The sequence below is a fragment of the Apodemus sylvaticus genome, chromosome X, assembly GCF_947179515.1.
Source record: "Apodemus sylvaticus chromosome X, mApoSyl1.1, whole genome shotgun sequence".
Classification (NCBI taxonomy): domain Eukaryota; kingdom Metazoa; phylum Chordata; class Mammalia; order Rodentia; family Muridae; genus Apodemus; species Apodemus sylvaticus.
In genome coordinates, this window is record NC_067495.1 from 53,396,666 (window position 1) to 53,468,754 (window position 72,089).

The window sequence follows — 72,089 nt, forward strand, 5'->3', positions numbered from 1 at the left end:
ACATGGTATGCACTCACTGATAAGTGGCTATTAGCCCAAAGCTCAGAGTAAACAAGATACAATTCACGGACCACATGAAGCTCAAGAAGAAGGAAGACCGAAGTGTGGGGGCTTTGGTTTTTCTGAGAAAGGGAATGAAATACTCACAGGAGCAATTATGGAGACAAAGTGGTGTGGGGCAGAGACTGAAGGAAAGACAATCCAGAGACTGTCCTACCTGGGGATTCATCCTATAAACAGTCACCAAACCCTGACACTATTATGGACCACAAGAAGGGCTTGCCAAAAGGAGACTGATATTGCTGTTTCCTGAGGGGTCCTGCCAGAGCCTTACAGATACTGAGGCAGATGCTAGCAGCCAACAATTGAACTGAGAGCGGGGTCCCCAATGGAGGAGTTGGAGGGAGGACTAGAGGAGCTGAAGGGGTTTGCAGCCCCGTGGGAAGAACGATGATGTCGCCCAACCAGATGCCTCAGGACTCCCAGGGACTAAGCCATCAACCAAGGGGAACACATGATCCCAGTCACATTTGTGATGGAGGAATGCCTTGTCGGGCAATGGTGGGAGGAGAAGTCCTTGGTTATATGAAGGTTTGATAGATACCCCAGTGTGGGCGAAATCTGGGGGACAGTAGGTGGGTGTGGGTTGGGTGGAGAGGCATCTTCTTGGAGGCAGGGGGAGAGAGATGGGTTGGGGGTTTTCTGGGAGGGAGGACACCGGGAAAGGGAAATAACATTTGAAATGTAAATGAAGAATATATTCAATAAAAAAAGAAAATTGCAAGCCTCAAAGACAAGGCAGCAAGACATCACAAAACAAGATACAGTAAGACAAAGCAAATACCCCTCCCATCAAGGCTGGACAAGGCAATACAATAGAAGAAAAAGAGTCCCAAGAGTAGGCCACCGAATCAGAGCTACACCCACACCCACTTTAGGAGTCCCACAAAAACATCAAGCTAACAACCATAGCATATGCATAAAGGGATTATGCAGACTCCGTACACTTTCCATGATTGCCTTCAGTCTCGGTGAGGCTATGTGAACCCTTCTTAGTTGATTCAGTGGGTCATGTTCCTCTGGTTTGCTTCATCCCCTGTGACTCCTACAATCTTACTCCACCTCTTCTCTGGGATTTTGTGATCTCCGAGGGGAGAGACTCTATTGAGACCTCCAATTTAGATAATTGCTCTCGATAATGTATGACTGTGTGTGTCTGCGCCAGCTCCCATCTGCTGCTAGAGGAAGCCTTTCTGACAAAAACCTGTACAAGACACATTTAGCTCTCTGGACTTTCCAGTTTCCTGTTTGCAGCCAGTATTGGCTATGGTCCCCTTCTCGTGGCCTGGGCCTCAAGTTAAACTGAACATTGCTTGGCCCTTCCCACAAGTTCTGTGCCACAATTGCCACAGGACATCTTGCAGGCAGGACAGCTTGTAGGTTTTATGGTGAGGTTGGTAGGCAGGTTTCTCTTTCCACCTACAGATTATTTTCCTGCACCAAAGAGACTAGAACAGAGGAGTGAAGACTCCATGCAGACAGCACTCTTACCTTTCCTATATTCCATGATCTGTGTTGATATTTTCCTAAATAATGGGGTCCCACTGTCAGCTTGGGTTTAGGGATATCTACAGGAGCCCCTCTGCTTACAACTCAACAAGTGCAACCCTCAACAAGTTCCAACATTAGAAGCCTTCCCTTGCTACAAAAGATGGCCAGTTCAGACTCAGTATCCTCCATTACTAGTTTTCCCTAGAGTCACCCTTCCAGATTCCAGGAAGTTTCCAACTGCACTAGGTTTCTATACCCTTCCCCAATCCCTCCCAATCTATCCCTGGGAAGTCTTCTCATTACACACTGAAGACTTGTTTTGTGCTTGTGAGATTTGAAAACAATCAGAATTTAAGACTCCCTACTTTTAGATACTTCTATCACATGTAATAGCCCAGAATAGTTGGCTAAAGGACATACATAAATCCTATCCTATCATTGTAGCTGACAATTTGTAAACCCTAGACCCAGGGACAATTTGCTAACCTGCATCTTAATAGGAATGTAATGAATTATACCAAGCTAAGAAATACACACATACCTCTAAAAACAAATTCCCAACTAATCCTTGCCCTAATTGCTAAGCTACAGAATCTTGAGTCATTTTTTTGAGGTGGGTGAGTTCAAGACAGGGTTTTTCTGTGTAGTTATAGCTGTCCTGGAACTTACTCTGTAGACCAGGCTGGCCTTGAACTCAGACTTCTGCCTGCCTCATAAGTGCTGGGTTTAAAAGCATGTAACACCATTGGCCAGCTCAGAAACTTTAGTCTTTTTGGGGGGATCTTTTTGTTATTTTGTCTTTTTTTCCAGAGCTGAGGACTGAACCCAGGGCCTTATACTCTACCACTGAGCTAAATCCCCAACCCCTAGAAACATGAGTCTTAGGCCACTTAATTTTGGGATGGTTTGTTTCATAGAACAGGTAACTTATACAAGCACATTTAAATTTTGTTGCTTAAAAGTGTTATACAATGCAAATGATAATATTCTTCTCAAGTTTCAAATTTTAGTATCATTAACTATAGTAGTTGTGCTAAATAGAAATCACACACACACACACACACACACACACACATATATATATAGTAAAAGTTATTGCCACCTATTTTATTTCTCTGAAAACTTTAATAGCTTACTATCTTAAAGGGAGTATTGAATATATAATATTATAATATATAATTTTATACTGAGATGACTTATGAAAAATACTTAGCATACTGCCTATAATACTCTAGACTTATACTAAAAGAAAAACACTGAATGACAGTAAAATAAATGGGCTACTCAAAAATTAACTATCAAAATCACTCTAGAAGAAAAATTTCAAGTATAGAATTTCATATTAAATAAAATGTATTGATTTCACTCAAAATGTCTAGCCTTCAGTCATATACAGCATACGAGGTACTGAAATGTTGAACTGTAGAGTTGGCTATGGAACCTAGGTTCTGTCAACTCCTACAGTCTTGCCAGGCAAGCACTCTACTACTTAACCTCATCCCCAGCTAACAAAACCCAATGCAAAGAACCAATAGGAAAAGTCTTGGGAAGGAATAGCAAGAAAGTAAGAGGCCCTTGACTCATTCCTTACCTAGCAGTAGATCTTCCTATAAACATGGTAGTAGTATTCCGTCCAAGATTTTGGGTACACATAAACATGTAATTTGTATTTTTGTTAGGTATGACTTCCTGTAATTGAAGTATGAGTAAATAAATTATGTAAATTAATTAAAAACATTTTTTTTAACCCAGCTGCATTCTTTCTGTGGGCTATGTTGGCCTGTGCATCTATTTGCCTGAAATTACAAACTGGTTAAATGGAGGAGAAAAGAACATGCTTTGGTATCCCACAAGACTAAAAAGCATTATATTTGAGTGATGCTGGCCTTTTACCTATGAATTATTTAGTTTAGTGATGGACATGATTGATTATGTTATGATTTTGTGGTATCATGAGCATATTTTAACCTTTGTGATAGCCTTTTTCATATGCCATCAATTAATTGTTGTGCCTACATTACATTTTTCAAAACACTTGAGAGTTTTAGTGTTCTCACCATGAAGAATGATAAATGTGAGATAGTGTGAGATTTTTTTGAACAATACATATTCAAAAGCATTATGTTGTATAAAACATATTTATACTTTTTAATTAAATTAATTAATTACAATTCATTATTGACTGAACTGTTCTTTTGGACATCTAACAAAATTATGTTCAAATTCTGTGATCTCTTAACATTTCTAGTGTTGCCAAATTTGAGGCCACAGCTTATGTTTCGACAAGCCATCCTCAATAAGCCAATGATCACTAATGCTTAAAACACATTTTCAGTGGCAGTACATATGCTGCAATATAAATGGAGGAGCCACTTTGCTGGCTTGACTATGCTTGAGCCACAGGTAATAGCACTATTAGGAGGTGGGCCCTTATTAGAGAAGTTATGGCCTCGTTAGATGAACTGTGCCACTGCAGAGGCAGGACTTGGGGTCTCATATATATGTTCAAGTCTGGCCAGTGAAATCAGAGTCTCCTCCTGGCTGCCTGTGGATCAAGATGTAGAACTTTCAACTCCTCCAGCACTCATGTCTGACTTCATGTTGCCATGCTTACCATCAGGATGATAATGAACTAAACCTGTGAAATTGTAAGCCAGCTCCAATTAAATGTTGTCCTTTCAAGAGTTGCCTAGGTCATGGTGTACGTTCACAGCAGTAAAACCCTAACTAACACAGGCATCTAGGAAGGATCTACCTTACAGTTTAGGATTTCACTAGGTACATCAATTTCTCCTTGTGACTTAGAAATTGCACAGAAGACATCAGAAGAAATAAAAATATTACTAGCGTAACAGTTTTAATGTTATTTGCAAGATAGCATGATATTGTTACAAAGCAGACTATGAAAAATGTGGAAGATCAAGTGACCATAGGTGTGTGGATTCGTTTCTGGGTCTTCAATACTATTCCATTGATCTGCTTGCCTGACATTGTACTAATACCATGAAGTTTTTATCACTATTGCTCTGTAGTAATGTTTGAGGTCTGGGATACTGATCCCCCCCCCCCACCCCAGAAGTTCTTTTACTGTTGAGAATAGTTTTTAGCTATCCTGGGTTTTTGTTACTCCAGATGAATTTGAGAATTGCTCTTTCTAGCTCTATGAAGATCTGAGTTGTGATTTTGATGGGAATTGCATTGAATCTGTAAATTGCCTTTGGCAAGATGGCCATTTTAACTATATTAATCCTGCCAATCCACAAGCATGGAAGATTTTTCCGTTTTCTGAGGTCTTCTTCGATTTCCTTCTTCAGAGATCTGAAGTTCTTATCATATGGGTCTTTCACTTGTTTGGTTAGAGTCACTCCAAGATACTTCATGCTGTTTGTGGCTATTGTGAAGGGGGTCATTTCCCTAATTTCTTTCTCAGTCTGCTTTTCCTTTGAGTATAGAAAGGCTACTGATTTTCTTGAGTTGATTTTGTAACCAGCACTTTGCTGAAGTTATAGTGATAGTTTGACTTCTTCCTTTGAAAGCATCCAATGGAAAAAAGATAGCATTTTCAACAAATAGTGCTAGTTCAACTGGAGGTCAGCATGCAGAAGAATGCAAATCGATCCATTCTTATCTCCTTGTAATAAGCTCAACTCCAAGTGGATCAAGGACCTCCACATAAAACCTGACACACTGAAACTAATAGAAAAGAAACTGGGGAAGACCCTCGAGGACATGGGCACAGAGGAAAAGTTCCTGAACAGAATACCAATAGCTTACACTCTAAGATCAAGAATTGACAAATGGGACCTCATAAAACTACAAAGTTTCTGTAAGGCAAAGGACACTGTCAAAAGGACAAAACATCAACAAACCGATTGGGAAAGGATCTTCACTAACCCTAAATCCAACAGAAGGCTAATATCTAATAAATACAAAGAACTCAAGAAAGTAGAACCCAGAGAACCAAATAACCCTATTAAAAAGTGGGGTACAGCCGTGCAGTGGTGGTGCACGTCTGTAATCCCAGCACTTGGGAGGCAGAGGCAGGCGGATTTCTGAGTTCGAGGCCAGTATGGTCTACAGAGTGAGTTCCAGGACAGCCAGGGCTATACAGAGAAACTCTGTCTCAAAAAAACCAAATAAAAAAAAGTGGGGTACAGGGCTAAACAAAGAATTTTCATATGAAGAACTTTAGATGGCTGAGAAGCACCTTAAAAAATGTTCAACATCATTAATCATTAGGGAAATGCAAATCAAAACAACCCTAAGATTTCACCTCACGCCATTCAGAATGCCTAAGGTCAAAAAATCAGGAGACATATTCCTCCACTGCTGGTGGGATTGCAAGATGGTGTAACCACTTTGGAAATCAGTCTGGCTGTTCCTCAGAAATCTGGGCATGACACTTCTGGAGGAGCCTGTTATACCACTCCTGGGCATATACCCAGAGGATTCCCCAGCATGCAATAAGGACACATGCTCCACTATGTTCATAGCAACTCTATTTGTAGTATCCAGAAGCTGGAAAGAACCCAGGTATCCCTCAACGGAGGAATAGATACAAAAAATGGGATATAGTTACACAATGGAGTACTATTCCGCCATTAGAAACAATGAATTCATGAAATTCTTAGACAAATGGATGGAGCTGGAGAACATCATACTAAGTGAGGTAATCCAGTCTCAAATATCATTCATGGTATGTAGAAACTTTGAATACACAAGACATAATCCACAAATTAAATGATGTCCAAGAAGAACGGAGGAGTGGCCCCTGGTTCTGGAAAGCCTCAGTGCAGCAGTATAGGGGAATACCAGAACAGGGAAGTGGGAAGGGGTAGATGGGGGAACAGGGGGAGGGAAGAGGGCTTATGGGACCTTCAGGGAGTAGGGAGCCAGAAAAGGGGAAATCATATGAAATGTAAATAAAGAATATATTGAATAAAAAAGAATATAAAAAACAAGAAAAAAACAAAAAACAAAGAAAAGAAAAATGTGTAAATTAAAATTTATACTACTTGACATAGATCATGTCTGAGGAAGAAACTAAATAGTTACAGCATAAAATGTCCATAGAGGAAATAAAATTTAAAAGCATATGTTCAAATTATTTAAATAAAAATATAATGAGTAGACAAGACTAAGAGCATATGGGAAAGATGGATGTTGAAAAAGTTTTATTAAAACTTTAACTTTATTAAAAACATAAACTTGTTAATTCTGCAATCAGGTTTTAAAAAATGATCTAATTATTCCAATCAAAAGACACAGATTTCCAGAATAGATTAAAATGCAACTAGAAGTGCTGCACTTTCTATAAAAATCTTCTTTTAAACGCAGGTATTTAAGGGAAATTTTTAAATGTCATACAAGTATAGCTAGAGAGCTACCCAGAAAATGTAAACATACATCCTCCCAAAGATTTATAAGTATATACAAGCTTCATTTATTTTTGAAGCATTCTTTATAAACATATATTTCTTCAAGTTTCCCCTCCATCATCTCACCCCACATCCTTACCCATCCAGCTTTGTTATCCTTGTCTCTGTGTGTTTGTGTTTCTCTCAAAACAACAAAACACAAAAAAACAAAAAACAAAATAATCAAAAGACCAACAGCACAAAATCCACCAAAACCACACAAGACAAAGCAAAAAAGTCCACCCCTCATATACAACATGTAAGCAAGCAAAAACAAAACAAACAAACAAAAAACCTACTGAGTTCATTGGATAACTACTCCTGGACATAGGACTGTCATGGAGTGTGGTTTATATCCCCAGTTACACTCCATTGGAGATAAATGATTTTCCCTTTGCTAACAAACATTAATTGCAAATTTGAAACTTCATTTATTTTTATTTTTTCCATTGTATTGGTTATTTTATTTATTTACATTTCAGATCTTATTCCCCTTCCCAGTATTCCCTCCCCAAACCTCCTATCCCCTCCCCCTGCTTCTATGAGGGTGTTCTCCCACCTACCCATCCACTCCTGCCTCAGGGCCCTAGCATGGGTTATCAAGCCTTCACAGGACCCAGGTACCCCCTTCCCAGTGCTGCCCAATAAGGCCTTCCTTCATTTATAATGATCAAAACTATGATAATGGGTATTTTATCAACAATTGAATGTAGAGCTTATAATATGTCTATGTGATGGAGTCTACTAACAAAACTAACTATGGATACATGATTGACATTCATTGCACTGGGGAAAGAAAATCAATGAAGAGTACCTACCATATGACTAATGTGACACAAAATGCTAGAAAGATGTCTTTGAGTTTTCATTTATAGAATTGATTTCATAGCTCCAAATGTATCACTGATTATCACTCTTGCCCCACAAAGATTAGAGATCACCATGAAAGAGGGGCTAAAAGTTTGTAAGGCCCAGGGTTAATGAAGGACTTCTGCATAGTAGTGTTTCCTGGACATGACATGTCCATCATATGCATGAGCTTAGAGTGGCTTGACTGCGTATACAAAACCTGTGCAAAACTCATACTGGGAAAAATCTCAACATCAATTGAGGAAGGGCTCATGAAGTCCCACCCCTAGGTGAAAGCTATTGGTAATTAATGACTGCTGAGGAAGAGTTGGTTTTCTTCAGGGATTTAGCCCATCCATGGTTACTACCTGTAGTCCAGTAGATGGCTCCACACCCATGCACATACTGTGAGCACTAAATGGACTCAGGGTTTTTTTAAAAAGTATATACAAAGTTGGGAAAGAAAAGTTGTGGGCATAGATATGGAAAGAGTTACATAAGAGGCCGAAGAAGGTGGATTTGATCAAAACACATTATATCATGTATGAAAATCCCAAATAATAAATTATGAGTAAATACTACCTAAGCTATGTGCCAACATATAATAGTATATTTCTCTATTCCCATTCATTTATTTTAGACTCCAACCTTCCTAAACAACTAGTAACAACCAAAAATAAAACATTCTTCATTTTGCAGAAGTCTACCCAGAAATGCTCTTTCCTCTTGGTGTACTTGAAAACTCAGGACTTTGCTCAATTGAAATACAATCATTTTATTGAAAAAGATAGAGATCGAGACAATTATTCTGCCATATTTTTCATTCTGCTACATAGAAAAAAATCAGCTGATGATCTTCAATCTAAAATCTGCATTGTAATCAAAGGGTATAAATTCCTCCATTACATGAAAATATAAAGGGCCAAACCAAACAAGATACATAACAAGTATTTAAAATACATGGAACACATTATAAATGCTCATTTTCGTGCCTTATCCCAGCTTTCATTACAACATAATATAATTACTTCCAATATCTACCAGAGTGTTTGATAAATACAAATATAGTTGTCTATACTGAAATGGACATTGATGTACAAGAAGGTTAGATGACCAGATTTTAATTAAAATTCCCTTACAGCTTTCACTTCTTTCTTTATTTTTAGGAAGCCCTGAATTTCCTTCAATCAACTTATGCCTTCAAGGTATTTAGCAGAGAAAAGGTTTGGGAAAGTTGATTAATATACTACAAACAAATTATGGATCTTTCTATCAGATGATATCGTCATAGTTATATGACTTTATAATATGTTGCTAATATAATGAAATATGTATAATAATTTGTTAGTTCAAAATAATATTGAGGATGGTATTTATTGTCTTTCCTTTAGAACTAAAGTGTGATATTTTATATGGATAAGCCAATCTTCCTTTACAGATGTTGGCCAGGTCTCTTATCTTTATACAACAAAGAATATTCAGATTTTTCTACCTCCAGAAGAATGACTAAAACCATTAGACTTTTTTTTTCCCAGCACCTCCATGCTAATGTCAACAACCTTCTCTTTTCATTCCCCCATCTTCTTTAAAAGCAGCCTATTTTGATTGTGATAAAACCTCAAATCACTGTATTCAAGGCTGACACCCTAAAATGGTGGCAAAAACATCTGGTGGGTGTGGAATGGCGTCGTCATTCTGTGTGGGACGACGGCAGTTGTAAGGGAAAGGCAAAACGACAGCTGTGAGGAGGTTCTGAGCAGTTCCTATTTTCAGGATGTGCTGAACTCATAATTCAGGCCTAATGAATGTGTCTTTGAAATGTAACAGCCTGTTTAGATTCCTGCTTCCGCTATGGAAAAAGAACTGAATACAAAAATGGTAATGATTTCATGTAAAATTCATAAATAAAATGCAAAGACAAGGGAAATGGTTTGTTCCAGTGCTACACAATGGACTGTCATGCAATGTGAAGGATACATAAATGGAGCTGTTATTAAAGCCTTAACTGCAGTTCATTTTATTTCAGATGGAATACAAGTAGAGCCAAAATATTTGTTAAGACCCCCTGACTTTTGCTGCACAATAAACCGATATGCCCTATTCTTCCTACAAAATAACTGGAGTGATGTCATCATCTGTGCAAGAACCAGAGGCCAGTAATCAATGTTCCTGATGGAGGGCTAGATGGAGACAGCACTACTAAAATGCTTACTTGGGCAAAACATTTTTTGGGATTGGATCATCAACTAACACATGCACATCATAAGTCAGATGCCTAGATTGTTTCTCTTATACCATCTAGTGCTTTACTTAAATTATTATTATTTTAGAATTTGGAGGGGGATTATCTTTGTCTTGATCTCACTATGCAGCTGAACATGACCTTGGTTTCTGTTGCTCTTGCCTCCCATTTCCCAAGTACTATGAGGGTTTTGAACTCTGCCTCTTCCTACCTCCTGCCTCAGAAGTGCTAGGATTATGGGAAATGCAGAATCAGGCCCAGCTTATTCCAAGATGTTGGCTGATAAGTTTGAGCAAGCAGTGACAAGAAAACATATTTTAAAATTCAGCTAGTTCTTACAAGTTGAACCATTTAACTTGATGGAAATAGATAGTGATATAAAAGGTACAAACATTATGTCTATATTATAGACATAATGAGAGTCAACTACTTAGAATCCTTCTCATATACATTTTCTTTATTCTAATATTTCATGCAAATAATACTTAGAAAATGTGAAGAACATACTGACAACAAGAAAGTTTATCATTTGAAATTTAAATCACAAAATGAAGCAATCTTTGACCTTTTTTGTTTCTTGAAAATGAGACAGACCAAGGCAATATATAGCACCTGTCTGGATATTGTCATAGGATTGCTGAATCATAGGATATTTTTTCATATTATAGCAGTCATTACCAATGAAAAAAGTCATTTTCAGATGCAAATAACAGAATAAACACATTTATGCAAAGTAGAACATAACTGTATTCAAGGGAATAAAATCAAGACATCTAGCATGTTTTGTGCAAAATTTGCCACTTTAAACTCCACACATTCAGAGTGTTGTCTAGTTTAATAAAAGTTTATATACCCACAGCAGATTTAGTACTAAAGTATGTCTTTTTTCCTCCAATTTTGAGTGAACAAATATGATAGGAAAGTAAGTTTAACAATGGTAAAAGGGAAATAGGTGACTTGACATCAACCAAATATTATATGGCTAAAGGTAGTCCTCCTTATAAACATAACAATAATTCAGCCCTATTGGCAGGTCCACAGATATTTACATTGTAGTGAATTGTTGCCTCAAAGAAATCCTTCAGTAAATTAGTTTTCTCCTGAATGTTTCAATCCCTTCCAACCATATACAAACAAATTGCTACAGGAATTCAGGAAAATCATTTTAGGACTTGCAGTTAATAAACTCCTCTTGCAGAGCCAGCCTTTTATATTTACAATTCACCATAAATGCTGAGAAAACTAATTATAAAAATTTCTATGAAGGTTTTAAACAGCTTTAGGACTCAAAAGCTAAACAATGACAATAGTCAAGATGTGTGTATTTCACTACAGTTCCCAAAATATGGCTTCTAAATGCTGTTTTTTATTTAAAAGTTCTAGGGAGTCCTTAGAGAAATGGCTGTGCCAGACAGCAAGGAAGCTAGCTATTATGCAACAGTCAGTAACTGAAAAAGTTGTACACTGAGGTATTCAAGGGGTGAAATGATGCAAGGGCTAAAACTTAAAGTAGCAAAGAAAAGGAGGGAATATATAAAAATTAGACACATAAGTAGGATCTGGTTAAGCCATAGACTGTATTTTATTGCATTATTTTCTCTCCTGAGCAGGCTTTAAAAATTCTATAACAAATATTTTTTTAAAAAATAACTATGCTTTAAACTTATGTTATTTACTTATATATCTACAATAAAAATAATAATAAAACAAGCAAACAACAACAAACCAAAACCAAATATAATCTTATCCCAGTAGATCAAATTAAAATAATAAAAGATGTTAAGTATCTAAAAGACTCATTTAAAAATTTGTCTTCTGTTTCATTCTATGTTCACTAGTCTTTATGAGTTCTTATCTGCTTTATGTATAGAGGAGGCTAATTATTTTATATTATAGAAACTTATGCTAGTTTTATTCGCAGAGTCTACTTCTTTTGTAATAATTTAGTTACATTAACATAAGAGAAAACGGATTTTTTTAACTAACTCTCCAAATCTCCACTATGTTTAACTTAGTCTTAAAGAAGAAGGAAAAGGCCAGGCAGTAGTGGTGAACAACTTTAATCCCAGCACTAAAGAGAAAGAGGCAGACAGATCTCTGAATTTGAGAACAGAAGAAGGAGGAGGAGGAGGAGGAGGAGGAGGAGGAGGAGGAGGAGGAGGAGGAGGAGGAGGAAGAGACAGCAGAAGTATATCTCTTTGAGTTTAAGACCAGTCTGGACTATAGGACATCTTAGGACTACATAGAGAAATCTTGTCTCAAAGGAGGAAGAAGAGAAAAAGGAGAAAAAGGAGGAAGAAGAGAAAATGAAAATTAAAGGCTTTTCCTTGATTCCCCTATTAATATTGCCAGCTTCATGGGAATGGTGATACAAATAATACTAGCACACCTGAGGCTGTAAGGCAGGGGCACTGTAAGCTTGAGGCCATCCTTAATTACACAGAGAGACTCTCTCAAAGAATAAAGGTCAGAAAAAGAAAGAATTTGCACAAATAATCACATATAATATGTATCTATTAAGTTACCTAAGCCCAAGTGTTTCTTGGTATGAATGGTACTTATAACTTAACATAATCACAAAAGAGATAACAATAATCAAGAGCTGTTTCTCACCTATCGAGTCTGAAATTGAATGAGCATAAACAAGACAGCACAAATGCAAAAAACACACTAATGATAGAGAATGGTGAATACTTAAGTTCATTTTTTTTTTGTTTCTAAATGGATGTAGGACAAACTATAAATTGAGCGAGAGAAAACTTGGCATAATTTTCAGGAGCATAATTACAGAAATATAGGGTACTCTAGTCCATAGAATCAGTTAACACATAATTTCCTAGTTAAAATTAGAACTTCAATGCAACACTAGTCACAATGCCTAAGATATAGACTCAACTTCACTTAGGTGTCCATTAACAGAGGAATAAGCAAAGAAAAAATACATATTATAATATATGATGTAAATATTATATTACACATCGAAGTAATATATGCTATATATTATATGTGTTATGTGACATACATGGACACAGACACACACAAACATACACACACATATCAGCTAAAATGAAGTGTGACATTTTATCATTTACTGGGAAGTAGATATATCTGGGGATCACCACATATAGTTAAATAAAGCAGGACCAGAAAGTCATATTTCTTCCCATGTACAGATTCTAGATTTTATGTTGAGCTATAAAACCACGTTTATGTACATGACATGAATACAGAAAGGAAATTGGGAAAAGGAGAAAGACATTACAACATAGAGGAAGGTGGAAGGAGGATACAGAGAGGATATACGAGGTGAAACTGAAGTACTTAGTTGATTTTGAAAGATACTATCAGGTTGGAAGGCTTTGGGATGAATACACATGGAATGCAATCACTGATAAGTGGATATTAATTAGCCCAGAAGCTCTGAATTCTCAAGACACAATTAGCATATCAAATGATACCCAAGAAGAGGGAAAGAGAGGGCCCTGGTTCTGAAAAGAGTTGATCCAGCATTGTAGGAGAGTACCAGGACAGGGAAATGGGAGGGGGTGATTGGGAAATGGGTGGCGGGAAGAGGGTTTATGAGACTTACGGGGAGGGGGGAACCGGGAAAGGGGAAAGAATTCAGAATGTAAACAAAGAATATAGAAAAGAAAAAAGAAAGATACTATCCTTATGAAAACTAGCTATATATGTATGTATGTATGTGTGTGTATATATATATATATATATATATATATATATATATATATATATATATATATCCACATAGTGAATATATTCCAATAAGTAATACAAACTTTAAACTTTGATTTTACTGATAATAAACGCAAAATTTAAGGTAGACATTAGTTCAGAATGTGTTCAATGATTTACATCTGAAAGTTAAGAAAAATAAGGCCACTTGAAAGTTAAATAAATGAACTCAGATGTTTTCACCTACTGTCCTTATCATTCCTAGTGAGCTGTACCAATTTTTGTGCTTAACTCAAAGAAATTAGTATGACAGTGAGATGCTTCAGGTAAAGCATTATCATATTAGAAATTCAACATATTTATGTGGAAGTAATTTTTGCTTCATACTAGCAATTTGGGATCTCTCTCTCTCTCTCTCTCTCTCTATCTATCTATCTATCTCACTTTTTCTTACTTTTGCTCTCTCACACTCAAAGGAGGATAAAAAGCAAAAGCCAAAAAGTACTATTATGATGTGAGGCAAGTATCTCCTGTCTATGGCCTAGGACCATATTTCTGAAATTAAAACATTTTATGGACACAGAGGGGTCATTGAACTCAACTAAATTTTTGGAAGTTTTTATGAGTGTATTTTTTCATGGAAGAAAATCAACTTTCATTAGATTGTCAAAGAAAAATTAGTGTGAAATTTAAAATAAATGAAGAATCACTGATTTGAATAGAACTTTGTACTCAATAGCAGGGAGTATCAGAAATCTTAAATATAATTTTGCCAACTATGCTCTTTAAAGTAACAATTCATCAAAAATCAACTTCATAGGAAGACTGTACAAATACAAAGATGTAAGAAATAGTGATTTATCTGTAAGTATATTGTAAGCTTATATTTAATAAAGTCTCAATAATGACAAACATTTTAATATAAAATGGATTTAATGAAGTGACCAGCACTAAGAGTTAAAAAAAATTAAAGATGGCTTATTGTGTGAAGAAAAGAAGAAAGGATTGGTATGGTGAAACTGAACTACCTGGAGACATCTCAGTTGGTAAAAGTGTCCTTATTCTTACATAGGACTTGGGTTTGGTTCTTCATGATTACATGTCATCTTATACAGCCATCTGTAACTCTACTTCCAGGAACTCTCATACCCTCTTCTGACCTTCACAAGTATCAGGCAAAAACATGGTACACATAATAAAAATATGAAGGCAAAATACTCATGTCTGTAAAATAAAAACTTTACTCATGTGTGTAAAATAAAAATAAACTTTTTATAGTTTAATCTTATTTTATCTTATTTTTATGAATTAATTTATTTATTTACATTTCAAATGTTGTCCCCCTTCCCAGTCTCCCCTCTGAAATAAAATATTGAAGAAAACCCTTAAAAATATAGAAAAACAATTATTTACATAGGATCATCTTGAGTAATCTAGAGAAGAAATAATATTAATTACACATTCAAAAGTTTGAGTGTCCATAATTACAGTTTTATTGAAATATATCTATATTCATTCACTTGTAACTTGAATAGTTATAACAGAGACCTTATTTGTGTCCAGCATAAAGATAGATACATATATATCTATATGAATTTACATAGTCATTCTTTGGTGGTTTTCCTCCACTCTGTACATTAATAGTCTATAGAAACCTAAAGAGGTTAGAACTAAAATGAGCTTTTATTCCCAGTGCTGCTCTAAACTGCTTCAGGAAGGATCTTCCTGAAATTACATGAAAACAGGAATTCTAAGGACAAACAATACATATGAATCGTTGTATATGTCAGATAGTTAATAATTATTTATACAATAGTTTTTTAAAATCCAAAAGGAGATGACTTAGTACTATAAAAAGTGTTATGTAAATGCCAAGAGGACAGCTACCACCCTTTGCCTCACCCCCACAAAGGCTGGATGGCTTTCACTTAAAATCTTGCCACCAGATAAAATATAGTTTTAGGAGAAAGTAAGAAAAAGAGGGAGTGGATAGGGAAAGACAAGAAAGCAAAATAGCAAAGAGAGGGAGGGAGGGAGGAAGAGAGACAGAGAGAGAGAGAGAGAGAGAGAGAGAGAGAGAGAGATCAAATCTCCATAAATAATTTATGGCTAGCTTATAAAGGATAGAGCAGCACAGTATGAAAGTCAAAGAGAGTCTTTAGATGCCATAAAGCCACTGAAAAGTGCACTTGCTGTGGCAAGTCTTACTGTGAGCTTTGATGTGCTGGGAAAGAAACTACTAAAGTGAGGTTATCAGTTAACAGAAAACAATTTCCCTCATATGGAGAAGTAGATTCGCTGCTGTGCATCTGACACAGGTAAATGGCAATTTAAAAACAGAGTTACATAATGTGAACTAGCTAAGAGAATGAATGATGGATTCTCCTTCTGTTGACTAGAGCTAAAGCAAAATGCATGACACTTCTGAAAATCAAGTTTTTCAGTATGGCACCATGGACAATTCAGCCCAGGTAATTCTTGGGTAGGGGTTGCCATATACAATTAAGAATGTTTAATGGTTAATACTCACTGGGTTCCAGTAAAAACTCCTACCCTGGCATACCTGCTATGTCAATTAAAATGTCTCCAGATATTGTCACATGTTCCTCAGGGAAGTAAAACCATGTCCTATTGAGAATTTTGTCTAATGGAAAGAAGACAGGCATGGTGAATTTATAGCACTCAAGAAGCTAAGGTAAGAAAATTGTGAGGCCAAGTCTAGCCCAGGTTATGTAGAAAGGTCCAAGACAGCTTAATTACATGGTGAGACCATGCCTTGATTTAAATAAAAAGAATAAAATGAAAATGAAGTCCAACTTTATGAAAACATTACAAATTCAAATGGTGACATTATTTACACGTCTAATTGGATATTGGTACAATTTGCTTTCTTTGTAGATCCAAAAGTGAATCCTGAGGAATACCACTTGTTATCTCTCACAGCTTTTCCAACCAAGCAAAGTGAGCCAAGTAGGCCTAGATTCTATTTCTGATCACATAAAGTTCAGAAAATATGACACGAATGCAGCAAATAATAAGATGAATTACAGACAGGTGTCTAAACGCTTGTGATTGGTTTTCCTGTTACTATTTTGACAAACATTGTATGCAAAGTAGTTTTCTAGGATGAAAAGGTAGAGAAACCTAATACAGACCAACTCTTTATTAATATTGAATCCAGGCAACTATTCAAATCACAAAGCCCGGCTGGGAAGAATATATACTCACACTCATAAACAATGCATAAATGAGGCAGATTTGGAAGGAACAAAATTTGAAATTCTGATTAAAATATGCTAGAAGCAAGCAAAACGACATAAGAATGTAATTGAACACAAATGTTTCTACTCTGTCACATCTCCCAAATGTGGTTGATGAAAGGCCTGTTATTTTAAAGTGCTATTCTGTAGATCTTTATCCATTCTGTGGTTTGTAGGGTGTATATATGGAATGTGTATGAATGCAATTTGATTGTTAATATTTTAAACTCTCTTCCAACCTTTTTCTCACCAAGGCCAGAACCTGCATGTCAAATGAATGACAGAACTAATGTACCTAACAAGATACTGTCTTGTATTGCTTCATAAAGCTTTTAGCTAATAAGTCATTAATGTTTGAATATAAATTTATTGACCTATACTGAGATGCACAGCAGGTTGATTGTATTGACTGAATTCAAATGAGTTCATTGTAACATGTTGGTCAATAAATGTTGATCCAAATTATAAAGATCAGCAGGGTCGAGTGTAATGAAGCTTGTGATAAGCTATAAGCTATGCCTTTTGTTAAGGAGCATTGACACTACGAATAAAAACAAAGCTTTAATAGTACATTACTGTTGACACTCACTTGCAAAGAAAACCCTTAAATGAACACACAGATGCAATCAAGGATATGCTGATATGTCACTTAGCAATAAGAGTATTAACTTGTTTCAGAATGTTTTGAACTACCAAAATAATGAAACTGTATTGTACAGGTTATGTTGGACAGTAACATCTTATCTGATTGGTGGGTACTACCAACACTGAAGCTAATTCACTTCCAATTAGGAAAAAGAAAAAGACCTCTTAAATTATAGAGATGAATAATTGATTAACTATTTAAATTTCACAGTGAATGAGGCAGTCAACAAGTAAAACATGAATTCCAATGATGAGAAATAATTATTGTTAGTTAATCGTGGATATGGAATTCAAAACCACACAAATCTGGATTCAAAATATAGAGTCTCAAGAGGTACACTATACTAAGAGTTCCAAGAAAGAATTAGACTCCTCAGGACTTGGAAAGTATTTCTAGTAAAGAGATAGGACAATACAAAAGCTAAGAGGGAAGAAATATGATGTACTTGAGTAATAAGAAGTAAACCGTGGTGGCAAGGGGCTAGGAAGTATGGGCAGGAATGAGATCGGAAGTTGCAGACATGTGAGCTGGGGGCCTCGAACCAGTCCCTGTATGTTCTTTGGTTGGTGGCTTAGTCTCTGGGAGCTCCAAGTTTTGTTGGGCCTCAGTGGGAGAGGATTCCCCTAATCCTATAGAGACTTGATGACCCAGGAAAGGGGAAGGCCCAGGGACAGGGGTAGTATCTTCTCAGAGGAAAAGGGGAGGGGGATAGGGTAAAGATCTCTGGGAGGGAGGCAAGTTTTGGGATGCAAATAATCAAAATAGTCAAAAATAAAAGAGGGAGCAGACATGTGTCTAGATTTTATTCTTCTTTATTCCTTTTATTCCTGTTTTCAATTTTGTTTGAAATCATCTGCTATTTGATTTCCTGTTTTTAAACATTTTTCTTTGCTTACATGGATTGCTTCATAACAATTCTACCTGAATCTCATTCCTCCCTCTCTGAGGAAAAGGAATGTGGCCAAAACACTTCATACTTCACTAATATCTGCTAACAGAATTTGAAATACTTTTCACAGAATATTCCTGATTTTTATTAGGATCTTTTGATAAATTATGAATTTGTGAATTTTAGGGTGTGGCCTATGGTATAACACAAAAGGCAAACTGAGGAATTGCCAGACATGGAAAGACTTTATAATAAAAATAGTGCCTTTTGTTTAATTGGTGTGCATCATCACTTATTTTTGAATAGATAAAAGTTCTAATAAATAATGTTCAGTCTTCAAACTTACAAGTTAATTTGTTAAGTCAACATGAAGTGATTAATTTTTTCAATATTTCATCAAAAGTCACCAAAATAGAAACTATGCAGACCGCATTAACTACTGCAAAGCCAAACAAGAAATTTACAAACATAAGACAGAAAGGTTTGGGCATGTATAAATTCAAAATGTCCTTCTAAATAATTTCCATTAAAGAAAATATCAAACAGAAATAACTGTTTCATTAGCTACAAAGACTAGCAAAATACAAGCACATATTACAATGTGGAAGAAAACCAGAGTCAACTGAAGAGAAAACATGCAAATATTAGTACACACAAAGATGAAGGACAAGTGGCCAAACTGCATGATATTCAACAACAATAATAATAATAAAAATCATGGGGCTGAGGAGACACTCAGTGGGTAAAGTGCAAGTATGAGGACCTGAGTTAGAATCCCCACACCCACATAAAAAGTCAGGTGTACCCTCAAACATCTGTAACTCTAGAGCTGGAGACCAAGAAAGGCAAATTCCTGACACATTCTGGACATTCAGTTTAGCCCAAATGGTTAGCTATCCATTCAGTAAAGAAATCCTGCCTCAAAAACTAAGGTGAAGAATGATCAAGGAAAACATTCCAACATTGACCTCAATATTTTACAAGTGCATACTCCTGAATGTATAAACCTGTGCACATACATAAATGTACATATAACATTCACACACATAATACAGAGAAAATTTCCAATGAAAGAAGAAAGCAGGTGACAATAAAGAGCAATGAAGAAGTCCATAAGACAACAATCATGAAAGAAGCAATCCAGAACCAGGGGCCACTCCTTCCTTCTTCTTGGACATCATTTGATGTGTGGATTATGTTTTGGGTATTCCAGGCTTCTAGGCTAATATCCGGTGATTAGTGAGTGCATATAATGAGTGTTCTTTTGAGACTGGGTTATCCTCACTTAGGATGATGTTCTCCAGCTCTATCCATTTGCCTAAGAATTTCATGAATTCATTGTTTTTAATGGCTGAATAGTACTCCATTGTGTAGATATACCACATTTTTTGCATCCACTCTTCTGTTGAGGGATACCTGGGTTCTTTCCAGCATCTGGCAATTATAAATAGGGCTGCTATGAACATAGTGTAGTATGTATCCTTATTACATGCTGGAGAATCTGCTGGGTATATGCCTAGGAGTCGTATAGTAGGGTCCTCAGGAAGTGTCATGCCCAGTTGTTTTAGGAACCACCAGACTGATTTCCAGAGTGGTTGTACCATCTTGCAACCCCACCAGCAGTGGAGGAGTGTTCCTCTTTCTCCATATCCTCTCCAGCACCTGCAGTCTCCTGAGTTTTTAATCTTAGCCATTCTGACTGGTGTGAGGTGAAATCTCAAGGTTGTTTTGATTTCCATTTCCCTAATGACTAATGATGTTGAACATTTCTTAAGGTGCTTCCAGGAAAGGAGAAATCATTTGAAATGTAAATAAAGAATATATCAAATAAAAAAAAGAAGCACTCAAGCAGATAAATTTTGCATAGCACTTGTAGCAGTTCAAACTTTTTTTTTTTTTTTTTTGGTTTTGTTTTTTTGAGACAGGGTTTCTCTGTATACCCCTGGTTGTCCTGGAACTCACTCTGTAGACCAGGCTGGCCTCAAACTCAGAAATCCACCTGCCTCTGCCTCCTAAGTGCTGGGATTAAAAGTGTGTGCCACCACTGCCTGGTGCAGTCCAAATTTTTATTTCTCACACACAGAAGTTAGAGGCCAGAAAATTGCAAGGCCAATCTTGGATACCTAGCAAATTCACGGCCTGCCCCAAAATGAAGAAACAAAAATGAAGAAAAAGAAAGAAAACAGAAAGTGAAAAAGAAAACAATGGACATTTCAAAGACATTTTAAAAAACTGGTTATCATAGAATTTTATAGATGTGCGTTCTTACAACAGTATAAGAGCAAGTAATTCCTGTGATATATCATCTCTATACAATCAGAGAAATGGAGGAAAACATCTCAACTTATTTCATGAACCAGCCTCATGTCTATGTCCCAAGCTTTGGAAAAGTACTGCACATAAAATCATACACTTGTATACAATGAAATGTACCTCAATAAATCAATATCAGTTGATTCAGTAAAAATTTGCTCAAGGAGTTACCAAGTTAGGTCTAAACTAGCTACATATTAAGGCAAGCACTGACTTTATAAGAAAGATCCTTCAAAACAATTGTAGGAATTCAAAAATTGCGCAATATGATTGTCCAGAAGAAACTGTCCATATTTGCACATAAATACCAAATCAATGTTAAACATAAGTACCTATTTCTGATAGAAAAAAGAAACAAGTAAAACCACAAAAGAATTTCTATGTATTAGGGATTTTTTTCAATACTACAATTATTTGTAGAATTATCTATTGGGAAAACTAATATCTATACCTATACCTATACCTATACCTATACCTATACCTATACCTATATCTATACCTATACCTAGAGATAGAGAGGTAGAGAGATAGAGATATGAGAGAGAGAGATGTACCGTTCAGACACTAGAGAGATGGTTTAGTGGTGGAAAGTACATGTTGCTCTTTTAGAAGGCCCAGGTTCAATTTTCAATACCCACAGTGTGGCTAACAACTGTCTATAACTCCAGTTCCAGGGTATCTGATGCCCTCATCTAGCCTCTCTGGGTACTAGTATGCACTTGGTACACATACATACATGCAGACAAAAATCCATATGTATAAAATAGGAATAAAAAATATATTTTTAGGCAATATTTTTCTGTGACCCTGGGTATTCCAGAAATTCCTACATAGACAAGGGTAGACTTGAACTCACATAGATTCACCTGTCTCTGGCTTCCAAGTGCTGATTAAAGGCACATACCACCACACTAAGCTAAATAAATGTTTTTTAAAAAATTATTTTCTAACCTCTACATGCTTGAAATGGTGTACACATGCATGTCTGCACATGCAAATACATATGAAATTTCATGAAATGAAATATAAAGTTAAGTAAGTTATCATTTTGTTATACTTTCCATGCAAACCAACAGTAAGAAGCTATGAAATGGGAGCGGCGGCGGCAGCAGCAACAGCAGCAGCGGCTGGTCCAGAGGAAGGGCCATCAGCAGTGGAACCAAGCTGACAGGGTCCAGGCAGACCCTGCGCCCACGACCACTGGCCATCGCTGGCCAGCCGGGCTGCAAGCAGCAGAGGATTTAAGGCGGCGCCTTTCACCACACAGAAGCTACATCAGAACTCTGCCTCCCGCCAGTCAGTTACGAGGCCTCCATATTGGTTCTCGGACGCCAGAGAAATCAGACAGACTGAGGTACGCAAATACAACCCTAGACCAACATCGCAGGGGTCTAAGCCCGATGGGCGTTGGCCTGCACCCAGGCACTGAGCTGGTCAGGGGGGCCACCGGTGTGCAAACCCGGCCAGGAGGTTGTTTGCCCGGGCCTGCGCGTGCACCCCTGCCATTTTGCCTACGGGAAGCCAGAGAGTCCTAGCAGGCAAAACCAAATCGGCTAACAGGCATAGCCCGAGGCGGACATAGCCGGGGTCTCAGACTGTCAGGCCCTGGACTGCCCCAGGCCCTGGGCTGCTCGGTGGGCCATCTGTGTGCCGACCCGGCCAAGAGGTTGTTAGCCCAGGCCTGTGCACGCTCCTGTGAGCGCTGCCGCCATCTTGCCTACAGGAAGCCAGAGAATTCTAGCAGGCAAAACCAGCTAACAGGCTAGCCTGAGGCTGACATAGTTGGGGTCAAAGACGGTCAGGCCCTGGACTGCCCCCAGGCCCCGGGCAGCTTGGTGGGCCATCTGTGTGCAGACCCGGCCAGGAGGTTGTTAGCCCAGCAGACTCTCCCAGCACTCTCAGGGAGCGCACGCACGCTGCCATCCGCCACATGACAGACCCAATTAACACTCACAGCTGAGGGGAACTTTGCTCAGACATTGGCCTGCCAGGCTTTTGCCTAGACTCAGGGCCTGAGCAGCAAGGCTAGCCTTGTGTACACCAACCCGGTTGGGAGTTCCGCTGGCCAGCAGAGTGATCAGCACGCAGAAAAGGTCCCCACAGCATACACTCTCAGCACTCCCTGAAGGAGCAAACGGGCACCATTTGGTTCACTGTCACAATCTGGGGCAAAACACACTAGGGCTGCAAAAGCACCCAAGAGGAGGACAGCACATCAGCAATCTGCAACAGGAGAAACCCTGCCATCCAGTGTTGCAGAAATAGCCATAGAGCCTCTCAGGAAGCTGAAACACCAGCCAGAGACAACACCAACTAGCTCCAGAGAACAAGATGGCAAAGGGCAAACGCAGGAATGCTACTAACAGAAATCAAGACAATATGGCAGCATCTGAACCAAACTCTCCAACATCAGCAAGTCCTGGTTATGCCAACACACCAGAGAAACAAGATTTGGATTTAAAATCACTGTTCATGATACTGCTAGAAGAACACAAAAAGGACATGAATGAATCTCTTAAAGAAATACAGGGGAACATGAATAAGCTAGAAACCCGTATAATGGAAACACAAAAATCTCTTAAAGAAATGCAGGAGAATAAGGCCCAAGAGATAGAAGCAAATATAGAAGAAAGGCAAAAAAAAAAAAAAAAAAAAAAAAAAAACTTAAAGAAATGCAGGAGAACTTGAGTCAACAGGCAGAAGTCATGAAAGAGGAAACACAAAAATCTCATAAAGAATTACAGGAAAACACAAACAAACAAATGATGGAACTGAGCAAAACCATCCTGGATCTAAAAACAGAAGTAGAAACAACTAAGAAATCACAAAGGGAGACAACTTTGGAGATAGAAAACCTTGAGAAGAAATCAGGGGCCATAGATGCAAATATAAACAACAGAATACAAGAGATGGAAGAAAGAATCTCAGACGCTGAAGATACCATAGAAACCATTGACTCAACTGTCAAAGAAAATGCAAAATGCAAAAAGCTTGTATTCCAGAACATCCAGGAAATCCAGGATACAATGAGAAGACCAAACCTAAGGATTATAGGTATAGATGAGAGTGAAGATTTACAACAGAAAGGGCCAGCAAATATCTTCAACAAAATTATGGAAGAAAACTTTCCCAACTTAAAGAGAGAAAGATGCCTATGAATATACAAGAAGCCTACAGAACTCCAAACAGACTGGACCTGAGCAGAAATACCTCCCGTCACATAATAATCAAAACCCCAAATGCACTAAACAAAGAAAGAATATTAAAGGCAGTAAGAGAAAAAAGCCAAGTAACATATAAAGGAAGACCTATCAGAATCACACCAGACTTCTCACCAGAGACCATGAAAGCTAGAAGATCCTGGGCAGATCTAATGCAGACTCTAAGAGAACACAAATGTCAGCCAAGACTACTATACTCAGCAAAACTCTCATTCACCATAGATGAAGAAACCAAGATATTCCATGACAAAACCAAATGTACGCAATATCTTTCCACAAACCCAGCTCTGCAAAGAATAATAGGAGGAAAACTCCAATACAAGGAGGGAAACTACACCCTGGAAAAAGCAAGATAGTTACCTTCCTTCATCAAACCCAAAAGAAGATAACCACTCAAATATAAAAAGAACATCAAAAATGGCAGCAAGTAATAATCAATATTCCTTAATATCTCTTAACATCAATGGTCTCAATTCCCCAAAAAAAGACATAGACTAACAGACTGGATAAGGAAACAGGACCCTACAATTTGCTGCATACAGGAGACACACCTCAGTGTCAAAGATAAAAAAATACCTTAGAGTAAAAAAGGCTGGAAGACAATCTTACAAGCCAATGGTCACAGGAAATGAGCAGGAGTAGCCATTCTAATATCAGATAAAATTGACTTTCAACCTAAAGTCATCAAAAGAGACACAGAAGGACACTTCTTGCTGGTCAAAGGAAAAATCCACCAAGAAGAACTTTCAATTCTGAACATCTATGCGCCAAATGCAAGGGCACCCTCATTCGTAAAAGAAACTTTACTAAAGCTCAAAGCACACTTTGCACCTAACACAATAATTGTGGGGGACTTCAACACTCCACTCTCCTCAATGGACCGATCAGGAAAACAGAAACTAAACAGGGACACAGTAAAACTAATTGAAGCTTTGGACCAATTGGATTTGACTGATATTTATAGAACATTTCACCCTAAAGCAAAAGAATATACCTTTTTCTCAGCACCTCATGGTTCCTTCTCCAAAATCAACCATATAATTGGTCACAAGACAGACCTCAACAAATATAAGAAGATCAAACTAATCCCATGCCTCTTATCAGATCACTATGGAGTAAAAGTTGTTTTCAATAGCAACAAAAACAAGAGAAAGCCCACATACACATGGAGGCTGAACAATACTCTACTCAATGACACCTTGGCCAAAGAAGAAATAAGGAAAGAAATCAGAGACTTTTTAGAATTTAATGAAAAGGAAGGTACAACATACCCAAATCTTTGGGACACAATGAAAGCAGTGCTAAGAGGAAAACTCATAGCCCTGAGTGCCTCCAAAAAGAAAATGGAGAAAGCATACACTAGCAGCTTAAGGACACACCTGAAAGTCCTGGAACAAAAAGAAGCCAATTCACCCAGGAGGAGTAGAAGACAGGAAATCATAAAACGCAGTGCTGAAATCAATCAATTGGAAACAAAGAGAACCATACAAAGAATCAACGAATCCGGGATCTGGTTCTTTGAGAAAATCAACAAGATAGATAAACCCTTAGCCAGACTGACCAAAGGGAACAGAGAAAGTATCCAAATTAACAAACTTAGAAATGAAAAGGGGGATATAACAACAGAAACTGAGGAAATCCAAAAAATCATCAGATGCTACTACAAGAGCCTATACTCAACACAACTGGAGAATCTGGACCAAATGGACAATTTCCTTGACAGATACCAAATACCAAAATTAAATCAGGACCAAATAGATCATCTAAACAGTCACATAACGCCTAATGAAATAGAAGGAGTCATAGAAAGTCTTCCAACCAAACAAAAGCACAGGACCAGATGGTTTCAGTGCAGAATTCTATCAGACCTTCAAAGAAGACTTAACACCAATACTCTTCAAACTATTCCACAAAATAGAAACAGAAGAAACACTACCCAATTCCTTCTACGAAGCCACAATTACGCTGATACCAAAACCACACAAAGATCCAACAAAGAAAGAGAACTTCAGGCCAATTTTCCTTATGAACATCGTTGCAAAATTACTCAATAAAATTCTGGCCAACCGAATCCAAGAACATATCAAAATGATCATCCACCATGATCAAGTAGGCTTTATCCCAGGGATGCAGGGTTGGTTCAATATATGGAAATCCATCAATGCAATCCACTACATAAACAAACTCAAAGAAAAAAACCACATGGTCATTTCACTGGATGCTGAAAAAGCATTTGACAAAATTCAGCATCCTTTCATGCTTAAAGTCTTGGAAAGAACAGGAATTCAAGGCCCATACCTAAACATAGTAAAAGCAATATACAGCAAACCAGTAGCCAGCATTAAACTAAATGGAGAGAAACTTGAAGCAATCCCACTAAAATCAGGGACTAGACAGGGCTGCCCCCTTTCTCCTTATCTTTTCAATATTGTACTTGAGGTACTAGCGCGGGCAATTCGACAACATAAGGAGGTCAAAGGGATACAAATTGGAAAGGAAGAAGTCAAACTATCATTATTTGCAGATGACATGATAGTCTACCTAAGTGAGCCAAAAAACTCCACTGGAGAACTCCTACAGCTGATAAACAACTTCAGCAAAGTAGCAGGTTACAAAATCAACTCAAGAAAATCAGTGGCCTTCCTATATTCAAAGGATAAGCAGGCTGAGAAAGAAATTAGGGAAATGACCCCCTTTACAATAGCCACAAACTATATAAAGTATCTTGGGGTGACTCTTACCAAACATGTGAAAGATCTGTATGACAAGAACTTCAAGACTCTGAAGAAGGAAATGGAAGAAGACATCAAAAAATGGGAAAACCTCCCATGCTCATGGATCAGTAGAATCAATATAGTTAAAATGGCCATTTTGCCAAAAGCAATATACAGATTCAATGCAATACCCATCAAAATCCCAACTCAATTCTTCACAGAGTTAGAAAGAGCAATTCTCAAATTGACCTGGAATAACAAAAAACCCAGGATAGCTAAAACTATTCTCAGCAACAAAAGAAATTCTGGGGGAATCAGTATCCCTGACCTCAAGCAATACTACAGAGCAATAGTGTTAAAAACTGCATGGTATTGGTACAGTGACAGGCAGGAGGATCAATGGAACAGGATTGAAGATCCAGAAATGAACGCACACACCTATGGCCACGTGATCCTCGACAAAGGGGCTGAAAACATCCAATGGAAAAAAGATAGCCTTTTCAACAAATGGTGCTGGTTCAACTGGAGGTCAGCATGCAGAAGAATGCGAATTTATCCATCCTTGTCTCCTTGTACTAAGCTCAAATCCAAATGGATCAAGAATCTCCACATAAAGCCAGACACACTGAAGTTAATAGAAAAGAAACTGTGGAAGACCCTTGAGGACATCGGAACAGGGAGAAAGTTACTGAACAGAACACCAATAGCGTATGCTCTAAGATCAAAAATTGACAAATGGGACCTCATAAAATTACAAAGTTTCTGTACGGCAAAGGACACCATCAAAAGGACAAATCGGCAACCAACAAATTGGGAAAAGATCTTCACCAATCCTACATCAGATAGAGGGCTAATATCCAATATATATAAAGATCTCAAGAAGTTAGACTCCAGAAAACCAAACAACCCTATTAAAAAATGGGGTACAGAGTTAAACAAAGAATTCTCACCTGAAGAACTTCGGATAGCGGAGAAGCCTCTTAAAAAATACTCAACTTCATTAGTCATTAGGGAAATGCAAATCAAAACAGCCCTGAGATTTCACCTTACACCAGTCAGAATGGCTAAGATTAAAAATTCAGGAGACAGCAGGTGTTGGAGAGGATGTGGAGAAAGAGGAACACTCCTCCACTGCTGGTGGGGTTGCAAATTGGTACAACCACTCTGGAAATCAGTCTGGCGGTTCCTCCGAAAACTGGGCACCTCACTTCCAGAAGATCCTGCTATACCACTCCTGGGCATATACCCAGAAGACTCCCCACCATGTAATAAGGATACATGCTCTACTATGTTCATAGCAGTCCTATTTATAATTGCCAGATGCTGGAAAGAACCCAGGTATCCCTCAACAGAAGAGTGGATGCAAAAAATGTGGTATATCTACACAATGGAGTACTATTCAGCCATTAGAAACAATGAATTCATGAAATTCTTAAGCAAATGGATGGAGCTAGAGAACATCATACTAAATGAGGTAACCCAGACTCAAAAGGTGAATCATGGTATGCACTCACTAATAAGTGGATATTAACCTAGAAAACTGGAATACCCAAAACATAATCCACACATCAAATGAGGTACAAGAAGAAAGGAAGAGTGGCCCCTTGTTCTGGAAAGACTCAGTGAAGCAGTATTCAGCAAAACCAGAATGGGGAAGTGGGAAGGGGTGGGTGGGAGGACAGGGGGAGAGAAGGGGGCTTATGGGACTTTCAGGGAGTGGGGGGCTAGAAAAGGGGAAATCATTTTAAATGTAAATAAAAAATATATCGAATAAAAAAAAATTCAGGAGACAGCAGGTGTTGGAGAGGATGTGGAGAAAGAGGAACACTCCTCCACTGCTGGTGGGGTTGCAAATTAGTACAACCACTCTGGAAATCAGTCTGGCGATTCCTCCAAAAACTGGGCACCTCACTACTAGAAGATCCTGCTATACCACTCCTGGGCATATACCCAGAGGATTCCCCACCATGTAATAAGGATACATGTTCTACTATGTTCATAGAAGCCCTATTTATAATTGCCAGAAGCTGGAAAGAACCCAGGTATCCCTCAACAGAAGAGTGGATGCAAAAAAATGTGGTATATCTACACAATGGAGTACTATTCAGCCATTAGAAACAATGAATTCATGAAATTCTTAGGCAAATGGATGGAGCTAGAGAATATCATACTAAGTGAGGTAACCCAGACTCAAAAGGTGAATCATGGTATACACTCACTAATAAGTGGATATTAACCTAGAAAACTGGAATACCCAAAACATAACCCACACATCAAATGAGGTACAAGAAGAAAGGAAGAGTGGCCCCTTTCTGGAAAGACTCAGTGAAGCAGTATTCAGCAAAACCAGAATGGGGAAGTGGGAAGGGGTGGGTGGGAGGACAGGGGGAGAGAAGGGGGCTTATGGGACTTTCGGGGAGTGGGGGGCTAGAAAAGGGGAAATCATTTGAAATGTAAATAAAAAATATATCGAATAAAAAATATATACACAAGTCATAAATTAGCAAATTGTGAAATTTGCTCAGATGAACAAATGATTTGTATTTCTAATTAAATAACTAAAATGAGTTTATCCTCTGGTAAAATGGTTTAATAAATATTTAATAAAAAAGGAAGCTATGAAATATAATGGAGAAAGTATCAACTTATAGTAGCAAAAAGAGCAAGTGTGTTTGTGTGTGTGCATATGAATGTATGTCTGTATGTAAAACAGTATATATTTAATATACATTATACATATATACCATATACATATATGTATATACCATATGCATATATGTCTGTTTGTATCATACCTACAAGTATGATGCATCTAAATGTTCACATTATCTGATTTTACCCTTGTGCAATGCTAAGCCATGCTCCTCATTACCTATATACCTTTAATGTTTCTTTTCATTCACGACCTATATTAAATCTACTATATTCTCACATGTATTCCATTGTACTTACTTTTATTTCTGGTAACTAAAACTTCTGCTATATCAGTTAAGTCTATTTATATAACCCATGTAGAATGTAATGTTGGTTTATCGTGTGATTCCTTTGAATCATGCCATCATGATTTGAGACTATCATTATCCTAAAAGAATAATTGTCATCACAGAAGTAGTCACTAAATCTATGCAGAGGATAAGAAGTCAAGGTTTTGCTAACTAAGAAGAAAAAGAAAATGGCCCACAAAGTTTTTCATAACTTCCTAAGCCATTGATTCATAAGATGCAGCAGGCCTGAAAACAATTTTACAGTGAGCTGCTCCCTTCCACCAATGAACATATGGGTAAAAGTTAAACATTTACTAATGCAATGCTAATGAGACCCACAGGGATGATGGTAATGAAGATACCTTGTCTGGTTCCAAGGAGAAATAAGGTATCATCTACCATGGTAGATACTGGTCTAGTTTGCTGTCTGTTGCTACGATAACCTCTATGACCAAGAGCAACTTGTGAAGGAAAGGGTTTAGTTCAGGTTTCACTTCCAGGTAACAGTCCATCCTTAGAGAAAGCCAGGGCAGGAGCTCACATCAGGAACCCAGAGGCAAAAAAAGAACAGGAGATCACAAAGGAATATTCTGGCTGGCTCCCCTGGCTCATGCTCAGCTAGCATTCTTATACATCTCAGGACCATCTGCCTAGTGATGGTGCCATGTGGGGTGGGCTTGACTTTCCCCCATCAATTATCAAAAAAAGACAATCCCTCACAGACATGGTCATAGGCCAATCTAATCTGGGCAATCCCCCAATTTAGACTTCTTCAGCTAACTCTGCATTGTGAAATTGACAGCTGAAGTTAATTAGGACAAATACCAATGTTGGTCCCATGATTTCTGACATCTAGTACCAACCTCCACCTCTTGTCATTGCCATGTCACCACCAATCCCATCACCACCAAAACTATACAAAATATGGAATTGAAGTTGGAGTAAGTTAATCTTAATTAGATGCTTTTAAATTTTAAATAACTATGTATCAAGCATTCACTACATCTTTATTTCCTGTTGCTGGAAAGATCTTAAAAGTGAAAAGAAAAGCACTACCAGAAAAAATGCAGTCAACGTTTTGTCCACATAAAGACAGCACCTGAAAATATATTCACTGAAGACAAAGTCTCAGTAGGTACACAGAGAATACATGTGATGGTTCAAAGGTGCTTCCAAGGAATGCATTTTGGCTCAAATTTATGAAACTTCACATGGAGTACTCCACAGGGGATCGTAGGGGAATGCACTTTACTGTCTGTCTTGAAGAGATGGGAGAAAGGATGAGAGAGTGATCACTTTTGTGATCTAACATTATGTGCAATATGTTAGAGTGTAATTATGAACCGTGGAATTTCAAATTTGCTAGTCCCTAGGTCACCCACATCCACAGATAGAGGAAATAGAAGTTAGCAGCAACAGTCTCAAATCAATAGCTGGACATTTGGAGGTAATAGTAAGAGAAAACACGTGTGCTGCAGGCGTCTGACAACCAGAATATCTTGCTGAGGGCGATGGCAAATCATTCTGACAAATTATAAATCAGATATAAAAGCTTACTTCTAGTCTGCTTAACTTTCTGTGATTTCTCTTAGGATATTAAAGCCCAATTGTATAATGTAAAATACGGCCTTTTGTAGCCCCAGCTGGCCTCTAATTAGTTATGTAGCTGAGGATGGCCTTTGATTTCCTGTTCCTACTGCCTCCCCCTTCGATGTGGTGAAATAACAGGTGTGTACTACCACTCCAAGCTGTAATAAAGAGTATGAATGGACTTTGGGTATCTTTATTTCCAGTCACTCACAAATGAGTTTATCATAAATCTCTTCCAAAATAATCAATAAAACTCAAATTCTAATTCTAATGTCATAACAAGTAGGTAAGAAAGTGAATGCTTCCTGTGTATAAGGAGATTTGAGACAAGGCTAGTGTGATTAACTTAATTATGAATAGTAATGCTGGCCCATATTCTACTTCTGTGGGTTATTCCTACAGAAGGCAGGTGGTTTATTACAACTTGTAGAGGATTCCTGGAAAGCTAACTATTTCTCTGGGAATTTTAACTCAGAGATAAAAATTTTGGACAAAACTTTCCTATTTATTCAACATGCACTGCCAGGTAAATTGGAAGCTTCATAGCTGGCTGGACATGGAAGTCAAACAGCTGTTACACTTGTTTCTATCTCCAAGCTGGTTCAATTCCAGTTCAATCTGTCAAGGTCTAGAAAGAATGAGGTTTTCCCAGACAACCAGATCCAAGCCTGATAGAAATTTACATCTGCAGGTGCTTATATTCCTTCAGCCATTCCCCCAAGGACACACCTGATTAAGTTTCCAGTAACTACAGAATTATGGCAATTCCAGGAGCCTTATTGACAGAAACTGCTTAACTTCTACTCCCAAGATGATTCGCTATGCCCCAAAGTGGTAAAAATGTGTGTGTAACTCACTTTCCCTTCCTAGAACACTGTCGCACTGTTTAATCTTCCAGTATCTAATGTAGTAGAAAGACAGTACAAATATTTAACAGCTCAATTTTAGTAAAATCCTGGGTTATCTTTGTCCATTATGTGTTGTACAGCATTGAAATCCTGCCTATGAACCCACTCCCCCATGGACTTGGATCTTACCAGTTCTACAATTAGAGCAGAAGATACATATGAACTCTACCATCATGAAAAGAAAGTTCCTCTTTTCCAGCATTACTTTGTGATAAGAAATGATGCCTATCGAAGAGCAATTTCTGATATTTTGGTTGACGCATCACTCCACAATAAGAACCGCAGCCTCTTTGCAGCCCCTTATGCAGTGTCTTGCTTTGATTTGTTTTGTTTTTTTATAGTAAAGATGCTTTGTTGAAATGCTCAGGTACTGAATGTCAACATAGAACCTACCTCATAAGGCAATTGAAAATAACTGGTAAATGACAGATACAACATATTGCTCTACGGCAATGCAACCAGTTTTTCACACAGGTGCACCATAAAATCTTGTGTTTTGAAGGAGCTCTAGCACTGGTCAACAGACAGGCCTAAAAGCTAACATACACCCACTTTTGTTGTCTGATTCTAAGTAGTTGCTTTGAGAATCATATCTCTATTCAAGTTATATTTCATTTGTGGTAAACGTTTTAAACATTTTTTCATTTATATGACTTCACATTTGTAGATTGTTTGAAATATCCTCGTATACGATAAATAACGTAGGACTACTCTTGGTTTCCTGATAGCTTAGAGACAATACAGAAGATATATTGTAAAAATCTCTCTCATGTGGAAGTATCTGTATTGCTATCACTAATGTCAATAACATATTAGAGGCAAAGTTACAGGCCAGCAGACAGAAACAGCTTCCATCCTGGGAGACTCCACACAACTTGCATCCATCTCTACATGACCTGCACTTGATCATCAACTGAAGGCACATACCATGACTACACAGACCAATTGTCTTTCAGCATGATTTCTCCTTATGCTTTTTCTGCTTGTTTACAGACCAGGATAGTATCTACTTACAAGTTGTCTCAGTTGCTTCCTTCTGCTGGACCAGTCACTTCCACAGATGCTTTTTCACTGCCACACCAAAAGCAAACAGCACAACACCTGGAAAAGAAGATCTAAGCATCAACCAATTTTTCAAGCACAGAAAATGTATTAGTTTTATAGTGATACTATACAAATATTACAAATAGAGTGACTAAAACACAAAAATTTTACTGACTGTGTTTTGCAGACTAAAGGAGATAGATTATAGATATAGAGTCATATAGACATTTAATTTAAAACAATGCCCACAAGGCAGAATGGAGAGTTAGGACTGGTGCTTACATCAAATCTTCAACCCTAAGTTCTAGTTTCCCTGGGGTGGGAAGGTGCTCTGCAGGTTACTAAAAGAGAATTGCACACACCAACTCGCTTACAGACCCTTTGACCTACAATCTGTCCTGCATGCAAGATGTATTGGGGCAATGGTGGCACAAAACTTGTGGCAGTAGCCAACCAATGTCTGATTTGACTTATGGCGCATTAGATGATATGGAAACCATATCTAACACTTCTTGGGTGACCAAGAACAAGAGACTAGATCGTCCAGGGACCTAGTGTAAATCCTAATACTACTGGTATTTTTAGAAAAGCAGTGATAAAATTGCTCCTAATGATATTCTGCTATATTCATAGATAAGTGCTTTATTTAGCCATTCAACCATCATCAGAAAAACTTCTTCCATAGCAGATGGGAACAAATACAGATACCCACAGCCAGACATTATACAGAAGCAGGTGGAGCCTGAAACACACAGCTCTAAATAGGATGTCTCCATCAAACCTCTGGCCTTAGGATTCTGGTAACTCCACAAGAGGAGACAGACAGCATATAAAAGCCAGAGAGGACCCCCAGAAGAATAAGGCATCAACTAAACAAGGCATAAATGACCTCACAGAGATGGAAGCAGCAAAAGCAGGTCCTATGGGTCCTTTACATTTTATATATATGTATATGTATGTGTGTGTATATATATAAAGATTTCAACTTTGGTTTATAGATTCCTGACTGTGAGAACAAGTGAGTCTCTAACTCTTGTGCCTGATCTTGGGACTCTTTTTCTCCTATGGGTTGCCATGTCCAACTTCAATAAGAACTTCATGCTATTGTGTTTTATTTTGCCATGTTTTGTGGTTATCCATTAGAAGCCTGTTCTTTTCTAATGAAAGATAGAAAGGGAGTGGATCTGAAGGGATGTGGAGGTAGAGGATCTGAGAGGAGTAAAAGTAGGGGAAACTATAATCAGGATATATTATATTAGAAAAGAACCTATTTTAAATAAAAGGGAGTAAAGGGAGAAATTAAATGCCAGTATGTCTGGTGGAACAAAGATGCAAAAACTTCTCAATAAAATACAAACAAACAACAAAAAGAAGGTAGCCATTTCAAGAGAAAAAATAAAAGCACTTTAAATAGACTCTGTTTATAGAGAATATTCACTTAATAACCAACAAACTGTATCCCTAAACTAGTTATCTTTTAATTTTTAAATAAAGTTTAGGCGTGTTTAATCCATAGTCCATGGACCACATGTTTCTGAGGATAGCTATGAATGTGACCAACAAATATAGAATCATAAACTTGCTAAAAACATTAAACTTGTGGGGTTTTTGGTAGCTCAAATGCATGGTTGTTGAGTATGAACTTTGTAGACAAAATTGTCATGCCATGATGTTGAAATATTAGAAACACATGGTAGATAGAATTGTTACATTTTAGAAATAAATGTCAAAATATATAAGTAGTTTTCTAAGTAATGCTATAAAACCTTGTCTTCCAAAGCCATTATGAGCACAGCTGCTGGGGTGTGAGTGTTAGAAGTTGAAGGCTCAATGGCAGTCAATATATCTTTACTTTCTGATACACCCCTCCCATCCTCATAAAAATATTACTTGGACTTTAAGTTCTGGAAATATTGTCTCCAGTCTTAATTACTGTCAACTATTTGAGATTTGGTTGTTCTTTTTCTTCACAGATATTATACTAAGTTCTGCCCTCTTTGGAGTCAAATAGTCTTAGTTTGGATCCTTACTCTAACACAAAAGACTCAACTCTGGGTAAATCATTTTCTTTCTTTGAACCCCAGTTGTTACCACTCTTGAGTACTAAATGTTGGCCTTAACTAGATAGCCTTGGCACACAACTGGCAATTACAGATTATTGAAAGCACAATTTATGTAGTCATGTAAGTCTAATTTGAACTCTCAATAGCTGTATGTGTGGTGGATATATTTTTTTAATACAACCTAAGTTCACTTCCTCATGTAAAAGTGTAGGTAATAACAGTGCATCTCATAAAGTATTTGGAGAATAAGATGAAATGCTTAAATAAAGCATCATAGACAAGAAATATACTTGTGGCTTAGGGATATAAATACTAACTGTCTCTAAATGTGTATAGACCTCTTATATGAGTGGTTAGGATATTATATAACTATAGTAACTATGCTTTTAATTTTTTTCTAGCTCTTTTTATATACCTAGATCTTCTCTGCTCAACGCTGGTCAGACTACCATTAGCTCCAGCATCATCTGGCAATTGCTTGCAAATTTATCCTGACTGCCTCCATCTCATACTTACTGGTTCAGAGTCTATATTTTTAAAGGAGTTTAAAAATATTTATTTCCAAGAAGAAATGGTGAGGGTTCATCTTTTGCCACCGTTTGGTAACTGTCCTCTTCAATCCATGAAATATATTCTCATGTGAAATAAGAAATATTTTTTTGCACAGGAGTACTGATGAAACTACTATTTTTTATGTATCATCAATACAAGAATACTGTATTCCAGAATATAGATTTTATCCACATCCCTTGTTACTAAGAAACACAATGAATCTGAGAGTACAGTATATTTTACAGCTTCCCCAAGGACCTAGAAGAAACATACCAGGTCTGGGTTTCCAGTCACCACCTCCAATTCTACACATAAATCTGTTTTTCAGCTTTCTTAGATGTCAGAGTAGAATTCCTACTTTCTAGCCACTCAGCCCCTATTTACTACCTAGTTCTGCTTTCCTGATTTTTTTCAGTTTTTTGTTCATCTTGAACTGAGGATTTTGACAATTATACCTCCCAACTGGATATGATTTTTGACCATAAATCTAGTTTATGCTTCCAAAATAGTCCAAGTGTAATGTTTTCATAAATTTTGAGGAAAACTCCATTGTTTCAGCTAAACAACACATAGTTCTAAAATTAAAATATTGAAGAAAAGGTTTATTTTTACCCCCAAAATGCTAATTTTAGATATTATTAATATTTACAGTATTACTATAAGAATAAACACTGTCTGTGGTTCCCCAAAACAATCCTCTATAATCCAAATTAAGTATCTATTAAGGCCAAACACAGTTTAAGATATATAATGTATTTTTGACTACATATCTCATAATGATTTTCAGAGCATATGTATATGAAAATGTAGTTTGTTGGAAGGTTAGCTATAAAAGTTTCATTCAAAGGAACCTTTATTCAAAGGAACTTTCTAATAAAGATTTATTTTTATGTACACTTATCAGAATGCAAATTAGATTATTTTCCATACTTTTTCCCTTCCTGTGTACTTATAGAATAAATGGCAAAACATTAGATGAGATTATTTATATTCATTTTAATAAAGTAGAGTAAACACATAAAGATAGCAATGTTTCTCAGGCAGCAGAATCTCATTGTAAAAGGTCACCCAAAACTCAATGACAAACTCAAGTATATTCTACCTCAATGACATGGAAATATAATGCTTGTGGAAGTGTTAGGATGATTATGTGCATTTCTTTATCTTTGTTTATGTATCTGCATTATAACATTGACCTTCCATGTAGAATTAGAGGAGAAAAATATAATGAAAAAAGCATTGTATTTTTTATATTCCAATATAAAATAACCGATATTGACATGCCAATGTCACAGTAACAGGTTTTCAAATGAAATGGGTGAATGACCAATTAAATGGAGAAAACTGTCCTTTTCTTACTCATACAGATGAATAAGGAGAATGGAGAAAAACAATGAGTTGGGAGGACAAAGCCTATTGCCCTACTCTCTGTGATCACAGCATTGGTGAAATCTGGCTATGAGGAGACTGGGAGTAGACAAGAGATGCTTCCATTTTCTGAGAATTAGTCCATTTAAAGGAGTAAATATGTTTACAACAGATGGCCTGTTGATCAAATCTCCATACCTTTGATTTTTGCATCTCTATACAATAAAGCTCATTGTGGTTTTTGCAGTTTTAGCAATCTAGTGCACAGCTTTCAGCTCTTAAGCCTGAACTGTTGCTCTGATCAATCTGTCTTTTGGTGTGCATTCAAAAACCATCTGTTTAATTGAGATCAGTGTTAATGTGATTTGTGGGATTACTACTGGACACCAACAATTCCCACATAAAGGATGGGACTTCCTCCCTATGTTGATATTCCAGAAACACTGTCCCAGATACACCCAGAATTCTACACAGTTCTTATTTGTTTGGTTGGCTGTTTTGGTTGGTTGGTTGATTGGTTTTGGTATTTGTTTTTTTTTTGTTTTGTTTTGTTTTTAATACATGGTTGGTTCCTCTATATAGATAGTCATTGCTGTCTTGGAACATACTCTAATAGACCAGACTGGCTTTGAACTCAGAGATCTGCCTGTCTCTGACTCCCAGGTGATATGATTCAAGATATGTGTCACCATTGCCCAACTGAAAGAAGGATTTTTTTATATTTAATTTTTGGTGTTTTGAGACAGAGTTTCTCTGTATGACAGCCCTAGCTGGCCTGGAACTTGATTTGCAGACCAAGTTTGCTTGGAACTCACAAAAACTCACCTTCCCCTTCTGTAATTAAAGATGTGTGCACCCACACCCAGCTTCTAGGAATTTCTTAAACCAATAAAATTTAAGCATTATATAAGTAAAAATAATTACAAACCTAAAGCAACTATTCAATGTATGTTATACAACTAATAGTTAAACAATATTCCTGTATTACTTGTTTTGTTAGATTCCAACAGAGGAAGTAATACCTATATGTTATATTATCTTCCTTAATCATGTAGAGCATAATAGTTATATAGTAAGGACCTGACAATCAATTCTAAATTAAAAAATCCAATAACATCATAATTTTCTTTTACTTGAAGAAAGGTCTCATGTAGTTCAAGCTGACTTTAAACTAAGTAACGGAGAATACCCTTGAACTTGCCTTCACCTCCTGAATCCTAATATTAAAGGCCTTGTTTTAAGCCATACCTAGTTTATGCAATATCAGGAATCAAACCCATGACTTCATGGTAGGCAGGCACCGGACCATCTGAGACATAACTTCAGGTTTCATTTTTTTTTTATTTTTAAAACTCTGTAACTTCAAACAGAATGAAAAGGATGGATCTAAAAACATTTTCTACAATGAAATAAAAGTATTATTTTAAGTTTACTAAAGAAAGTAGTAAATATGCAGTCAGGAGGAAAGGCTGGCTAATAGACATGGTGCTGAGCTATTTTTTTCAGGATAGGGAAGATTGTCTGAGTTGATTCAATTAACTGGTTTTCATCTTATTCAGTGTAGTTTAAGCTTATCATAGAATCAATTTATAGAACTATGAGTGACTCCTGGTTATGGAAGGACTCAGTGTAGCAGTATAGGGCAATACCAGAACAGGGAAGTGGGAAGGGGTGGAGTGGGGAACAGGGTAAGGGAAGAGGGCTTATGGGACTTTCGGGGAGTGGGAAGCCAGAAAAGGGGAAATCATTTGAAATGTAAATAAAAATATATTGAATAAAAAAGAGAAAAAGCAAGGAATTAATTTTCTTTCAACAAACCCAAAAGAAGATAAACACACACACACACACACTCACACACACACACACAAAAGAACTATGTATCTCCCTTTTCTATGTTTATAATATTGATCACCTTCACTTAGTATTTATTTTTAAAATTTGAACCTAGTAAGTAGATAATAAAAAAAAAAACGCTCCTAGGTGATAATGAGAAAAAATATGGTTATATGCCTATAGGATGAAGGGCATAATATAGATCTTCCTTTCAAGAGAAAGTATATCCTATCCAATCCAGATTGAGAATTTATTGGATACAAATGGCACTTATATTTCCTCAGAAGAAGGGATGAGCTTTATGAATACATGACTTGGGCTGAGTGCAGAGCATTTCTATGTATCCCTAAGCCTTGGCCTGGAAGCTTCTAGTCTCCATACAACTTAAGCTTCTACAAGCCCAGACCTTAAAATCTTCAGCTTCCAGTCTCCGTCTACTAACCCATGCCTAGAATGTTTAAGCCTCCAAGACTTACTGCTGAATAAACTCACCCTTTCTAGCTCTCTCTGAACTTTGGCTGGCTGGTTCAACCCAGCTGTTATGGCTTAAACTCCTCTCCCTGCTGTCTGATTCAAATTAGCTTATTTTAGAAATCTAATTGCTCTGCTTGGAAAAAATGCCTCCAAACTCCACAAACAGAACTGTACAGACTCCACTGACGACACAAACTGAACAGAACTGCACAAACTCAACTGAACTCAATTGTAGTCAACTGACTGCACAGAACTCAACTAGAGTCAACTATATTCAATTGAACTCACCAAACTCAACTGAACTCAACTCCTCCTCTCTTCCTGAATTCCTCTTAAGTAGCATCTTTGGCTTGTCTATTCTTATGACTCACCATTAGCAAGACTTGTAATTTCTAATAAATGTTGTGAATGAATCACCAGCAGGATACTTCTCTGACATAGAACTCTAATACATAGGACCTAAACACTAGAACAGAACTTTCATTTCAATATTAGACAAAGGGAGAATGAAGTGACAGAAGGGAAACTCTCCCCTTCCTCTGGAGTCTTCCCTTAGATTAACCCAGGTAAACTTCCATTTGGGGCTTCTCAGAAGCAGTGAATTTGTCAAAAGTCTGTTAGTTTAAAACTTTCCAGTTTCACTTTCTTAGTTCTCTCTATTACCAATGCCCACTAGTTTGAAAGAATTAAATCCAAAGTACATTTCCTCTCAAGTTTGTCACTAACTGTAGAAGGTAACGTTACAAGCAGAGACACTATTTCTCACAAATGGTTCTCTAAATCAGGGGTGACTTACATCTGCCACCTGACATGTTCTCTGTAAATAATGTTTTATCTGAACACTGGAGTATACTGTTTATGGCTGCTATCAGAACACAATGACACAATGACAGAGTTGAGTGATTGAGACATAGACCATATGGACCACAAACCAGAAATATTTACAATCATGGTCTTTACAGAAAATGTTTGTTGACCTTGCTGTAGATAATAAAAATGCCATGTTGATGTTATGTCTTTCACTGGGCACACCACACTAAAGAAAGACTGGTACAGTTTTGTGAAAGAAGACATATAATAGCCAATAAGCACATGTCATGTGGAAAATATGTTCATCATTGTATGCTGGACAGATGAAAATTAAAATCACAATAAAGTCTGCCAGCACATGCCATTTCCTCACACCACCACACTTCCATGATTCTTCAAATTCTCATATAATTTTTCATAATACTTCCTACATGCTGCCAGACAATAGGTGTTCCCCAATTTTGGGTGGTTAAACAATTCCCAAAGTACCACATAAAGTGAATAATGACCAAATCTAATTTTGGCCTGGGTATTGTTAACAACAAACAGACCCTGAGAAACAAAGGGGAAACATACAAAATAGCCTTTGATTCTCCGCTAAGCCAGTCCATAAAAAGGATTGAAAGAATATAATCAGTGCATTTTCAGAGTGTAAAATTATTCAGATGAGGGACACAGAATTCCAATCTGCCTCCTGTTTTTCTCCCTCCTCACATAAATGAGCTCACCCAGGGATCTCACCAGGTTGTACAGCTCTTAAAATCCTGTCTTTGCTTGCAATTGATAGGATCCCCCCCCCCGCCCCCAGTTTAAAAAGAAAAAAATGAAGATTTCATTCTTCATGGTTTTGCCAAACAACATGAGCTCAGCAAACAGATTTAGTTTTGAAAGTTACTTATCAACACTGACAGTGTTCTCTTAGGAACAGCTGTTGCCTCTTAGGATACAGTGTTAACCTACCCCAATATTTAGAAACAATTCTCCTTGGAATGAATATTGCCCATTTAAAGCCCTCCTCTTAATTACCAAAGACATTTACATGTGAGGCCCATTTTTATTGCCATTTCACCTTCTTTGTTTTTGTTTCTGTTTTGTTTTTTCTTTTCCTGTGTTTTAAGATTAAGACCTGAAAGCTGTCATTCTATAATGTGTTACCTAGTAAGCGAGAACCATATCCTCATCACAGGCCTGGCTTTAACTGCCCGTTTTATTAAATTTTGGAATTGCTTTCTTTTCTTTTATGGCAATGACTGTCAAAGCCAGTTCCTCTGCAGTCCTAATTGTGAGCTACAAGGTCATTTGAGTCTTGGCTCTGACAGCAGAAAATGAATTTCTAAGGAAACAAAGCGCTCCTCATTCATTTAATGTTTGACATACTAATGAGAATTTGCATAATATGTGGTTTGCAATTTTTACAATTGGCATTAGTTTTAAGGGTACTGAGTACATAAGCTTATTCATCATCATGTAAGTAAAGATAGGTTTGTGTGGGAGCACTAGGAAAACCAAATAGGAGAAAATATTGATGAAATAAACACTAAAATCCTCTTGTGTTCTTTCACAGTAATTGTTTATGTTATAGAATGGTGTCTGTGAACTACATATGTCTTGAGAAAAAAAACGCTGGCGATATTCTAAAGTTCACTGTTTAACTGAGCTAAGTTAATATTCCCAAATGATTATTCTGAAGCTTCACAAAGTTTATCATATTTTATATTAATATATAGTATGTGCATACAAGAACATTACCATACACGTAATGGTTTTAACCTTTTGGTTTATTGTGGAAACTTTTAGTAACTGGATATTTTTCTAAGGAGAATGGAACTAAATTATGGAAATACAATGAGACAAGCATGATGAAATTTTAGTTAGTAGAATAACAAATGTACTAATGTCTTCCTAAAGAGGAAATTTGCATTTTTTAGGGATACATTTTAGCAGAGAATATGAATAAAAGAAGGCCTGGATGAAGAAAAGTGAAGAATCTTGAGGTGCTGTTCATTTAGCGTACAGTCAATTCTTTATAGCAATATTTCTGAACACATTACTAACAAGTGGCTAATATAGCAGATGAAAAATATGCTTTTTCATAAAAAACATACTTATGGTTTTATTAGCAACTAATTTAAATCAAAATCATTTTCAGAATTAAAAAGTCAAGGGAAGGAGGAATAACAGTGTTTTTGTGAAAGCAAGAAGACCTGAGTTCAAATCTACAGCACCCATGTTAAGGCAGGCATGCCCCCAAGTGCATTTAAATCCACTGTTCAGGCACAGAGAAAGGTTAATCCAGGAGCTCACTGGCCATCCAGGCTAGCCAAACTTCTTAGTTTTGAAGTGCAGTGACCTTGTTTCAAGGGATGGGAAGAAGGAAATCAATTGATTGTACACTAACAGTGCACTGTTCCACATGTTTTCCCTCTCTTCTCATGTGTGTCTAACCTTTAAAACTTACAAAATGAATATTAAATTATCATAGATATGCTAGTATATTGCTCTAGATATAACCTGCCAACAAAAAAAAATATGTTCCAACGTAAGATTTATATCTATCCCACATTGAAAACTGTGTTTCTGCTCATTGGTTACCCATTGGGTAGGCATAGTGGTATATACCTGTGAGCCTATCACTTACAAGACTGAATGAAGCAGGAGGATCAAAGAGTTGAAAAGGGTCAATTTAGGTTACATAGTGAGACTCCATCTCATCAAACAAAGAAACTCATTTAACCAAATAGTTTCATGATAATTCTAGCAGTGGAAAGGGAGCACAAATACTACATTGAACAGTGGAATTAATTACAAGTTAAAAATATTGGAAAAACTTTATTAATGAAGACTGAATTTTAGAATGATTCTGAATAATAAAACAGGAGTTTAGACCTTTCTTGAACTGGGAAAGAGGAAACACTTCCATTATATAGTCCTCACTGTAATTGATGAAAAATATCAGGAATGAAAAGGATACATGCTGTCTGCAAATGGGGGGGGGTACCTGGAGATGGCATTGGAAAAGAAAAATGGGACCAAATGATTGTTATCTTTTAAAACTATATGGAATCTTTTGGAGTTTCTTATACAAGTTTCTTAATAAAGTAGAGTGATATAATGATCAACGCCTTAACTGAATGATTCAGATTATTATTTGAAATCACATTTGTTAGGGTTTTGCAGCAGAGTACCTTGATAGGACCTGGCAAATATGCCACAGAGATCACACCAATCCTGGGACCACAGGCTTAAACTACCTTAACCCTAACCGATGGTACCCAGTACAGTTTGACTTTTTTTGGTAATTATTAAAACATAAAGAACGTCACTACCATGTGATTCATAGCTAGCCTGTTTGAAAAATTTGGCTGTTAACTTTGCTTTCACTACCTTTTCATTAGCTGGAAAATCAAACAATAGTTTAGTTTATGGGTTGGTTACATGTTCCTGTAATACTCAGATGCCTGAGACAAAAGGATGTAAGTAGGATGTCAGTCTTACCTGAAAACCAAGACCTTAAAAAGGGAGGGGGCATGGAGTGATATGATGAAGAAGCTATATTGGGGCATAAAATGTTGTGTTTTCTGAGACAGGCTGGCTTCAATTTCTCTATTTTGCCTCTTGGATACAGTCTTCACAAATATCTATATATTCTTTATATTATTTTCTTCACAGACAGTCATTCTACTGACATAAGTCTATGAATACACAGTAAAAAGCCAACATTTTTTCAGCAGATATTTTGGTTGTCTCAATTATATGAAGTTGATGAGACCAAAGCATTTTTCAATAGTATTCATACTTTCATTTCAAACTTTTTTCTTCTCAATGTAGAATAGAAGTTGTAATACTGCAATGATGAATAATATTGAAATAATTGCTTTTAAAGTAAGAGATAAAGATGGTGTGATGAAAAATCCTGCCTGGCAAGCTGAGTTATCATTCAATAGATTGAAATGTTTTACATCAATTCATGTATGAAAGTATGAATTTCATTACCAACACACAGTGAGGTAGTCAATATCTAATGTATAAAGTATACGTGGCCAAAAAGTCAAATATCTAGAAAGTGAGGTACATCCTTACATTATGCATAAGACTTAAATTCACTGAAATATCTTCAAGGAAGATTCTAAAGAAAGAAAATGTAAACATTTTTAAATTCTATTTACTATGAAATTAACTAGCATTTATTTTTAGAAGTTTAATTTTAATCCCTTCTTTCCTATACTTCACAATAATGGTCTAGAATCTCTCTGTTACATATAGAGAACCAACATTCAATAGGTTTTGGCAGAGTTATCCATTTTAGAATAGATTGTTCTGAATAATCTTAGAGAGAATTCCACCCTTAATATCTGACTTTCTTAGGCTGCATTTAAAAGAATTATATTAGGTCAATTTAGGAAAGAAATACCCTACTTTCATTCTTTCCTTTCAATGATCCCCCATTGACTATACATCTCCACCTTCTCTTGCAATCAGAATTGAAACCAGTTCTATACTGAGGTATCTTTTCTCCCCATTGAACAATTATTTCTTATTGAGTCTTTTGTGACTTTAACTACTGTTTAGATTCATATTTTGCTTTAATGCTATAAAAGGCTAGTTAGTGTTTAAAGGAATGTGTTAGGGGAGTTACATAATAGCAAAAATTAACAAATGGGAATGCATTAAATTAAAAAGCAAAGGAAACAACACATGAAAGAAATGCATATAGATGGAGAAAATCTTGTCAGCTCTTCATTCAGTGAAAGATTAATACCAAGATATATAAAGAACTAAAGAATCAAGCACCAACAGAATAAATAATCCAATCAATAAGCAAGAAAGCAAGCTAGCAGATAGAGGTACAAACGGCTATTAAATACATGAAAAGGGTTCAGTAGTCACGGTCATCACAGACATGGAACTATAACTGCATAGATGTACCATCTTATTCCAGACAAAATATAAATTGTAAAGAACAAGTAAAAGAATATATCACACAATAAATTTTGGCAAGGTTGCATGAGGCAATGAATCCTTAATTCATTGTTGATGGAAATGTAAAATGACCCAACTACTATGGAAACCAATGTGAATATTTCTCAATAAATTAAATGAAGAATTATAGATTTTATTTTATTATTATTCCTTCGATCCCTGTTTGTTTTCTAATGAGAAACAGAAACAGTGTGGATCCAGATGGGAGGGGAGGTGGGGAGGAACAAGAAGCAGCTGAGGAAGGGAATTGAAATATATTATATGAAAAATCTATTTTAAACAAAAATAGAATTATGATATAATCTGCCTATACCACTCCACAAAATAAATTCAAAGGAATCAAAGCAAGCCAATTATATCAAAAGTACATGCCCATATTTATCACTGCGATATTTACAGTTAACATGTTTTGAAATCAGTCTAGGTGTTTGCTAACAGATGACTGGGTACAAAAAATATGTAAACATAATCAAGTTTTATTCATTTTATAAAGAATTAAGTTATGTAATTTATAGTCAAATGGAAAGAAATAGAGATCATAACATGAATCGAAACAAGCTAGTTTCACAATGACTCATACTGCAGGCTATCTTGAATATAAAGAATTTATGGAGGAAATAATGGAGTGAACATAAATGAGAGAAAACTTGTGGATAAAAGGGGGAGTATAATAAAGAGTAAGAGAGTGAATGAAAATGTCCAAACTCCATTATGTTTTTTAAAATTATAAATAGATGTTCAGGAAATTTGGTATAGTTCAGTGGCAGAATGTGTGCTTACCATATGTAAGGTCCTGGGTTTAATTCTGAGCACAGAAAAGAAAACCAAACGCTTTAATCATTTTCCATGCAGTTGAAAATGGCAGCATGCTTGTTTGTCACAATGCCAGATATTTAAAATTTTAATACACCCAGTGTTATCCAACTAGCTTTGGGGAAGTAATTTCAGATCCTACCACTGAGTCTCATCTGTTTGAACGGCAATTTTTAATTTTTAATTCATGTCTCTTAAATGTGCATACTCATCCCGAAATATTTCCTTGAGAGAGTATGCTAAGAGAATTCTTAGTAAATGCAAATGATGAATGACCAGAGATGTTTTGTCAATGACTGCTGTTGACTGGGAAAGAAACAGTGTAAAGTTTTGAGTAACTGGTCAGAGGTACAGAATGGGTAAACCATGAATACATAATGAGCATAAGGAACCATGAAAATGATTGTATGGGTATGTCTTCATTGGCACTGAATATCAAAATATGTTATTAGGGGAAAAGGAAATGTAAAAGGCATGTCTTACATGACTTTATTTTTTTAATGTAAGCATGTTCATTTGTATGTGAGTTTTATGGTTAAAATTGAGGGAAGTGAGCAATGATTATATTGTGGTGGTGATTTTATGTGATTTCTATATCATTTCTTCCTTATTCACTGGACTTTTAAAATAAGTTTTTCTTTTTTCACAGGAAAGAATAAAATTTATTTTGAGAAAAATGTCTTCAGCTGTTTGAAAATGCATGAAGAAATTACATAAGATGTTCTCTATCATGAAGACCCTAAATTCTATTTTCAGCTATCGATATGAACAACACAAAACTCCACAGAATTTTCCTCTACTGAAGAAACATCAAAGAACTAATAGTGGGATATACTAGCTACCTATTTTCTATAGGAAATCACCCTGACACTTAAAGGACAGAAACAACAAACATCTATTGTCTCACTATTCTGACTGTCAGGAATCCAAAAAGCAACCCAGCTAGATGGTTTGAATTTAGTCTTTTTCAATTGTTGCAATAACAGAACTTACCAGAGCTATAGACATCTCAAGACTCAATTGGGAAAGAAATTACCCCAGGTTTCATGTAAATTGACAAGGCCTCAGCAGATCACCTTCTAAATAGACCCACAGAGACTTTTCTCTGGGCTTACCTCACAATCTGAAAGCCTATTTCCCTAAAGTTAGCAAGACAAGAAAATGAGGAACACTTCTCAGTCTTCAAAGTAACAGTCCCATTGATTCTACTCTATTATAGTCACTAGAATTAAGGCAACCATCTTAGCTGACATTCAGTGGCAGTTCTGCCAGGAGGTAGAGATGATCTCTCTCTCTCTCTCTCTCTCTCTCTCTCTCTCTCTCTCTCTCTCTCTCTCTCTCTCTCTCTCTGGCTGTGATATGTATGTATGCATGCATACATGTATACATGTTGAGGTTAGGGGTCAATCTCAATTATGAGTCCTCACCTTTCACTTGGTTTGAGACAGGGTGTCCTTGTTATTTTCTACTGAATATGTGAAGTTGAGTTGAGTTGAAAGTTTCAAAAGATTTTCAGTCTCTGCCACCCATATTCCTATAGGAACACTGATTATAGGTATGCCCTATAATTTAATCTTTAGGTTCTGGGGATTCAAACCCAGGTTCTAACAATTCCACATCAAATGTATTTACCCACTTAGCCTCCTACCAAGAAGTGGTCTTTAAAGACCATTTTAGACACTATCTACCAATACTGACCAAAGCAAAGGGACAAGAAACAAACTAAAACAATAGTCATATTCATTTAGAGTAGCTTAATATGGAACATCCAAAATTAGAAACAGTCCAGCTATGAGCAAGGGAATGATATATCCGCACAGCAATGAACTACATATAAACAAAAGGAACAGTTTACCGACTGATGCAACAACATGATGCATCTTACAAATATTAAACCAAAAAGTTGGACTCAAAAGATCATACTGCTATTCCTTTACATATAATTTAAGTAGGAAGAATTAATCAGGAAAATGGTTGTTTCTTATGGTAAAAATTATCACGAAAAATATGAGAAGCCTTTTGGTGGTGAGGAATATAGTTTATATCCTTGATAAGATATCAAATGTGTCAAAAATGATAATACACATAGGATCTGCAAAGGTCTTTTACTAATGTTCCCTTAAAATGTGCACGCATACTAAAACTCAAAAATAAAGAAAACTTTAATATTAGGATGAGTATAAAAGTATGAAGAATGTATCACTTCTTTACAAACCTTCCAACTTAAAAGAAATATTGCACACCTCAAGACAAAATGTTAGGACAATCTACTAGGAAACATGCAGATGAATAGCAAACTTTCAGCATGATCCAAGCTCAGGGCAAAGTCAAGAATCAAGAGATTTCTTAATATCCAGTGTCATCCTGATAACAAGTCATAGAGTGAAAGAAATTCTGGCATGGGAGATGAAATGTAGAGATTTTCAAACAGAAAAAATATGGCCACCAATTAAGTTAAGGGACTGGAGTATAGAGATGAGTTATATGTTCCCACATCACTAAAGAAACCTTAGCTGAGTCATAGCTTTTTATTTTATGTTGCTAAGCAGGTCCCAGTGCTTTGGGAATTTGCTTATCTTACCTACAAACACTGCTATAATTAAAGTATTATATTCACTTGAAACCTACAAAGGACATCTGGATTTTTATCTTTTCTTCCCACATTCTGAATCTAAACACTTAATGATATGATTCCATGTGGTTGTGAAAGTTTCATCCCCAAACCAACTTTAATAAAGAAGGAGAAGATTTGTCTCTAAAGCTAGGGGGAAAGTTTTAATTGAAACTTCTCTCCAGAGTCAGCACAAAGTTGAAGCAATCAAGTATAGCTTTTCTCCCTTGTAAAGAAATCTGTAGCATAGCAGCCTACCTGCTCCAATTCAGGCTGTGTATGAACTGACTATCATCTCCAACCAAACAAAACTACTTGTTTTTCAATGTCCTGCTTTTTCTGCAACAATTTTATTATGCTTTCTCATATAAAGACGTGATAGCCCGAATATGACTCAGCTTCACTCCAAATGTTCCTAATGGAGTCATTTAAAACTTCAAAACCATATAAAATATAACCCTATACTAAGAGTCCAGGAGGAAGAAAACTACACTGCACAGACTTTCTTCAAAAACAACAATGATTTAATGGTCAGCCTCTCACCAAGTTTCAGAACAGTATTTTTCATGTTAGAAAACAAATCTGGGGAAAAAACTTTTGGACATGCAATGAACACCTATACGTGCACACATGCACACACACATGAGAATGCACACATACAGAAACAGACACACACACACACACACACACACACACACACACACACAAAACCCCTCTCTCTATTTTTATGTTTTAACTGAGAAACTGGAAAACATTTGGATTAGAAAAATAGTGGTACCATCTACCTTATTGGATATTTCTTCTTACTGTATCAACACTTATCAGAAAGGATGTTTACAACTGCAATGCATAAAATAAATGAGCCTGGAAAATCCCTATTGTCCTTTGTGGGTTGTCCTTGGTGAACCTGGCCCTATGTGAAACAGAGTGTGACATGAAGACATCTTAAGGCATACAGCTCCATTAATAGACAACCTGCCTATTCCATGCAGTTTTTCCTCTGAGTTTATACTACTAGCATCTTTTTGCCATTTAATCTAAGCATCTTATTTATGTGGCTTCACAATAGAGGTCCATGTGCATTGCAGAGAGTTGAGAACTATGACATTTTCAAATACAATGAACTGGGTAGGGAAGAATTGTTTATTTTGTGCCACCCTTTGACCTTTTGATTCACTTTATCTTCTAATTTTAATAATGGGGAAATAATTTTTAGATACTATGGTATTTTAATGAAAAAGGGCCCACCATAAATTTATAGGGAGTAGCATTATTAGGAAATATGGCCTTGTTGGAGTAGGTGTGGCCTTGTTGGAGGAAGGGTGTCACAATGGGGGTGGGCTTTGAGGTCTCAGATGCTCAAGCCAGTCCCGTTATCTCTCTCTGCTGCCTGAAGATCCAGATGTAGAACTCTTGGTTCCTCCAGCATCATGTCGGCCTGAATGCCACCATGCTTTTTGTGCCATGATCATACTGATCTAAACCTCTGAAACTGCAAGCTAACCCCAATTAAATGTTGCTAAGATCATGCTGTCCCTTCCTTTATAAGAGTTTGTTTACACAAGTTGCTGAGATTATGGTGTCTCTTCACACAAAAGAAACCCTAACTAAGGCAGAGGTGGAGCTTGGGTGTGAGCCTGTGTACTGGAGGATTTCCAAAGAGATCTCTGACCCAGCCAGGTGCAAGGTTTCAGGTGAAGGGGAGAGAACTTGAGCAGGGACAGGAAATTGCCTCTGCTGCTGCAGCTGCCTCCATCTCCGTCTCTGCTGTTTCCTTGCTCCAAGATGCTGCACCACCACAGGTCTCTCTGCACTGAGTCAGACCAGGCTGAGCCTGCAGGAGGCTTGTCAGCCAATGAGGGGTGTGGGAGAGATTCTGGAAGTATTTTCAGGAGAACAGATCTCTTCCCTAGGTGGCAGTCTTACAGTTCTTATGACAAATGCTCTCAGACGACATAGAAATTCTCACACACCTTTTATTCCTTCTGGATAGAATCCTTATATACAGTTTTGGGGTGGGTCAGGGTCTGAGAGTAGGTACTTCCTATTGGCTTTGTCTGAGGGCTTGGGGATACCTTATGTGCATGTGAGAGGGCTTGGGGTGTTGCTGCTCCTATATGACTGATGGCCACAAACCTCTCTATGGGGGTGTGTCGGGTGGGGGAGACTGTAGCTATATGACAGGGGCCCCGTGCCTATGAACAGGCAGAACGTCTACCATCCCTTCGGGGTTTCTTGGGTTTCAAGCCTTAGCTCGACTGGAAACTAGGTTACCTTTCACAGCCCACTGCACCACACTAAGGTAGATGGGTTGGGACAAAGAATTGAAGAATCCAGAGAGGTCAAGGATACCACAAGAAAACATATGCAATAAACTAACCTCAGTCCATAAGGGGCCTACAGAGGCTGAACCACAGAGGGAATGCATGACAAAGACCTAAGCCCTCTGCACTTTATAGAACAGTTGTAGATCTTGGTATTAATCTGGAACTCCTATGAGCAGGAGCAGGGGCTGTCTCTGATTACATTGCCTGCCTTTGGATCCCTTTCCCCTACCTGGGATGCCTTATCTAGCCACAATAGAAGATGTTCCTAGTTCTGCCAAGGAAAGCTGATATCCATTAGAGGCCTGTCTTTTTTGAGAATAGGAGGCCGGCAGGGAGGTAAGGTGAGAGGGAGGGATTGAAAGGGGAAGAGGGAGAAGGAGTTGTGATTAGAATATAAAATAAATATATTAATTAATAAAAAATACATAAAAGAAAAAATATATCAGAAACAGACATTCACATGTACACATTCATACATGTAGGCATGTATATGCATAAACACATTGTGTTATTTTAAAAAAGGTATATGTGTCTTCTTTTGGGCTCTTATCCTTCTGTTTGTTTTATTTAATTGTGGTGTAGTTTTGTTCTATCTTATATTATTTTGTTTTATTTTATTATTATTCCTTATAAACCTGTTTGTCTTCTAAGGAGAGAAAGAAACGGAGTGGATCTATATGGCAAAGGAGGAGAAGAGGAACTGAGAGTAGAGGGAGGCAGGAGAAACCATAATTAGGATATATTATGTGAGAAAAAAATCTATTTTCAATAACAGAGAAAAAACTAGAAAACATAGATAGACATAAAAAGATTATCAATTTGATGAAAAAATGATGCCACTTATATGGATTGAAACACTCAACAAAAAATGTTAATTCTCCCTTCAAAAAATGGAACACTCTGCAGTCTATTTTCTGTTAATTGGCCTTAGCGTTATTATATTTTAAAAACGAGCACAGAAGACTTGGAATTCTCACACACAATCAAGGGTACAATAATGAATATTTCAACAGGTACACATTTTGAAGTTTTAATTAAAATCAGTAGTGTTATTGATATTGTAATGTGTTACAGTAACACCGAGGCAAGTAATCACCTATCTCCCAAGCGAATGGAAATATACATGCAATTAATTATAAAAGACTTTGCAGTGGAATCACCTTGGAATTACAAAGATTTAGAGCAGCGACTCAGGTATTTAACTTCAGAAGGCTGCTCCTCTGGCCCAGACCCACTTATCCACTGCAACCATTTTTAATTATTTAAGGTCATTTAGAGAGGTATTCATATTTTTGAAGTACATTCTCTTACACTGCTAGGAAGTTCTTACTCTGAAGACTCTGTGAAACTCCTAGCACTGCTTCCCCCATTTTCCCTACAAAAAGATACAAGAGGCCACAAGGTACAGCTCGTGCAGAACCATTTCTGTCAGAGTTTTTGTAGAAAATTTCTAATTCATCTGGGCTACAGGAAGGCAGAGGGGATGTGAGAAAGAAGGGGAGGGAGAAAGCAGAGTAGGGCATAAAGGAGAAAAAGAAGGTGGGAGGTGAGAGGGTGAGGGTGAGGGTGAGAGATTGAGATTTTAAGAAAAAACACCTCAAGTATTCTATCAGCCTGAAAAATCCGTGAACTTTTTGAAAGGTGAGAAGCTTAGTGAACAATTGGTTTCATCATCATCCATCTAAACTCTAATTACAAGGATCCATCTTTGGAATATCCTAATGTTTACCACATTTAGAGAATGACCAAAGCTCTAGGGCTTGAACTCATTGACCACGTTGAGTCTTCTAAGGTTCACAGTGATATCTCAAACATGTAAGAAATGACAATCTTTGGGATCATTATGGTGTTGGGTGGGGAGGCTTTGATATTTTTTGAGAAATTTAAAGAAAGTTGGCCACTATTGCATATTGCATTTAACTTCTCCTTTCACATGGCATTTGCTAGTAGGCTCTTGAATGAAAGAAAGTAACTATAATATAAAAAAGATAATTCCAACATATAACAAGAACACATGCTCCACTATGTTCATAGCAGCCTTATTTATAATAGCCAGAAGCTGAAAAGAACCCAGATGTCTCTCAACAGAGGAATGAATACAGAAACTATGGTATATTAACACAATGGAGTACTATTCATCTATGAATAGTACAAATAAAAACAATGAATTCATGAAATTCTTAGACAAATGGGTGGAACTAGAAAATATCAACCTGAGTGAGGTAACCCAGTCACAAATGAACACACACAGTATGTACTCACTGATAAGTGGATATTAGCCCAGAAGCTCAGAATCCCCAAGATACAATTTACAGACCACATGCTCAAGAAGAAGGAAGACCAAAGTGTGCATGCTTCAGTCTTTCTTAGAAGGGGGAACAAAATGCATACAGGAGTAAGATACAGAGACAAAGTGTGGAACAGAAACTTAAGGAAAGACCATCCAGAGACTGCCCTACCTGGGGATCCATCCCATATACATTCACCAAACCCAGACACTATTGTGGATGTCAAGAAGTGCTTGCTGACAGGAGCCTGATATAACTGTCTCCTGAGAGGCTCTGCCAGAGCCTGACAAATACAGAGGCAGATGCTCACCTCCAAATATTGGACTGAGTGCAGGTTCTCCAATGGAGGAGTTAGAGAAAGGACTGAAGGAGCTGGAGAGGTTTGCAAACACATAGGAAGAACAACAATATCAACCAACCACACCCCCCTCCCCAACTCCCAGGGACTAAAACCACCAACCAACAATTACACATGGAGGGACCCATGGCTCCAGCTACATATGTAGCAGAGGATGGCCTTGTTGGGCATTAATGGGAGGAGAGGCCCTTTGTCCTGTGAAGACTAGATTACCCAGTGTAGGGGAATGCCATGGCAAGGAGGTAGGAGTGGGTGGGTGGGTAGGGGAGCACCCTCATAGAAGCAGAGGAGGGAGATGGGATAGGAGGTTTGTAGAGGGGAAATGGGGAAAAGGGATAGTATTTGAAATATAAATACATAAAATATCAAATAAAATAAAATAAAAGATGTAGGCCAGGCAGAGTTTTAGGTACCCTAGGGCATATGCCAGATCCCCAGCACGGCCATCCCTTCTTTGTTTCTTTGATTCAAATATATTATATTTATGTTTATAAAAAAGAAAATAGATAATTCATACTTAAAACAATGATGTATAAAAACTGAAAATAAGCAAAATAAAGTTCACATACATGAGAAACAGGTTATCTAGCAAATATTTAAAGGAGTTAACTTGAAATTCTTACATACTCCATTCTAGGTCCTAATCACAAACTAAGTAATTTTGGGCACATAGTATAGTCGCAACTTGGACCGTCTGTCTTACTTTTATTGCTGTGAAGAAACACCATGACCAAGGCAAGCAACTCTTATAAAGAAAAACATTTAATTGGGGCTGGCTTACAATTTCAGAGGTTTAGTCCATTATGGTCATGGCCAAAAGCATGACAGCATCCAGGCAGGCATGTTGTTGGAGAAGAAGATGAGAGTTCTACATCTTGATCTGAAGGCAGCAGTAGGAAACTGTCTGACTGGGCAAAATCTTGAGCATATATACAACCTCAAAGCCTGCCTCCACATGGACATATTTCCTCCAACAAGTCCGCACCTCCTAATAGTAACACTCTCTATAGGCCAATGACTACCACACCCTTTTAACAAATGCATAAAATATTCATTTAGTTAATTCTCCTTTCAAATTTAAAGAGATTTTAACATTTTAATTACTATAAACTGTCTCAATGTTTAATGTAACATATTCTTCTTGTGGTATAAAATCTGGTTGGAATCTAATTGCCTTAAATCAGTAATCACAATCAACATTGAGATATAACAAAGACATTTATAATATGTTATGTATATTTAACATTATATAATTATGTAGCATTATATAATATATGGATCTTGCTTAAGGTTCATAAGAATGTATGACCCAAAGGAGCGAGACAAAGGAAATATCTTATGATGAGACTAATTGGCTCTAGCAGACAGTATATTCAGAACATGTTAGCCCAGTGGCTTTCAACCTTCCTAATGCTGTGACTTTTTAATGCAATTCTTCATGTTGTGGTGAAGCTAACCATAAACTTATTTTTGCTGCTACTCTGTAACTATAATTTTGCTAGTATTTTGAATCATAATGTAAATAATTTTGGAGATAGAGGTTTTCCAAAGGGGTCATGACCCACAGCCTGAGAATCATTGTGTTGGACAGTGGTTGTTTTAGTCTATCAATAGTATCTTAAGGGACAGTGAGGCATAAGCAAATTATATCTTTACAGATGAAAGTAAGAGTGGACCAAACCATGAAGAAAACATGTGAGAGTCTATCTCTGTCAGGAGGGACCTGGGAGGGAAAGTAGACAGGAGGGGGGAGAGTGGGGGAGGGGGAGGGGAGATGGGAAACTGATCTGAAAATGGGGGAGGGGAAAGGACTGAAGCCCTGAGGGCCAGCAGAAAGAATGGATACAGGCAACCTCGGAGATAGGAGGTAGGGGCGACCCTCCAGAATGAACCAGACACCTGGGAGATGAAACACTCTCAGGACTAAAAGGGATGGACCTTAGATGAAATGCCTGAAAGTAGGGAGAGGGAACTTGTAGAGCCCACCTCCAGCAGGAAGACCGGGCTTCAAATGAGGGAGGGGGGGCATCCCACAGTCATAACTCTGATCCATAATTTTTCCTGTCTAAAAGAATTACAGGGAAAAAAAAGAATTACAGGGATGAAAATGGAGAGGATCCTGAGGAAAAGAAGTTTGAGAAACTGGCCCAAATTGGGAATCAGCTCAAGGGGAAGTCCCAAGGACTGACACTATTTAAAAAAAAAAGGAAAAAGAGAAGACTGAACAATTGAAGATGGTAAAATATCAACATGACCATTGCATGATAGGCATTGTGTCATTTATTCAATGGAAATTCCTGCATGGATGATCACACAATATAGGCATTTATTCTCACAAGTGAGAAAACTGAATTTCAGAAAACTCTCAAAATCATAATTTGAGCTGCAACTATACCCCAGGTTTTTCTCTTCTGAAGCCTGTGCCATTTATACCACAGTAACCTGGGATATGGAAGATGAATCTGTATAACATGGTTATATTTGGAGGCAGTCAGTAAAGGTGACTTAGATTGTTCCAAAGAGTCCAGAACAGGTGTGGCTATGCTTGTTAATATGTCAGAGAAAGAGAGAGAGTGTTACTGTGCAGGAAAGTGTATGTTGTCGATTTGATTCACTTTCACAGTTGGAATGGTTCCACCTCATTGGTTTTATAGGCTTATTGGATCATCTGCTTGTTCATATGAGGTCATTTCCCTTCTAGTCATTTTTTACCTCCATAGTTAGAATGCTGATTTCCTGAACACTGTTTCTAACTCTTGTGCAATGTTGACAAAGCAATAGTCAATAATCTGTAAATGTATAGAATAGGGTCATGGCACTTTGTGCTCAGTAAATGTTAATTTTTTTCATCAATACAAGAGGACATACTCACTTAAACTGAGTAATGCAAAAATTATGTTACATTTTAAGCTATCCATAATAAACTTTAAAGGTACCTTGCAATTACTAAATGGTCATTTGGCTGGACATTCTCTCTGAATTACCATATGGATTAGGAGGTCAAACATCAGATTAAAGAAAGAAAAAATGCAGTGCTTTTAGGAAGCTTGGCAGGATATCACAGCATCCTGGCACAGCCTTATAAAGTCAAAATTTGCCAAATTGCGCTTTTGTCCAATTGTTCTCAAGGGCTAAGTATCTGGAAGAACTGCTGTTGGAAAAACAACAACACAAAATTGCAAAGATTATATAGCAGTCCAGCAGTAGAAAATGGCACAAGAAGATTCTCTGCTTTAAATCTGTGCTTGCTTATAATCTCTTCTCAGTTAACTGAGTCTATATAACCCAGAGCTGCCAGAATAGCTATTTCTAGGATATAATGAATGTAACTTTAGGGCGAAGCCACATGGCTGTAACAAAGCAACTGGAAGCATATAGAGAAATACCAGACATTACACATTGGTAAAAAGTGACCCAGTCAACCTACAAAAACCAACACATATCAGCTCAATTTTCAAAAGAAGACCTCCAGAAAACAGCATAAAACACTAGCATAAATCTATGTTTTGCAAGACATCATGAAACTGCAAAAGTTGATTATCCCTGACCATGTTTCACAGAGAATTATTGCCTTAAATGAAAGAGGAATACTGTTTGCTACTAGTCAGGAGTCATTAAAAAATCATAATGTTCTACTGTTGTAAGAGAGGCCAGTGATCTAGAGTTTCTTTTATATTAGATGATCAAAGACCAATTGCAGAGTAATTAGTATGATAACTCACAAAAATGAACTGTTTTGGACTCCCCTGGGTCATATCTTTGAAAGAGTTATTCTCTTCATTTAGTGGATTGGCAGCATACAATGAAGACTGGTTCAAATTTATGTGCTAACACACTCTAGGTTTTAAAACCCACATTGCATTTTGCCAAACTAAAAACAAACTCAACTCAGAAGCTAAGACAGTGTGTATATTTCAAAATGGCTCTTGTCATTGTGTAAAGGTGTTCAGAGGACATGGTGTAGCAGCTTCAGAAGAAAAATGTCATCAATGATAAGCTATGTGAACATTTGGAAACTAGGTTTGGATGGAATTATTCTCTCTGATTAACAGGGAGATAGCATGGTTAAGATTCAAAAGAAAGAGTGGATGTGGTGGTGCATAGCTTTAGATAGCATTCAGGAGGAAGAGTCTGGAAGAGCTCTAGGAATTCTATGCCAGCCTGATCTACATAGTGAGTTTCAGGACATCCATGACCATTGAGACAAGAAATACGTTGTCTCAAAACAATAGCGGAAAAACAGATCCAACAGGAAAAATAGGAATAAAGGACAAAGCTCAACAGAATAGTAAAGGATTCAGACTAGGCACCCTGAGGAAAGGGTACGCATAAGTAAACACATACACAGGCACACACACACACACACACACACACACACCTCAGCTTACTAGATAGGGGTTGGAAAATATGACAGAAGAGACTAAAGTATCAGTATTTTATGACTGTTTCTACAATGAATGTTTTGAGCTATTATGACCCAACTTCACGAGCTACATGTTTCTATGATATGCCTCATGTGATTGGCTTTATTGTGGAAACCAATAAAGGAACATTCTATATTAAGATTTGTGAAAACCCTAAGAATTTCAGCTCCATTAAACTAAGGAACAAAATATACAGGCAGGTTATATATGTGGGCTTAGCCAGGATTTCTGAACTAAGACTAGTATCCAACTGCACTTTTATTAAATCAATTTAGAATCTATAATTGGGCCAAAAGTGTATCCTATCTACTATTGCTATAAAAACAAAATGCCAGAAGAGTAGAGGCTTATTCAAGATTACTAGTGATAGTGATAATATGAGGAATATCATTCTATAATCATACTCACAAAAAGGGCAGAAAGGGCCAGAACATTCTGCAGAGGAGATAATTTTTTTTTAAGTCAAGGCTGATAGGAAGTGAAGTACAAAGTGAAGTCCTGAATCATTAACAACATAGCCAAGTATTGCAATGTGATTTATTGATTTATATTTCAAATGTTATCGCCTTTCCTGGTTTCCCCTCTGAAAACCCCCTATCCCAACCCACCTCCCCTGCTTCTATGAGGGTGTTTCCCCACCCATCCACCCACTCCCTCTTCCCCAGCCTGGCATAAGCATACTTGTATCATATTTACTGAGTTCCCCTCTCCCAATGCTTCCAAAACCATTTTCATTGAGTGAGAACATTCCCTTCACCCTTTTATAGGGAGTAGACATAAAAATTGCCTTTTTAAAAAGAAGATTTCTGATTCAGTCCTATAGAATCAAATACACTCATTCTAGGTTGACTTAATGTCATTTAGAAACAATATATGTGCATGCTTCTTTATTTTTGATGTGAATATAAGAATTTTTCTCAGGAAAATAATTCTTCTTCATAAATTTTTATGTAGACTTTGAACTGGCAGCATACCAAAAACATTATCAAGAGCATTGTTTCTTTGAGAAACTTTCCAAATGTATTTTACATGTAGACACTGGCATCTGCACATTACAGGGCCTACTCTTCAACTTGCTTCAGTTAAATTCTGTTTAAACTTCTATGTCCCACCTCTCACAGCGTTAAATTTGGGAAATAAAAAAATAGACAGATTATAAATGTTAAATTTACCAGGATACCATGTTAGCCTCTCAAGCTAACAAGCAGAAAGCTTATTCCAATGATGAATATTATGATTACAGCTAGATTTTATGTGGCACAAGGTGGACAAGCAAAAGCAATGCCGCTCATTAGAAAAGAATGTGGAAGCTATCAGGAACATATTATATTTCATGTCACAGTCAACATAGCTTAGAGAAAACCAGTAGCTGGTCAATGCCGCATGAATGTTATTAGAAATGTCAATAATTATTTCACTAAAATTTAAGTTGTATTCCATTCACAGTAGCCTCTCAAAACTTCAGTGAACCCCTGGAAATGTAACCCAGATGAAAATGTAATAGATAATTCAGCGGTGTATTTCAAAATGAGGTATTTGTGTTAACTTTGTGTTAAATTCATCTAGATAAATACCTATAAAGTAGATTCATATGAATCTCAGACATTTTAGAGAAAATTCAAGCCACAATTTAGTGCAGCCAATGATACTAGTGCTATTGTATTATGCTTTCAATCCAAAGCTGAAGAACTATTATGATCATTAGAACTCAGCTATTTTTATGACAAGTACACTTGCAGCTACTTGAAAATATAAGACTCATGCATTGCTTCATATAAAATATAACATGATGATGGGAATGTAGTTTCTACAAGGACAGCCACTTATATTGTGGCATCACATCCCAACCTTTCAAAATATTTACCACCCACGAGACCTCCTAATTTTCTTTTCTAAGTTCAGTTGAAGATGCTTCACTGTTTTAAAAATGATTTCTGAAAGGAGAAAATATTAGAGGTTGATATAGGGCTATATGCATATAGGACAAGAACTAAGTAAAAAGCTATGGCACTTCAAATGAGCTCCTCCTAAGGAATAATTCTAAGGGGAGAAAGATGACTGCAAAGCCTTCCAATTCTCATACCTCTGAGGTAAAGGGAGTGCTTTTGAGTCAAAAATGGTCTTTTTAGGCTTGTCAACTAAGAAAAATATTTTATTAAATAATAAGCTATATGATAGTACTTATGTGTTTTTTCTATTATGCTGTTCGTGGTACAAAAGTTGTGTTGTACTGAGGTTAGGTGAGGTGTTCTATCACATAATATAAAGGATCAAAAAGATGTACAAATTACACTACAAACTCAGTAGTTCTCCCATTACCTTTCACAGGCTAGACAAGCAAGTATTTCTAATCAGACTGGCTAGAATTTTTAAGTTTTCATTAACTACATGACGTGTTTATTTTTACTATTTCTAGATTTGTTACCATTGTGGGCATTATTTATTGATGAAAGCAAACCATTTGGACCACATGATCCTAAGTTCCTTCAAGAAGTATTTCACAAACACAAGATAACTTTGATTATATACTAATAAAAAATTGCATTGCATTGGATTCTGGCTTATATATTAAATTCACATTTGGATGACACACTGATTTATGGTTACTCGTTGTCTTTTTTTGAATAACATTTTCTTCTCCTTGGAGTTCATAATACTGTTTTTGGTTTTTACTTTTTAACTTTCTATATACTACTTATTAATTTATCCCTAAACCATCCCTTAATTATGTTCATTCTTGTCAATGTATTTTATCACTTCAAAATATTTATCATTCTCTTTTCCATGGAGACATCTCTGAAGTTTCTGGCTTGCCCCAATCAAGACAGGCATATGGCACAGCCATGACCCTAGAAATTTCCTTCAGTTCTTTCACAATGATTCTTCACAAATCAGATATCCCACTTTCTATGTTAACTTTAATATATTTTAAAACTCTGTTCACCAATTTTCTAGGAAAGACTGTGTGAAAAGTTAATATTATGATTTCCAGGCAATGTGAACACATGTGCATAAAATACACACATTTAATTAATGGGCAGATATGTTAGAGAATTTGAGACTACTATTTGCTTTTTTCCCTAAACTTGAAAGCATGAATTGTAGTTGCTAGTATTGCTGTTGAAAAAAATCTAAGGAGAATTATTATTACTGATCCTTTATAATTTTATTTTTTATTCTTTGTAATAATTCTGTTTGTTTTTATTTTTTTTTCATTTTTATTGGATATTTTCTTAATTTACATTTCAAATGTTATCCCCTTTCCCAGTTTCACCCCTACCAGAAAATTCCTATCCTATCCTCCCTTCCTCTGCTTCTAAGAGGGTCTTCCTCCACCCACCCACCCACCCACTACTGCCTCCCTGCCCTCAATCCCCCTACACTGGGGCATCTATTGAGCCTTCTTAGGACCAAGGAGCTCTCCTCCCATTGATGCCTGACAAGGCCATCCTCTGCTACATATGCAGCTGGAGCCATGTGTACTCCTTGGTTGGTGGCATAGTCCCTGAGAGCTATTAGAGGGGGTCTGATTGATTGATATTGTTGTTCACCCTATGGGGTTGCAAACCCCTTCAGCTACTTCAGTCCTTTTTCTAACTCCTCCATTGGGGGCTCTATGCTCAGTCCAATGGTTGGCTGTGAGCATCCACCTCTGTATTTGTCAGGCTCTGGCAGAAACTCTCAGAAGACAGCTATATCAGGCTCCTGTCAGCAAGCACTTCTTGGCATCCACAATGGTGTCTGTGTTTGGTAACTGTATATGAGATGGATCGCCAGATGGGGCAGTCTCTGGATGGTCTTTCCTTCAGTCTCTGCTCTACACTTTGTCTCTGTATCTTCCTCTCACAAGTATTTTACTCCCTTTTCTAAGAAAGACCGAAGCACCCACACTTTGGTCTTTCTTCTTCTTGAGCTTCATGTGGTCTGTGAATTGAATCTTGGGTATTCCAAACTTTATTTTGGCTAATATCCATTTATCAGTGAGTACATACCATGTGTGTTCTTTTGTGATTGGGTCGCCTCACTCAGGATGACACTTTCTATTTCCAACCACTTGTCTAAGAATTTCATGAATTCATTGTTTTTAATAGCTGAATAGTACTCCATTGTGTATATATACCATAGTTTCTGTATCCATTCCTCTGTTGAGGGACATCTGGGTTGTTTCCAGCTTCTGGCTATTACAAATAAGGCTGCTATGAACATAGTGGAGCATGTGTCCTTATTACATATTGGAGCATCTTCTGGGTATATGCCCAGGAGTGGTATAGCTGGGTCCTCAGGTAGTGCTATGTCTAATATCAATATATTATACATTTCTTTCCTCAGTCGTACTTATTTGATTTTGTTTGTTTGTGTTTTTCAATTCTTCCCAGTTGTAATGCCATCTCGTTCTCAGTTTTACCCTAATATTATCAATAACTTATTACTGTTGCTTTGGCTTTTCTATTAGTTTCCTATTTCCTTTGCTGTAAGTACCACATTAATTAGGACCCCACTCCATTATTTGATGTTCCTTTTCTGAACTTCTCCTAGGTCTATAGTGCAGTATCATCAGTAATTTCTCAGCCCCCATTGTTTTCCTTTTCTCCATTAACTCTGTACTATGATCCCTTATTTTTATTTAGTTTGCATGCTAAGCATGAAGAAACATATTTTCTTTTGTCATTAGCAGAAGCCAGTCATTAGTATTCAATATGCCCACTTTGAAGGAAATTATATATTTTACACCATCATTATTCTGATAATAAATCAACCAGATCTTAATCTCCTTCCAATTTATAAGATGATTTCACAGATATGAAATATTTGATCTAACTACCCATTCCCGACTGAGAAAAGATAAAAAAGATTATCACCTGATTGATAAAGACTAAATGAACCACCAGTCGCCCTGCTTTCCAACTACCTACATCTTCTTGGACTTAATGTCTATGCTCAAGATCTTGTTGACAAAGTTCTGTTTACATATTAATCTGGCCACTGCTTCCAAGGCAGAAACAGGCATGAAAAATCAGTCACAGGTTTCACAGCTCACGTACATCTTTGATTTCTTGAAGATTAGCATCTCTGCTAGAGGAAACCATTGCCTACTGCATTCATTTTCTAACTATAAACATTTATATAAATGCATATGTCTTGTTCGTATATTTTCAAATGTTTAGAAGGAATCAACCCATGTGCCATGTTCATTCTTAAAATGTCATTGTTGTATTTCTACTATAGGACTAAAGTCTGTTCTAAGACTAACCAGTCTGAAAATCCTTCCATCAATATATTATGTTCACTAATTTATTGGTGAGTACTCTTATATATTTTGGTGGGGTTTCCCCCATATATCTGTTTGGGCTTGTTTCAGCGCCTTTTAAATTGGATGCCACTGAAATAAGTTTCATCAAAAACTTTGAAACCTCTTTTCCACAGGTCAGAAGTTGGATCTTACTTAGATCAGAGTGACTTGCTAAAGTGGCAGGTCAGAGACAGGTCTGCTTCTGAACTAAGCACAATTTATTCTTGCTTTTGAGCCAAAAGACACCAGGGTCACTATAAATTCTTTTGAACAGAACACACTCAGTGAATAGTTCTCTGTCTCTGTCTCTGTCTCTCTGTCTCTCTGTCTCTCTGTCTCCCTGTCTCTGTCTCTCTGTCTCTCTGTCTCTCTCTGTCTCTCTGTCTCTCTGTCTCTCTCTCTCTCTCTCTCTCTCTCTCTCTCTCTCTCTCTCTCTCTCCTTATTTCCTTATTTTGCTCAAATGTATTACCCCTAGGCATAAGGGAAGGACTAGAAAACCATTACTGTCTTCTTGTCTTTTGGCTTTAGTTTCCTTCGTGATAGAGTCTGGTGATTAATGAAAATAAAATTTTCTAAACTTGAAAAATTTATTTAAATATAAAAATTACTATCTTCTCAAGCTGTTAGTATTAAAGTTAATATCAACTGATAGTATTCAAATTGTAAATTGTCCTATAGTGTTCTTTACAAAAGTAAGAATACAAGTCAACATTTACTGGCTATTGAGAAAGGTACAGTTTGAGGTGCAAGTTTATTTGATTTGTTTTGAGAGAAAGATCTTGTGAGATAACCTAGGCTGGCCTTGAATTTGCAATCCTTCACCTTCAGCTTTTTAGGATTAGGGACGTAAGCCACTACACCGGCAAAAATTTGTCCAGGGTATAAGTCTCAAGAGTCTGAGGCATTCACTGAGTGTCGTTTTAGCTGAGTGATGAAAATTAAAATGTGAAGGGTCTTCTCATTCATTAAGTATCTAGTTTCATCCTATCTATTTCATATATCAAACTTGTCCTTTTTAGTTATTGCTCCAAACAGAATTAGCATAGCTGGAAAGAAGACCCAGTCAGTAAAGTGCCTGCCACACAAGCACACTAGAATAAGAACCTGAGTTCAGATCCCGGCATTCATGTAACAGGCTGGTAATCTACATACATCTATAATCCCAGAACAGGCAGGGAGAGACTGGAGGACACCTGGGTTTTCCTGGCCAGAGTCCAGCTCAATCAGTGGCCTCCAAGTTCAGTGAGAGTCATTGTCTGAAAAAGTAAACTCAAGAAGTGATTGAGTAAGGCAACCAATGTATAGCTTCCAACTGCACAAGTACACATATGCACACATGACTATATATATAAACACACATATGCACACACACAAAATTAAAAGAAAGGAAAATATGATTTATAAGACTTCAGCATTATGTGTATATCATAAGGTATTCCTAAATATAACGAATAATATATTTGAGATATATTATAAATTTAATGAATTTCATACTTACAAAAACTTGAGTCAACAATGGTAGTGCATACATAAAATCCCAATACTCAGGGGAACTGCAAATTCAGCATCACCCTGGACTACACAGTGAGCTTGAGGCTATTCTATGTTACATAGCAAGACCTTGCTTTTAAGAGAAATAAAAAAAGTATGGAATTACTTTCACACACACACACACACACACACACACACACACACACACACACACAGAGAGAGAGAGAGAGAGAGAGAGAGAGAGAGAGAGAGAGAGAGGGAGATTTTATCCAGCTATATAGTACATGTGTTAAATGTGTTAAAATGCAGCCTGCTATGAGGTTTTTTTAATTTTGTTTTGTTTGTTTGTTTTAGCTTTATTGAAACAGAGCCATGCCTTTGGAATGTGTTACCTCTGTGGAAACACTTCCCAGAAGATTTCACCTCAAATATGCCAGCCTTTTTTTTTTTACCACTAATTAATCACCACTAATTTCTTAATTTCAGCTGACCAACATCAATTGTCCAATAAAGCAGAGTTTTTACTTCAGTGGTGTTCTTGTTAATCATAGCTGGTTCTTCAGCCCCAGATAACTAGAACCAGATTATCAATTCAAAATAGCAAATGATCACATAGAGTATTTAAACTTGCCTCTGAAATTTCACAAGCCAGGTCTCCATCATCTTCACCTGTGTCAACATTCTTATTTTCTAAGCTCCTTCAGATCAGTTTACTAAGCTCTCAACACTCAATGAGTTTTCTATCCAAAAACTCCAAAGACCTTCCACAATCATACCTGAAGAGTGGTCAGGTCTGTCACAGCAATGCCCCCCACAAACCTGGTTCCAAATTCTGTCATAGTTTGGGTTATGATTGCTGTGACAAAATACCATGATCAATGCAACTTGTTGAGAAAGGGGTTTATTTGGCTTACTATCCCATATCACAGTTCATCATGAAAGGAAGTCAGAAGAGGAACTCAAGCAGGGTGGGATCCTAAAGGCAGTAAGTTGATTCACAGGCTAGGGAGAGGTGCTGCTTACTGGGCTGCTCCTCATGGTTTTCAGTCTGCTTTCTTATAGAACCCAGAACCACCAGCCCAGGAATGGTACCACCCACAATGGGCAGGGCCCTTTCCCACCAATCACTAGATAAGAAAATGTCCTTCAGACTTTGCTTAAAGTCTGACCTTATCTTTCTGTGTGGGGGATTAAAATCCAGACTGTAAAAAAAAAGATTAAATAAAATTTAAAAAAAAATAAGGTCTGACCTTATGGAAGACATTTTCTTAATTGAGGTTCCCACCTTTCAGATGGCTTCAGCTGTTTCAACTTGACATAATTTTCTTTCAATTGCTGCCGAAGTTACCTTAACTCTAGTAAATAAGTCCCCAGTCATACTCATGCATATTTGTTTAACTCAGTGGGTCACATAAACAGAAGACATGGACATAAGAGGGGAACTTAACAGGAGAAGAAAGATGAGAAAGGTTAATGGAGGATAAACAAAATTCTTTGTATGCATGCATAAAATTGTCAAAAATTAATAAAACTTCATTCAAATCTTGAGAATTCAAAATAATAAAGTTCATAGGTGTCACAGTTTCTTTGAGTTTTAATCTGGGTATCATATTAGAGCATGATTCTGGACCAAATTTTCTGGACCACTTTCATTAAAATGCTGGCTAAGGGTATAGTTTATGAGAAGCACCACTAGATTTGAGGTCATGATTCCAGTACTGTTAAGTGACATGCCTAACTCTTTTTGAGTAGTCCTAAGAGATGATACATTTATTCCTCCCAGAGCTAATGTTTCAGGATAAGGTTAAGTGAGGAGTCTTTTATGACGGAGAACCAAGAACTCAGCATTGATAATTTCTACAGTGCTCTCCTGAACTTGTAGATCAGCAAAATTCACAAAACTATCTTAAAAGTTGAATGACATGCTGTAGTTCACACTTCGTTTACTCTTTACGGTAACTTTTAAAAGCAGATATAGAATTCATTTTTTTAAAACCCATATGCCCTCAAAGCAAATATTTTTTCTTATAATTATATAGACAATTCAATTTTACTCCACCTGAAATTTTATGTCAGCTAATACAGTTCTAAGCTGACAAGGAGCTATTTACTTTCAATCTTGCATGGTTTGAACATCAGTTTATTGGATAGTGTGATCCTGAACCTTTGTGAAGTATTGGATACTATAAAAACACTAAGTGTACTATTTTCCAAAATCTAAAAAGTTATAAAGTTCAAAAGATAGCTCGGTACTGTGGTGTGGAACAAAATTTAATGTGATAGAGACAAATGCTAATCTATCTAGTTTACTGTTACACTCATGAGACATTTTCTTGTGTAGAGGCCATATGTAATGTGACAACAGCACATATAGAGTAAGTTTCACCCTTAAGTTGGTTGTCTATTACTATAAAAAAAAAAAACCACACAAGGCTGGAAAATTTATAAAGAATACAAATTTACATAACTCTTGGTTCTGAGGAAGTCAAAGAACATGGCACCAGCATCTCCTGGGCAGCTTATAAGGATCTTTTGGCTGCATCACAACATAGCAGAGAGCATCACGTGATAAAATGGTCAGTGTGCTCTCTTTCTATTGTAAAGCTGCCAGCACAAGCCTTATGTACTCACCTATCTTAACCATTCTCCAAAAGCAAAACCACCAAAGACCTTGCACATATGATTCTGAAGATTAATTTCTCAACATGATTTGTAAGGTGACACATTCAAACTATTGCAGTGCCTATTATGAAATTGCTTGAACTTTTGGTAATTGAAATAACTTTGCTGGGCAGTGGAGGCGCACCCCTTTAATCCCAGCACTCTGGGAGGCAGAGGCAGGCAGATTTCTGAGTTCAAGGCCAGCCTGGTCTAAAGAGTGAGTTCCAGGACAGGGAGGGCTACACAGAGAAACCCTGTCTCAAAAAACTAAAAAAAACAAAAACAAAAACAAAAACAAAAACACTTTGTCTTTGGAGAACTGTCACCCTTATACTGTCTCCCTTTACTATTTATCAGCACTGCTTATAGTTTTTGCTTTCCTTCTTTCTAATACTTGCTCTCTTTTACTCCTACAATTTTGTCTCTTCCTTTAATCTAATATTCTCTGAGATTTCTAAAACACAGCAATACCCTATTTAAGACAAAATGTGCATGCCACTAGCTAGAACATACTTGTATTTGATTGTGTGAGCCCATAGGAGAGACAAGTGTACTATTGCATTTCACCTTCATGCAAAGTACAATATACAATTCATATGTATGCTCAGATTTTTACATTAATCTACAACTTCTAATTTACCAAACCAGAATAATTCACAACATTCTATAAATATTTGTCCTTATACCCACAATTAGTATAGTCCTCATCCCTTGTCAGGGAAACTTCTCTTTGCAATGAATGAAGACCACTAGAGAAAACCACATCCAATCAAAATGCAGAGTTGTGGAGCCCAGTTCCAGTGGATACATCTAAAAAAGCACGTGCACCACTAAAGTTCAGATGACATTGTAGAAGAGCAAGAAGATCAGGGAGTTTAGTGTGAGATTGTGTAACATCAGAAGCCACCATTATAAAGCCATACCAACATAACTGCCAAAACATGAGGTGAACAAGGATAATATCAATAAACATGCAAACTATATAGGGAAAAGCCTGTGACTTCAGTCCTACACAAAGCACTATTGGTAACTGAAGAAAGCTGGAAGCAGGAGAAGTGGTCTTCCTCAGGGAAAAACCATACCAACTGCTTGTTAATGCCAAGTGATCAATCCTGAAAACATACACAGGCAATATTATTTGGACAGAGCAGGTTATATTTGGGAATATATGTATATACATATTCATATTAATATATGCATGCAATAACAATTAGTGAGAAAAAAAGGCCATAAATTTGTAGGAGAGTAGGGCAGAGTATATAAAAGGGGTTTGGAGGGAAGAAAGGGAGGGTGGAAATGTCTTTCTGCCTGAAGCATTATCTACTGACATCTGGGACATCTTGCAATGTCAGGATGCCTTCTACTGAGAAAGAACAGAACTTCATTCCAACTTCTTCTAAAACCCAGCAGAATAATTCAGTGACTTCAAACAGCCAAGGCTGATTTCTTACTCCAAGCATCTATACAAAATTCTACATGAGACATAGCACAGTGTATTTCCACAAATCCTCAATGTAGGTGAGAGAACTATAGAGGCCTGATACAGGGAACAGAACTTATATGCTTCCATGATGTGAAAAATATCACTATTGGCCACACTTTATTAGCTAAACCATATCTGTGACAATACCTAACTTCACCAGAACAGGATATAAAATTACCTTGTGTTCCCTATAGGAAAGAGAAGCTAGATATATGAGTAGGTAATGAAGGCAGCTACATATGTCAAATGCCTTCCTTTGAGCTTTATTTTCTCTCAATGTGCTTCTGAGATCTCTCCATATTAATAAAAGTTAATTTACCTGATTCATTCTCATGGCTGCCATTTTTCCTGCTAAAGGTGTTTTAGGTTATTTCTTACTTCCGCCATAACTAACAATATTGCTGTAGTCATTTGGATATATAATTCATATTTTCTCTAGACTGTTGTTCTAGGCTAATTTAAGTAGTATTTCATGAGCACATCCAGACTGAAGCAATGGAAAAGGTCAAGAGAATGCCTGGACCACTTGGTGCACAGCCTATTATACAAAACCCCGAAATGTATTGAAATGAAAGCCAACACCACAAATGCTATCTATTCATGTTTGTTCTAAAGAAATAAAATGGTATTTTCAGCATGTTTTACTTTCTCAATTGAACAGAGCAGAACAAAAAGCCAAGGTTGTTGAAAATGGATCATTCAGTTAACAAATGCCAAAATCAGATATTCTGGTAATTTTCTGCATTCTAGTCAAATTCTATTGAAAATTATGAGAGCAATTGGAACTTAATATTGCTAATAGAAGACACACCTTCAAGGACTTCTGCAAATGTCAAGATGAATGAAATATTTGACAAGATAAAGAAGATGAATCAACCACAATGCTCTCTATTTGAGAGTGAAAAAAATCTGGTGAGACTACCATAAAGTGCTCCATGAGAACAAACTGTTCTAGGGGAAGATTGATTTAATGCAAGGTTAAAAAAAACTCTCTCAAAAAGTTGAGGACAAAATAATAGTAAAAATTGAATTGAATGAGACTAACTTTGTAAACAGAGTAAGGAATAGGAATTTGCAGTAGTTAGGGTGCTTGCCTAGTATGTATGAGACCCTCATACTCACTATATATTACAGATATTGTATCTTTTACACAGGAGAAAACTTTAAAACAAGCAGGGGATTCTAATTAAGCCAAATAACTTGCTGTGTATTGAATGTATCAGATTATGTTGTAATCTAATCGTCAGTGTGATGATATTTGGTTGTAAAGTACCTGTATCACTTCTTGGCCTTTTGGCTGAGTGAAGTACCTGTGATAGGTGATTGGGGGTTTGAGGAGGTCACAAGGGAAGGTCAAAGTACCTCTATGCCAGAAACAGCTATCTGCAAGTCCAACACTAATGATAAGTGACCTCGAACTTTCTTTTCTCTAGAACCATTTTTTTAAAAGTATGGTTTAAGCCATCTAGTCCATGATACTTTATTTTTTTTAAGATTTTTTATTATTATGGAACTATGTGTTTATTGTGTGTATATGTCTCTCTGTAGGAATGCACAGATGAGTGCAGGTTTCAGTGGAGGTCAGAGGAGAGTGTCAGATACCCTGGAGCTGAAGTTATTAGAAGTAGTATGCTGCCATGTAGGTGCTGGGAACCAAAGCCCGGACCTCAGCAACAGCAGCAGGTGCACTTACTCAAGCCATCTCTGGTAGCCCCCTATGGTGTGTTATTATAAAATTTGAGTTAGGGTTCTGTCTAAAATATTTTGTGTATTTGTTACTCTCAATCAGAGTTCATTATTGATCATATTGCAAATTTAGGTCATAAAAACTCATTCGTTTCTTATTTTGGCTTTATTTTTTATTTTTTTAAATTGGATAGTTTATTTGTCTACATTTCAAATGTTATCCCCTTTCCCGGGTTCCCCTCTGGAAAACCTCTATTCCATCCCCCTGTGCCCCTGCTTCTCTGAGGGTGCTCCCCCTCCTACCCACCCACTCCCGCCTCACCACCCTAGCATTCCTCTACACTGGGGCATCAAGACTTGGAGCACCCTCATAGAAGCAGAATAAGGGGGAATGAGACAGGGGGGTTCCAGAGTGGAAATCAGGAAAGGGTATAACATTTGAATGTAAATAAATAAAATATCCAATTAAAAAATAAAGAAAAATGACTAATACATTTTAGTAGAGGCAAAATGGAAGTCAGCTTTAGTCAATGTTCCTAATGATTCATACTTTATTATTTGCCCTTTTCTATGTTACTTTATAGTTCTAGTAAGAAATAGAGATTGTTATCCTGCCATCCAATTCTTTGCTCATCTGCTGCACTTGGATTTGACACTAGCATGTAAACAAAAGTTACAGAAGAAGATACTTGGGAAAATAGTTGTAAAGTGGTCTTGGTTGCATGCATTTGTTACTGCTAAGACAAAGAAGCACTTCTCCGCTGATCCAAGGAGGGCTTTAGACACATGGACAAGGCCCACCTTTTCAAGTTCAGTTTGGATTGCTCATAGTCCACTCTCTACCAGAGATATGTAAGTGAGTCTAGTTTGGAATAGCCACCTTCCAATATGAATGACAGTTTTAAAAGTAAAAAGGAATTATTTCAGTCTTAAGCACTGAGTTGTGGTGCATTAATAATTGATACACTTTCAAAACCATCTGGAGGAAATATTTTCATACTGATCACTGAAAAGAGATGACACTGGAGTACATTAAAGTACTAAAGAGAAATTTTGTCAATGATAAGAGTGCATTTAATCAAAGGCTACCACATATTCAATTAGAGCATCTAAAATGATAAAAACACATCAATATTACAAATTAGAAGAAATAAAACAAGTGTTATTAGATATATCCATGTTCAGGTGGCCTTTAATGTTACTATTATATCCAAGAGAGCAGTCTTCATTTTGCCCTTGCTAAATGTTTAAGGTA